The following is a 69,533-nucleotide window of genomic DNA, read 5'->3' as shown; positions in this document are numbered from 1 at the left end:
ATTCCCTACTCTTGCAATCTCAAGGAATAGATTTTTAGGAGAAATCATATGTTTATTCTCCTATAATATTGAGGGCTATCACTTTACAAGAAGGGTTGTTTGTTTGTGCAGGTGCTTATAGAATTCACAATGAAGATTTTGACACACACTTGCGTGTGCTTGTACCACAGACCACCGAGGATTGTCGAGTAATAAAGTACCATGGTGAGTGGTGGTGTGTATCCATAGGGAGAGTGCTCGAGAACACAAGAATTGCTATTTAACTATAGTGAAGATGATTCAAGAGTGGTGTGAACATTATCAATGCAGAGTACAAAATAAAGAAAAGAAGAAGCGGCGTAATGGAATAGTAGGAGAAGCAATCGATAGAAAATCGGGCACCCAGACATTGCTCACCTTGGGACTATTGTTTCAAGTGCAGAGACTAATCATTATGTCTCCTAAATGATGTAATGAGCCATGGAAAATCCTAAAACACACTATCCCAAAGCCTAAGGTCCAATATGACTAACCTTACACTATCCCGAGGAGGAATACTACTCAGTACTCTATTGTGCAAGATTGCTTCAAAGCTCTGGGGACTCCATGATAAAATCCTATTCCTAATTTAGATCTAACCATTTGGTCGAGACGAAGACCCCTGATACAATTAAGCTGACACTAAGATTACTTCAACACTTGACTCTGTTGCTTAGCAGACTAAGGCCTAGATGGAGTTAAGTAAACAACAAATTTCACTCTATTGTGACGTAAAGAACTCTTGGAATGTGGAGGTAGGATAAATCACACTAGAAGAAAGGGGCGTTCCATATCTCACGGACTCAGTCCTCGAAGTCTCTCCAGCAAACTTTTGTCTAATACTAATGAAGTGTCACTCATTCAAGGATTACCAATAATGATTCTCAACCCTAGTGTCACTCTAAGGAGAAAATCAAATCAACAAGAATTCAAGGTTGGAACTCAATTAAAAACATCAATTAGAAACATAATAAAAGGTCAGTGAAACAAAAACTCATCCTAGGGGTTTATAGGTTCAAGCACCCATTGGGAGTTTAGCTCTCCATGGAGCAAGATACAATCAATAATGAAATCAAAAGTAAAAGACATCACTATCCATAGATAACACCCTCTTGTAGACCATGAGATAACATCTTCTTGAATCGTCAGAGTGGCTCCTAATAACTATCTTAGACTCAATGCTCGAAAGGCCATGGGAACCGCTCCAAAAGACCTGGCCAAGCCTCTATAGAACTAGCCAGCGCCTCCAGGGTGGGGAAAAGATGGGAAAATGATACCGAATGATCCCTTAAACATATGAAATTCGCAGCTTTTTATAGGGCTGGAATCGGCATCCTGCAGGTGTGGAATTTCCATACCGTAGTAGAGTGCGAGATATTTCCTCACAGTGTAGCAGGCGATAACTACTAGGTGATTTGCTACATTAAGTGCTCTCTGAGGACTTCGCCAAAATACTCGAGATACACTTTTCATCAGTGGCCACATGAATGGAGTGCATACTCAGTTGCGGTGAATCATGTTGTATCTCAATGAAATCGCATGTGAATCTTGCTAGTATTAAACAAATCCGACACACATGGTGACTACCTTTGTGCCCCTCTGATTTGTATGTTTGCTTGAGCAAAAATGGAGGTTGGCACACACTCCCATGTGTTTGAACAGAACTCTTGTCTTTACGTTTGTTTACTCCAAGATTTCATCAACAAATGCATCCAAGATCTACTTTTGGTTCCTTTCTTCCACAATTATTTCCACAACCCTGAATGCACAAAAGAACACTTATACACATGAATAAGCGATAAAATCTGAGAAACGTAATACTTAATGTAATAAAAGAATATTTCGTATTACTTATACAAAGAACTTATCAAACTCCCCCACACTTAAGCTTTTTCTTGTCCTCAAGCAAAAATAAAACATTGAAGTATATAAGAAGGAAAATTGAAAGTGATTTGCCTTAGGTTCACCAAAAGTGTGCAAATGAGGTATTCTACATGTAAGGAAAAATTTCGCACCAAAAGTGTAAGTAGAATGCCCTTAGGCGTTCTCCAGCAATCATCTTCTGGCAATCGTCTTGTTATTTGGATGCTTGCCATCCATTAATGGAGAGCTAATTTTGCAGATTTTCGGGCATAGGTGAACTCTAGTGTTTCATTCTATTTTACATTCATTGTGTATTTTATTGATTTAATTCTTTTTTAATTGCAATCCATTTATTTGAATCCAATTGCGTGTTTTGTATGGCTTGATCTCCAACGAGGTGTAAGCCCTAGTTCTCTTGTTTGATGTGCATTGTCACGAGTAGAAATAAACACCTAGCATAGTATGACACGGTTGGAGGTGATTGTGAGTAATTGTAGCAATGGCGAGTGATTTCCATGCTCTTTCCAATTCTACAGAATAGATTTTATGATAAATCACATTTGTATTCTGTATGATATTAGGCATAATATCTTCGCAAGAAGAATTCCCTATTTTTGAAATTCTTGTTAATTCACATTTAGATTTCATAGTGTAAAGCTATTGTGGGTTGTCTACTTCAACACTATACTGAATTAGGTACTAATCACTCTTGAAAGAGGGTTTAATATACTTTAGAATTTCTCTCAGTTCAAATAGGATTTTATACTAATACAACCTTTGTCCTAAACTTAACAAATCCTAAGAAGGATACTATGCCCAGCCATCCTTTCTCTCCCTAGTTTCTCGACATCTTTTATTACCTTTTTCTTGCTTTCTTTGCTCTTGCTACATAGTTTGTTAACACACATTACTACTTTCATTTAGGATAACTTTAAGGATAAGAATTAGTACTAGTATTCTCAATCTTTCCTATGGACTAATAACCCACTTTTGGGAAGTTTATTACACGATTAGCATGCACATTTGCGTCCTTATCAGTTACAATTCACCCTTTAAAAAAGGGGGCAGTATATTTTAGGATTTCTCTTAGCTCAAATCATATTACTATCCAACAACCTTTGTGCTGAATTTATAAATCCCTAGAGAGACTCTATGCCCAAGCATCCTATTTCCCCTTGCTTATTAGATAGATTCTATTTTTCATATTTTTTATTTCTATTTTCGTTCTTTTATTCACGTTCACACATCATAACTTTGGGTAGACTAGTTTTTATAGTTAGGATTAGGACTAGTACTGTCTATTATTCCTATGGATCGATATCCTTTTGACACACTACTTTGCTTGTGTGTATAGCAAGTGCACGGGTGTCGAAGTAATAAAATACCCAAATGGGTCAGGTAGCCGAATCTACAGGAAAGAGGGTTACTAGTACTAACTGTTTCTTTGCTATCTAACCTAATGATCAGTGGGATGATGTGATGATCTAGTGTGCGAAGAAATGAATACCAAAGGCGAATATTCAAAGGTGAAATAGAAGGAGAACTCAATAAACAAAAGTGGGATATTCCGACAATGCTTCCCCTAGGATTTATGAATTACGTACCGGGTGTGCAAAGTGTTTCTAGAATGAGTAGGTTAAATCATGGAAATCTAAAGATAATTGGATCCTATCTTCAAAACACCGATACTGGTTCCCTACGAGGCCTTGATGGAGAAATTTCTCAATCTTAACAACTTACACCACATATGACCGCATAGCACTCCAGGGATTCCAAATGGTGTATCTGATTCCTAAGAATAGACCTAACCCTACTTCTAGGTGAAAGGTCCCTAACCCCCTAAGAGGTCCCCGTGGAGAAATCTCTCAGTTACAACACCTCACACCATATATGATTGCTTAGAGTTTAGAGAATATGGAGATAGAATACAACAATCGGAGGGGAAAGAGGACACTCCACTATCTCATGACTCACCCTCTTAACCCTCTTCAATCTTGAGGTGCTAATCCTAATGGAGACGTCTCTCTCACCAAGGTGAACAAATCATGCAAACCAAACAACCATAAGATTAACAAGGCAAGAAAGTATTAGGCAAACAAGATTGAAACTCAACTAAACTCGGATTAAATGGAAACACAAAGCAAATCCAAACAAGATTAGAATCCTAGGGTTCATAAGCCCAAATACCCTCTAGGGATTTAGCTCTCAATGGAGTAATATACTAAATAAACCATCAATGAATGAAAGTATATAAAAGCCATAAAAATAAACTTCCTTATATCTGAACTGATAGCCTTGATGAAGAGTTTCAACATCTTGATCGAATCCACTCCGAAGCTAGGATCACTAGTGGCTTTCTTGATGCTATGATAGAGGAGAAATCAGCCAAAGTTGGTAAAGAAACATCTCCAAACCTTAGCCGCCTCACATCTCAAGAGCCGCACAAAAGATATCAAAAGAACAGGGCAAAAGGGCTATTTGTAATCTAAAATCAAGGATGTCCCTTGCCTCCACACGACCAGGTGGGCTTCCACACTTCCGTGTGGGCTACAAAATTGGTCACACGGTCGGGTGGAATTTTCAAGCAGTCGCGAAACAGTGTTTGCTACAGTACTACTGCAGTAATTTACTATAGTGCTCCTCATGAACAAGGCAAACTTTTCTCTTGAGGCAAAATGGATGGACACACGTTTGTGTGGTAGGCTATGAGACTTCTTCTCATCTCATCATCATTAGGAAGGCTCTTGAAGTCTTCACACAAGTCGGTACATGTGAGTGTGACTGCCTTTGTGCCTTTCTAGCTCACAGTCTAGCTTGAATTCTCTTGGAAGTTGGCACACACCCTCATGTGTATGAGCTCTGCTAGTGTCCTGATCCTTAAGTTGCACAAAAAACTCCGAACTATGCCTTCATAACCTATCTTTGCTTCTTTTTTTTCCCTAAAGGCCTTTATAACCCTATTTGCACAAAGGAACATCAAATACATTTTATGAGACATAAAACATGAAAAAAAAAATGATGCTCAATGCATGTAAAATATATCAAGAAATATGTTCACTCAAGCACCTATCACCTTCTCTTAAGGTACTTGATCGGCTCATACGCTTGCGTCCCTATCAGCTGGAATACCCTTCTTTGTCCATACAACCTTTCAATTATATGATGACTGCAACTCATATCATGTTTTCTTACCCTTAATTCATGCCTTTGCTTGCTTTTTAGCACATTTGTGTATACATTCAGTACTATTCTGGGTATATTTGTTAATGATGCAAGAATTAGGAAGCTCGAAGTAATTAGGAGTGAATCAGGATACCGAATGAGTGAAGATTGGAGAAATTATTAAGTATTCAAGCTCAGCACGGGCAAAGCACAGTTGTGCTCCATCCCCCTGAATATTCCAGGCTCATGATAACCGAGTGACAAAGCTTGCAAGGGAGTGTCACCAGGCCAAACACGCCTGGAGCACGTTTGTGCTTTTTCCCTGGAAATCTCAGGCTGGAGGTATTTTTTGCTCAATAATGGAAGCACGCACCGGATGCTCTTAGCATGACCGTGCCCAAGTGGAGCATGGTCTAAGCATGACTGTGCTTCTTTTAGCTGAAGATTCCAAGCGAGCATATAGCTGATTCACTCAAAACCTTACTATGGAAACACGGTCTAAGCACGATCGTGCTTTGCCCGTGTAGAGCTCGAAGACAATCATTTTTAACTCTAATTTCTAGGGTTTACTCTTATCTTTGTTCAGGGATTCTAATCTCCACCGGGAGAGCTTTAAAGAAAGCGAAGATCAAGCTTCACCATACCCTCTAAGGGAATCACGGACCAGTTGGAAGCATAAGAGAAGTGGGGTTAGCATACGGAACTCGGCGAGGAAGATTATCTTGAGGAGAAGGGAGTCATGTCTTCTTTCTCTAGTTGTTCATCTTTGTTTTCCTCGTTGTACCCATCCATGAGGGACTAACCATCCACGGTGCCCGGGATGTGAACTATGTTGTTTTGTATGCTTTGACTACTTGATTTTAATGTTGACGGAGTTCTGTTGGTTTCTTGTGTTAATCATGTGTATGCATAACTTGATGTGTTTGATTTGCATAGTTGCTTTTGTAATTTAGTTATCTTAGAAAAACTTGGTGTATTTGAGAACCATAAATGCAACATTGCTCATGAGCACACACTTGAACCATAGAATGTACCTGGTAGGTTTTAGGATCAAGTCAGCATGCTATAACTCGTAGCAATCATCCCGGGGCATTGCTCTTTTGTTGCAGAATTCTCAATCCTAATCCCCCTGTCACTACCATTATTTCTCTCCTTTGTTGTTTGCTTTTAATTCAACCTCAATCCAATCTTTATTTAACTAAACATTAGAAGATAAATTAGTACATTAAGTCCAGTCCCTGTGGTTCGACAACCCTATCCCTCACAAGATACCACTCTACTACTTGCGGAGAACACATCATTATACTTAATTTTGTTGTTAAGAAAGAGAGGGAGGATCTGATGGTTATTGACCATGACTAGTACTATTGTCTTAACTAAATCTCCTTGGCTGGAAAATTGTATTAAGTTGTTGGGTTTCTGAGTTATTTACCACCTATTACATGTTAAACTACAGCATGGAAAGAAATGATGCAATGCCATGTTAATAATGTTGGTAATTTAAATACATTAGCCATGAGAAAATTAATTAAACTCACTAGTTGGATTCATTGTTAAGAAGCAACCAATACATCATTTGATGATAAAGAACACATGACATGTTTATACTTTGTCCAGTCACTTACACCTTCTTTATTTTTATTGATATTTTTAATAAGATTTTTAAGACAAAAACATTAAGATGTCACTTATGCTACATTCTCTTCTTATTCCCTTTTCTTTCAATAGTCCAAATTATACTCAACCATTGGCTTCATTATATCCTTGAGGTTTATTCTCTGTGCCCTTTTGTAGACTACAGGTGGGAGCAAAGTGGCATTGATTCACGCCTTGAAGGCTAATCTCAAATGAAAATTACTAACAGAGTGTGTGTTTCCTCTCTACTGATTGAATGATTCTTAATCAAAGGTATGGTGTCATGCAAGTATTTGTTACATTAAGAGATAAATAAAACTCATTGTATATTTATCTCTTGCTTACACTTGTTCTCATGATAAACTATGGGGCAATTAATTAATAATTTCTAATGTAAGTTAGGAATCCACAATTACTTGAAAACATAAATAAAAAATGTTGATCATAATTCCTTATTTTTGACGGTCAACACTAGGAAGGCTAGGCATAGAATAAAAGATCTCATGTTAATTTGGTATAATTTATTAGTAAATATAAATTTCAGAAGCGACAACATGTTCCTACCAAAAACAAAAAAAAGAACCTTAAAAAACCTGACTGCTAAAATTTTATCATCAAAAAATGTAATGTATTTTATTTATTAATAATTACTATGGACGAACATATATAAAAGATTCAAAATTGAAAATTTTTTATATAATTAAATTTCATTAATTATTATTATGAGATTTTCCTATTTTCTTTAGTGTTTTGATAATATCTTGTATGACATTTTTATCTAGGCATTGCTAAACACCTTCTTTGTGCTTGGATTTAATAGAACTTGGTTGTAATATGTTTTCTTTACTTCTTTTATATCGATCTAATTCATTTTGGTGTTGAGATTCAATTGTGGCAATGCTTAATCCGCAAATTTAAGGGTCGTTTGGCATCATGGTTTTTGTTGTTTTTTGTTTTTGTCGTTGTTTTTGTTGTCAATTTTTTAATACAAAGCATGTTTAGATAAACTAACTATTATGCATTTTTAAAAATTGAAAACAAAAACATGTTTGCTTAGCACAAAATTATTATAACTTGTTTTTTATTATTTTTTAATTCTTATTTTTTATATTTTTTTTGTAAAAGTTTATTTTTCATATTAGTTTACATGATTGTATCATTAAATTAAATTAATAACATAGATTGTTTTTGTTGACAAATTGCCGACAAGCACCTTTTGAATTGTGCTTGAGAGGTTTCGAACTTGAGACCTCTCAAGCATAAGTATTTACCTACCTTAGGCTATATCTTGGTTCCTACATAGATTGTAATGTATGAGTGTTACACAACCACAAGGGTACAGTTTTGGTAAGTAGTAATTTATATATCAATCCCATGAAGACCAAGTGTGATTACTAATCTATTGCAACAATAGGCTATCTAAACAATTAAAAGATGTATAAATGGAAAACTAAAAACAGCAAGCAAGAGAAATTACCCAAATGGTAATCAAGAAATGCAGGGTTATGGACTGATAATCTGATTTAGGTAAACCCTGGTTTGGGAACTCACCACAATGAGTAATGAAAGATGTGCTTGGATCTCTACTTAGTTTGGGTAGATAAAATGAAGGGTAATAATCCATAATTATTTGGCACTATATTTCAAGAGACAACAAGTTCATTTTGATTAAGCCATCTCCTACTTTCATGATAGATGAACTCTATCAAAACCCTATCAAGCTCAATGATTAAACAATAAACCCTCAAGAAATACCTTTCACTAATTTCAAGGTTGACTTAAGAATTTCCTAAATCTAGAATAACCTTTCAGTTAATCTTGATCTCTAAGATAAAGCAAGCAAGGCTTTCACACTCACAAGCTATGCAAACAGAAATCAAAATCCAACTCAAAGCAATCTACCATTAATTTATAAAGATCCTTACAAAAGAAACAAGCACATCAATCAGCACTACTTTGGGCTAATCCCAAACTTAGAGAGAAGTTCTACGCTTCCATGTTTTAAGTATAGGAGAAAAAAGAGACTTAGAAACTATTCAAGAGCACAGCACAATAGAGCTTGGAAAACTCCCTATGTTGCCCATAAAGACTTGATCTTTAGGTTTCCAGCCCTTTTCTTCTTATTTTCCTCCTTTTGGAGACTTTAGAACCTCCTTCGATCTTTGTCCAGCTGTCACCCCTTTTGCCCTGCCTTTCTCTTGCAGAAAAAACCCTTTTTTGATGTCATTTATATCCAATGTTAGAAACTGGGTCCTAGGTACTTTTACAGACCACATGTGAGTTGTGTATCATGGAAAAGCTGGCCCACCTTCTAAGTGTTGTTGTTGTCCTCTTTGACTTTGGAACATCCTCTATTCATCAAAGTTTTGGGTCATCTCCAGCTTCTTACATGCAATGTAACTAAAAGAAGTGGTTTGTGCACAAAGGGAGAATAATTCATTAAAAAAGCTAGGAAAATGCATGCTTAATGAAGAATCAACAACTAAATGCATGATAATAGTTATGAAATTTTATATACAATAATGAGTGAAAAATATCTCATAAAATTTGCACCATTTGAAACGAACAAATTTATACATGTTGATAATCTTCCAATAACTTCGTGGCAATTTTCTCTCTAACTTGAGCCATTTGTTGTAACTTACTTGGTGTTAGTGGAGAAACTAGAAGGAAGATATATGGTCTGCTGACTAAAAAATTTAAAATAGATTTTGGGGTTTGCCTTAAAAAATTATATTATATTATATATATATACATATATTCAGATTGAACACATCCGATTTTTTAAAATAATAAAGGGGGAGGAGGGGCTTTGGAGTTGTAGTCATAAACGTTTTTGGAAAAGTAAGCAAAAATTTAATTGCGTAAACAATAAATTTTCACAAATAATTTTATCAAAATATATATACATATATATTATATGTTATACCCTAGTTTATAAAAATTAGTGGGTCAAACAATAATTTTCACAAAATACTTTCTAAAAATATAATTGCTTATACTTTATAACACCATTTGTAAAATATTACCCTGCCAAATAATATTTTTATATAATTATTTTCTTAAAACTATTCATTTTTAAACTATTGGTATTAATTTGTAATAAAAATTGATATTTTAAAAAAAATAAAAATTAAAAACCGAAAAGTAGAGGGAGAGAGAATGAGAGAGAGAGGAGTAGAAGAGGATGAGTTTCATAGTGGAAGTAAAAAGGGTTTTGAAAACGTTTCCAAAAAAGTTGAAAATATAAAAACGTTGTAACCTAATTTTTTTTTTAAAAAACTGACGATTGTTGCCAAAATATTTAAAAACAAAAAAAAATGTGGCAAACATTGTTTCATTAGTTTTGTTTCCAAAACATGAAATGAAATTGCAAACAAAAAAAAGGAATTTAAAACAATGCAAAATGACCCCTTAGTTAGTGAGAGACCGAATTTGCAAGCATAGGTTTAGTTAGGGAGAGACTGAGTCTATAATTGATGACATGTTTATTTAACAAGAGCTAGAGTGTGAATGATCTAAAAATCCTTCCAAATTAAAGACAAACGCTATATCTCTCTTGTTGATGTCTTTTTTCTTTCCTTAATTCATCACATGTGTTGAAAGAAAGAAAACTTTAGACGCTCTTAATCTTTCTTTTCCTTGGAGTACAAAGTGCAAGAATGAGCTTTTGCTTACCTCAAAACTGACTCCCAGAAAATGATATCTTTATTAGTGGTCACTGAGTATTCTTAGTTTTGGTTCATACCAATTGTTATTTTGAACAGTCTTAACCATATGAAGCTACTTTTGTTTCATAACAACCATTCGTTCTAAATGTCACTAGAAATTAAAACATATTTATTAATAATATTAGTTCATAAATATATACATCTTTTTGTCACGCCCCAAACCAAGCTTGCCGGACTTCGTGCATCGACAAACGGCCGCACACCTACAAGGTCAAGACCTAGTAGGCTTGGAAGGCCTCAAAACCAGATTCTACAAGCTGCGCAAAGAAACGCACCACAAATTAGGAAGCCAAAAAAACTAAAACTTCATAACAAGCTAGATCAAAACACTAAGGTGCTGGAGTACAAATTAAACTGAATACAAATCTAAGTCTTCCTTAACTGCTACGAAAATGGCGCTCACTCAACGATTTCCGCTAAGCTATCCGTGACAAGTGTAGTCCTGATTTGAAACAATTTGCAACGGAATTTATGAGCTTGACAGCCCAGTAAGCACCTACTAAAAATATCGGGATCATAAAAGTTTCAAAATTTCAAAACTCAAACAAGATATAATAAAATACAAGTATATCATAATCAAATTCAGAAGTCAAGTTTTTCAGTAAAACATAACTGATCAAAAAGTCAACCATATATACTCCACAAATAACTATTTCCAAAACAAAATGTCAGAGGTCATATATTTACCCTTAGTGAGCCGAGCAAAAATATCACAGGTCATATGTTTACCCTCATTGACTCGAGCCAGAATTATCAGAGGTCGTTATTCTTCATCGACGGAAAGAGTTGGGAAACTATAGTTTCTATTTTAGAAGTACATATCAACAGGCTCAATGTTTAACCCCCAGTGACAAGGTTATTACGAAGTTAGTTGGGGACTACAACTTGCTATGTCAAAATACACTATGTTCAAACATTTATCGAAACAAAATACAGAAATTCGATGAACCTATTTCCAGATATAAAATAATTCCAATTCATTTGCAAATCTAAATACTTACATATGAATTACAAATAATAAATAAATAAGTAATTCAAAATATAAATCGAAATAATCAGTATTTTTCTGAAAATTTTCAAAAGTTGAGAAAATTATAATTTTTTATTACATACATATAATAGGATTTATATGTATAATACTTGTCTAACAGCCAAATTTTTAATTCACACCAATTTAGTTTTCTCAGAAAGTCCTATATTTGGGAATAACCGATCAAAATTATAGACAAAACAAATTCTAAAATTCAAATGAATGCAAAAACATTTTCAAGACATTAACAAAGTTACCAAAGTCGAGACTAATAACCAATTCCCCTATGACTATTAAGATTGAAATCATCATAGCTTTGCGATTCCTAACCCAAATCAAAAATTTAAATCTTCTGAGAAAACTAGACATATACATTTATAACATATCCAAATCTCACAATCATTTGAGATCAACAAAATTTAAGCGATCACTTTTAAAAATCACAAACATGCAAACCAACCATTTCAGACAAGAATTTCTAATAAAAATATCTCACAACATATAACTTCAAATGAGATTAAACTTTAAAATCATATTACTAACTTAAAATTGAACAACTTTCTTATAAAACATGATTCCTGATTCAACCTCTAAGATCATAAAATTCTCTGATCAATCTTCATGATTTCTACAGAAATGCCATTGAGCAAACCTATAGAAATATGATCATATCTCACAAATTACATTGTTAAAATTCTAAAATTTGGTAGAACAAAAGATAAAATAATCTTATACAACATTCTTATATAAATCTATGTCTAATTCAGAAACAAAACCATAAAAACAAATCAAAATACGCTTAATTGCCTGCACAAAAAACCTACATGAGGCACCTGAATATAAAGGCTATATCTTACAGGATACATCTGCAAAAATTCTGAAATTTGGCAGTAAGATAAATAAGATCAATATGAATGATTTCCTGATTTTATTCTCCTCCAAATTATGTATTTATGTGTACCAAATTATAGAGGGATCTCTATTATGATACACAAAATTTCTTAATCTAATTTAACTTAAATAAATCAGATCTTCTGATCAGGTTACAAAAATACATTTCATCCTTGTTATAATTTGGAAACATAATCTTCATATTTCAGCATCTTTGATAGTAAATTAGCAATCAATCTCATGAACATTAGAATATTCATCTTCTTTGTTTCCATTATTCTTAAGTAATCATTGAATCAGCCGAACTCATTTTCACAATCATAGATTCCATCTCCAAATAGATTCAAAAAGTCCAATTTCTAGTGTTGAACAGTTAGCTTTATTAATACTAATCCACTTTGATAACAATAATGCAAGAGAATGAAAAGAAAACTGTGTAGCTCTAAAGATTGATATATCAGCAAATTATCTAAATTAATGCCCAGAAAGCTTACCTCAACAATAATAGTGAAAAACGAAACCCTTCTCCTGTCCTCACTGGCGACACCTCATGCAAAAAGAGTGATAAAGAAATGAGGTTAGGCTCTTCCCTTTTATTTAAAGGGTGAACTAAAAAAAATAGAAAATAAAAATGTTTTAACGTAACCGCCTAACATTAACATTTAAAATTAAAATAAAAATTTAATTTCTTGGTGGGGCCCACAAACTTCCCCCTTTGAAAGAGTTTAGTCCTCTAAACTCAAACTTGATTAGTCAAAGAAGGCTTTCAGTAAGATTCAGACCATGAAAAAATGTAGAGTGTCACTAGAATAGCTGATAAGATTCAAAGACCAAGGGATTCAAAACAAAACTTGACTGATGATGATACTTATAAGGACAAAGATCACAACAATCATGATTGTTGCCAAAATATTTGAAAACAAAAACAATGTGGAAAACATGTTTTTATTAGTTTTGATTCCAAAACATGAAATTGAAAATAAAAAATAGAAATTTAATGCAATGCAAAATGACCCCTTAGTTAGCGAGAGCCCGATTTGCGAGCATAGCTTTAGTTAGAGAGAGACTGAGTCTATAATTGATCACATGTTTATTTAACAAGAGCTAGAGTGTGAATGATCTAAAAATCCTTCCAAATTAAAGACTCGCGCTATATTTCTCTCTTTCTCTATATGTGACTTCATCCTGACATCCCTACCTCTCACTAGGAAAGTATTCATAGACGCACCTCTATCTCTCTCTCTCTCATACTTGTTGAGGTCTTTTTTCTTTCCTTAATTCATCACATGCCTTTTTTTGTTGAAAGAAAGAAAACTTTAGACTCTCTTGATCTTTCTTTTTCTTGGTAGACAAAATGCAAGAATGAGCTTTTGCTTACCAAAAAGCTAATTTATAAAAAAATGATATCTTGATTAGTGGTCACTGAATACTCTTATTTTTGGTTCATGCCAATTATTATTTTGAGCAGTCTTAACCCGAAATTAAAATGTATTTATTAATAATATTAGTTCATAAATATATACATATTTTCACAAGAGTAATAACAAAATAAAAGGTGCATACACTCTTCCACAACTAGCTTGTTAAATTTGCAAACATCCTATATTCTTATTTACAGCTACGTATACCAATAGTAGATATTATAAATTATTTGTTGTGTTTTCCCTTCTTCATTCAATAAAGTAGTGATTTATTCATTTTATTGAAAAAAATTATAAATTATTTAGAGTATTATTTGACAGTGAGGTAAAACAGAAAATATTTGAAAATAAAAATATTAGACTTGTATGTAATCATATTCTCTCCTGCCCCTCATGAGGAATCATCCATTCACTTTTTAGGGAAAACAATCTCAGGAACATCTCTCTCTCAGCATAATCACCATTTACCCAAATGAACCGTATGCAAGACAACAAAAACAATTGATTAATACAATAGTACCACATCCTCGTCCATAATGTCATGGTGTTTAATTTCATTAATATGATTATCCACATACAACTACAAACAAATGATATCCTGGAAGTTCAAATCGGAAGAGATTCCCTTCTCCCTGTCCATGCATGGATGAAATTGGAAGAGATTATTTCTATGCTTTTATTTATTTCCCATAGGTGGAATAGTAACACCATGTATTGTTGGGGCCATGCTCATCATGAAGAATCGCTCACCCAATATTGATAAAACACAAACAAAAACATATCATTGTCAACATGGATCGTTATGCTTGTTCTATATAGAACAAGACAATAAACAAGAACCAAAAAAATCTTTTGCATTACTTTTCCCGTACTTGTACTAGCCAAGCACATGCTTGAAGTCAAGAAGTTCCTTGTATCCGCTTGACTTGACCCAAACCTTGTCTTCGTAAAGTTGCTTCACTCCGAGATTGTTGGCCTCCAAAGTTATGACGTAAATAATTCCCTTAGTGACTGGTTCTATTATCACCTTCACAACTTTGATGAACACAAGATGCACATTCTACATGTGAGATGATCTTGTTAAGGATATGATATGAAGCACCATACTGGTATTGTTGTTAATATAAGTTACGATACATATATATAGATCAAGAGAAAAATAGATGTTATGACCTCCTTCTGGATGTGGATTTGGACAGCAAATTTTGCGAGGTAAGTGATGTACGAATCAATCTTCAGGTTGATTTCCACATCCTTAATTTCTACTATGGCTTCCATTGTTCGACCAAAGTAAATGGACGGAATTAAGAATAGAAAAAGTAGATGCTAACTGATAAGTGTTTGTGTATTAGTAATATGAAGTAATCTTTCCTTACAATGAACATTACTTATCTCAAATTTTTATCGCTCATACATGTGTATTTGTGTTACTTTTGTGGATGTAGGGTTGTGGAGACAAGTATGGAAGAAAGAAGCCAAAGTAGATCATGAATGCACGTTGTTGATGAAATCTTGGAGTGAACAAACGTGAAGACACAAGTTGTGCTCAAAGACATATAAGTGTGTGCCAACCTCTGTTGTACTCAAGTAAACATGCAAATTTGGAAGGGCACAAAGGCAGTCACACTCATGTGTTCCGACTCGTACAATGCTAGCAAGATTGTCATCAAATGTGATTTTATTGAAGATGCAACACGATCTACCACATGGATGTGTGCCCGTTCATGTGGCCTCGATGAAAGTGTGGATTCGGGAGTATTTTGGCGGACTATTGTACTAGGTGATACAGTAAATTACTGTATCAGTTACTGTTCATAGGCCGTTGAAAAATCAATTCCTGCAGATTCGCTTGGGCGTGTAGAAATGCCACACACCCGTGTAGTTGCCCAATTCTAGCCTTATTTAAGTCGTGATTTCATTCCGTTTGGAGGATCTTTTTCCCATCTTTTGAACATTTCTTCACCATCTTTGGAGGCGCTCTTGGCTAGGGTTTAGAGTGGCTTTGGCAAGGCTTTTGGAGTGGTTCTACGGCTTTCAACACCGCGTTCCTTCAGAAGAAAGTTATTAGGTGAGCTTTCATCAGCATCGATTCGGTGAGGTGTGCCCCAGGCTTGACGAGGGAACCTTTGAAGAAGACGCGGCCACTCCACAAGACCATTGACACGAATTCCAAAGGGGTTTTCCTTATGGATTGCATGCTTTTACTTTCGATTTTTTTATTTATTGTTTCTTACTCCATGGAGAGCTAAACTCCTAGTGGGTTCTTGGACTTGTAAACCCTAGGATGTCTTTAATTGAGTTTTAATCTTGAATGCTTGTTGAATATGTTTTCTCTTAGAGTGACACTATAGTTGCGATCCTACATTGGTAATCCTTATGAATGAGTGACACACCATAACGGTTAGACAAAGCAAGATTTGAGAGGGTCGAGAGGGTGAGTCGAGAGGTAGCGGAACGTCCCCTTTCCCCTCTGGTGTGATTTATCCTACCTCCACATTCCAAGGATTCTTTGCGGTCACAATAGAGTGAAGCGCTAAGAGACGAACTCCACTAGGGCTTAGTTGCGCAAGCAATAGAGTGAAGTGTTGAAGTAATCCTTAGTATCTGCAGCTTAATTATGACTAGGGGTCTTTCGCCTAGACCAAAGGGTTAGATCTATGTAAGGCAATAGGGTTTATCACTTGGAGTCTCTAGAGCTTTAAGCAACTTTGCACAGTGTGAGGTGTTGAGACTAAGCGATTTCTCAGTCGAGGCATAGTGTAGGGTTAGTCACAGTTGACCTTAGGTTTAGGATCATGTATTTTAGGCTTTTCACAACTCATTAAGCATCAGTTAGGATACATAATAATTAGTTTCGCACTTGAAGCAATAGTCCTAGGGCGAGCAATGTTCGGGTGTCCCACTTTCTATCAATTACCTTTCCACTTATTTTTTATAGCGTCTCTCTTTCTTGTTCTTTTTATTTCTTTTCATATTGATATTGTTCACACTACTATCGATCTATCTTCCCTTTAGTTAAATAGCAATCATTGTGTTTCTGATCACTATTCCATATGGATATGACTACCCACTCACCAAGGCATTATTACTTCGACAAACCCGTGCACTTGTAGTACGTACACAAAAAGCGTTTGTCATGTTTTTGGCGCCATTTCCGGAGAATAGGTGTTTTAGAAACACTTTGCACTTTGCTATTTTAGCTAATCATCACTTATTTTATTTCACATTTTCTTATTCTTCCATCGTTCTAATTTATTTTTATTTCTTTTTGGTTGTAGTTCTAGGTTATGACCTGAGGGAACCCTTCGACATTGGTTGAAGGTGATCCTGAACTTGAATGAACACTTCAAAAAAGGAAAAAGAACCTATGCAAGAACAGTCTAATCAAGCTGAGATAGAAGGTGAAGGGTCAGAAAATATGGCAGAACAGAATAAGCAGCAGAGGACACTCTCAGATTATGCTAGACCCGTAGTTTTGGGCACACAGTCTAGTATTGTGCGGCCATAGATTACGGCTCAAAATTTTGAGCAAAAGCAAGCATTCATCAAGATGATATAGTAGTCACCATAGTTTAATGGTTTGGCCGATGAGGATCCAAACAACCACATTGAGAACTTCGTGCGACATGCTTAAGATTAATGGAGTTACGGATGATCCTATCAGATTGAGGACCTTCCCATTTTCCTTGAGCATTGATTACTACTTGGGAGGAGATGGTAGAAGCTTTTTTTGGCCGATATTTTCCTCCTACAAAATATGCGAAGCTCAGGAATGAAATATCCTCTTTTGTGCAAACAAAATTGGAGTCTCTTTTTTGAGACATGGGATAGGTTCAAGGAGCACCTGTGGAAATGTCCTCAACATGGGTTTCCCGAGTAGATGATCATTCGGACCTTTTACAATGGGTTGAACCCAAGCATAAGGCAGTTACTTGATGCAGCAGTAGGAGGTACTTTAGGAAGCAAGACCCATAAAGAAGCCCGACATCTCATTGAAGAAATGGCCATGAACAAATACCAGTGGAACACAAGTGATAGAAAAAATGTAGCCAAACTTCATGAGATTTATGCAGTTACTTCATTGGCGGCACAGGTTGAGTCATTGAGCAAGAAGTTAGATACTATAACTTCTCCTAGAGTTGCGGCCCTACAAGTTACACTCGGTGTGGGAGAAGTCATGCTTCATCCGATTGCCCAAATTCTATTGGTGGTACATCCTTGGTAGAACAAGTTGAGTTTGTAGGTAATGCAATGAGAAGCCAATGCAATCCATATAGCAACACTTACAATCCTGGTTGGAGGAGCCACCATAATTTTTCATGGAATAATCAAGGGCAACAAAAGGCCATGGAACCACAGGGTTTTTAACAACAACAACAAGCCCTGAACATGGAGAATCAAGTTTCAGGATTGGAGACCCAGATGACCGATCTAGAGAAAGCTTTGACAAAGTTCATCCAGTCATCGGATACAAGGTTTTAGTCGGTCGAAGATACACTTCACAACCACACCACATGATTGCACAATTTAGAGAATCAAGTGGGGCAAATTACGAAGTCATTATCGGAGAGACCTAAAGGAAGCTTGCCTAGTAACACCAACACTAATCCGAGAGAAGATGTGAAGGAGATCACTTTGAGATGTGGTTGTGAGGTTGAGGGTAGGCTTCCGAGCGAGAAGACCAATGTTGAAGTACCTGAGATCGTGGAGGTTGAGGAAAGAGCCAAAGAGAAGGAGGTGGTACCTCCACCTTACAAGCCAAGAATCCCTTATCCCTCAAGATTGAAAAACGACCAAAATGATGAGCAATATATGAAGTTCTTGGGTCTATTCAAACAGTTGCAAATCAACATTCCTTTTCTGAAGGCATTGTCTCAAATGCCTCGTTATGCAAAGTTTCTCAAGGACCTCTTTACCAATAATAGGAATTTGGAGGAGAGTGCATCTATGATCTTAGATGATTCATGTTCAGCAGTGTTGCAAAAGAATATGCCAAACAAGAAGAAGGACCCCGGAAGTTTTATCATTCCGTGCAACATTAGTAATTTGGGTGAAGAAAGTGTATTGGTGGATTCCCAGGCTAGCATCAACGCCATGCCCTACACATTCTTCCAAAAGCTAGTCCTAGGAGAGCCTAGGCCCACTAGGATAACACTTGAAATGGCGGACCAAACGGTTAGGCATCCGAGGGGCATCATCGAAGATGTACTTGTGAAGGTTGACAAGTACATAATTCCTGTAGACTATGTAGTGTTGGATATTGACAAGGATGTTTATGTTTCATTGATTCTTGGACACCATTCTTGCGTACTTCCAAGGCTCTTATAGACATGGATGATGGAGAGATGTCTTTACCAGTTGGGGATGATAAGCTTACATATCGCCTCACCAAAGCCATGAGACATTCTCTTGATTTTGATTATACTCTTTACTTTCTTGACACTGCTTATGATCTAATAGATGAATATGTGCAGGAAATGATGTGTCCAGACCCGTACGAGGGGTTGCTAGACCAAGAAGTGGAGAATGAAGAAGTTTTGATGCTTGGTCTAGAGGACAAGGTGCAACATGCCCCGGGGATCATGAAGAGGATGATCCAAAAGATGAAGCGAGCAAGGAGACACCACAAGAAGTGTCCCAAGGTTATTGGGGATGTGCAAGAATAGAGTAAGGGTGACGAACCCTTGTGTGGTAACATGCTAGATAACTCCCTCTCTATCTTGAAAAGATTATGTTCATCATGCTTTCAAGTTATGGGTAAGAGGTAAACAATCATCTATGAGCCATCGTGAGGGAAGAAGAGGTATGTCAAGCTTAGTGACATTAAACAAGCGCTTCTTGGGAGGCAACCCATGTCCTTACTATTTTTCTAGGTGTTAGTTTAGTACTTGCATGAATAAGTGCTTGAGTGTTGGTGTCTTGATTTCCTTTACATGCTATCGCTATGTTTTTCTTGTGGATTATTGGTGTTTTCATGTGCTTAAGTGTGTTTGGTGAAGTTTCTTAGTCGTTTGAGCATGTTTTCCATGATTCTCTGGTCAATTTTGCATAGTGTAAGTAGGCTTTGAGTATGTATAAATGTGCAGAAATTTTCTGCAGAGTCTGTAAATTTTTCTAAGTCATCCAGAGAAGACACACGGCCGTTATCAATTAATAACAGAAATACAAATACACACGGCCGTAAATTTTTCTAATATGCACAAAAGAACACAAATACACACGAATGAGCCATAAAAACTGATAAAAGTGATGCTCAATGTAAAAAAAAGTATACTTAATAATACTTATACTCAAACAATTATCAATTTCTCATGGATGGACCCTTGTTAATTAGTTTGAACAATAATGTTTTATGGTTTCTTTGATAGATTGTGTGTTTTTCCTTTCTTTTAATTAATTTTTTTGTTGGGTGGTTTTGTATTTTTGGCATAATTTAATTGTAATTTTTTATGTATTTATGATTATTGTCTTGGATTTATAGATTGCAATCTATTCTCTTTCTCTTTCCAAATCTTGCTTCTCTCCTTATATTTGCACCGGCCGGTGAGGTTTTTTTTTGGTGATAATTTCTCATGGATGGACACTTGTTAATTAGTTTAAACAATAATGTTTTATAGTTTCTTTGAAAGATTGTATGCAAGTATTAGGCTTTTCCTTTCTTTTAATTGATTATTCTATTTGGAGGTTTTGTATTCTTGGTATAATTTAATTTTTTTTACGTATTCCTGGTTCCATGTCTTGTATTTATAGATTGCAATCTATTCTCTTTTTCTCTATAATTCTTACTTCTCTCCATATCTTTACTACTATCCTATAGAAAGAAAATAAACCAACTTAATGATGTATATCTAAATGATAATGAGGAGTGATTGTTGCTTGGTTTTGTTTATGAGGAGTGATTATTAAGTTGTATTTTACACATGGACTTGTATATCTAGGTTTTGGGCAATTTGACTAGCGGACTTGAAATTCCCGATATGGGTGATCTTAGCGAAGTGAAGTTGTATTTCTTGATGTACTTGTGTTACTTTTACATTTTAAACCTTATGATCATTGTATGTGCACAAAATCAACATCATCATGGAAGTCAGTTAATTCAATAAGAAATTGAAACAACATCAAGTAGGCAATGAAGACAACATGAATACTTGAGACGGGTTATTTACCAAAGTGACATAACATACATTAATAAGCTACACATGGATAGGCCTTGTTTTTATCGGTTGTGTGAACTATTGACTACCACCAGTAGATTACAGGACACGAGAAATGTTATGGTGGAAGAGACAATCGCAATGTTTTTAAACATTGTAGCCCACCATGTCAAAAATAGAATCATTAAGTTTGATTTTGTGTGATTGACAGAAGCAGTTAGTCAGCATTTTCATGCCGTGTTGCAATCGAATATTCTTTGCCATAGTGTTCTCCTAAAGAAACCTGAAACGGTCCAAGATAATTCAACCGATAATAAGTGAAAATGGTTTAAGATAATGAATCAAATTTAATAGGATATATTTTTAAAATTTTGGTAATTCACATAAATGAATAAGCAATAATAATTTCTTTAAAATGATGTAGAATTGCCTTGGAGCCTTGGATGGGACACATATATGGGTGATAGCGCCTACCGCCGATTGTTGAAGATTTAGATCACAAAAATGTGAAATTAACACCGATGTACTTGCCGTATGTGGACAAGATATGGATTTGATATATGTCCTAGCAGGTTGGGAGAGTTCGGTACATGATGCCCGGGTGCTAAGGGATGTCGTTACTAAACCAAACGGATTTAAGGTTCCAAATGGTGAGTTATATATAACATGTTCAGCTTAATTTTGGCATTGAAGTTTGTGTGTCTAACATGTTCACATATTACTTTGTCGATGCGAGATATGCAAATTGTCCCAGATTTTTTACACATTTTCTAGGGCAACGGTATTACTTGAGTTCATGGACTGATGTGCGCCACCCGGAAACACCTGAAGAGGTTTTAATATGAAATATGCTAGTGCTAGGAATGTTATCGAGAGGATGTTTTGCCTTTTGAAAATCTGGTGGAAAATTCTAGCTAGTCCAAGCTTCTATAGCATAACCACTCAACGGTATATTATTAGTACGTGTTGTTTGCTCCACAATTTTATTAGGAGGGAGATGGTTGATGATCCTGCAGAGGATGAAGTTGATGTTCCGTCCTTTGAAGATACTGTGGAAAATGACACAACCAACAACCAACTAATGAATGGATCCAATTTAGACAAGAATTGGCCATAAATATGTTTAACACATGGTAATCAAGTTGACATAATTAATGGATCATTATGTAGTAAACGCTTTATGTGTTTGTCATTCTTTTGGATTGTTAGATCATTATGTACTTCTTGGTTATTATGCATTTATGTACAGTTTCATGTATATGTTCCTTAAATAATTATCCATTTTTTATTTGCTTATCATTAATTTTAATTCCATGCTTGGAGGGAAACACCACCAAAATCCTCCTTCTAGTTGAGTGTATACTTGAACAATTTTTTGCATAAGAATTTTTATTATGTATGATGATTCAATTGCAATTGTTCATTTGTTTCTATGCCAATTAACATGAGGAGTGTAAAGTTTGGCCATAGGGGATGGTAATTTAAATTTGGTAATTAGTACATTGATAGGATTTTTTATTGACTAAGTGGAAGGTTAAAGTCAGAAGGTAATTCAAACTTGATGATTGCACTGATAATGCCAACATTGATAGTATTGAGTTTAAATATAATTTTGTTATTGATCATGAGGAAGGTAATTCAAACTTGGTTATGGTTAACATAATGTCAAGATTAATAGGTTTGAAGTCACACTGTATATGCTTTTTGTCATTGACCAAGAGGAAGGAAAAAGTTAGAAGTTAATTCAAGTTTAACTATTAGTATGATGATGCCATGATAAATAGGTTCAAATTCAAACTTGTTGACTATGTCATGGTGTGTTGGTTAGCTGGTGTTTTAAATATTTTTTTTGCTATTCAATTTTAACAAGTTAGCTGTTGATGTTTTATGAAATTTTGGTCCCCTAAATAAAAACATGAGTAACTTATCTCTGCATGACATTCAGTTCAACATGCAAAGGCTGTTACAGACTTTCATATCCTGCTTGTTAGAAAATGGTAACCTATTAAAAATACTCAAGAAATATCCCAGTTTGAGACCATATCAAGGGTAGTCCCATGTTAATATTGAACAAATATAATCAATGAATTTCTATTGTGATCTCTTTCATATTAATTTAGTTTTATCTTGTAATAAGGGAAGCCTTTTTTTATTTTACTTCCTTTTCTTGCGGAGAGAATGTGACCTCTAAGAACTATATCATTTTATGGTTATATTATGATTCTCTAATACTGCTTTTGATGTTTGCCTTTCGTCTTTGACCTAAATAAAGCAATCTGATTATTTGGATAGTAGTATTATTTTATGGTTACAATCTTATCCTAGCTATATTTAAATAGTAACTGCTTATTCTTTTTTAGGCTCAACAAGATCGAATGCCTGATTAATAGGAACTGTAGAGTTCATAAAATTTGTTCTCAATTTCATTCCTTGTATGTATACCAATTGTTAGCTAACAATGAAAAATGTCCTAAGATATTACCTGAAGTAAAGAAAGTTCACACAAGTTTTTTATCTTTTTATTTTCTCGTTCCTTTTAATGATTTTGTCTTCTGTAAGTATTCAATTGCCCTGGCCAAAGGATGTATGATGAGTTGATGAGCCTTCATGTGGGTTTCTATTCTCTGGTTATAAATTATAATGTATCAAATGATTAGTTAAGGCCATAGTTTCATCATTCTTGTTTGTTCTTGATGAAGCCTCCTTGAAATTTCAGCACACTATGCTTTTCATTATATATCAATAATTATGAATGAACAACATGATAACATCTTAATAGAGGAAGGTGTGGGTTTATCTTAAATGCTTTTTGATGACTTGATAAGTGCTTGTGTATTAGTAATATGAAGTATTCTTTTCTTACGATGAGCATTACTTTTATTAGATTTTAGCGCTAATACATGTGTATTTGTGAACTTTCGTGCATGAAGGGTTGTGGAGCCAAATAATGAAAGAAAGAAGCCAAAGTAGATTGCGATTGTATTTTGATAATGAAATCTTAGAGTGAACAAATGTGAAGACACAAGTTGTGATCGAAGATACGTGAATGTGTGCTAACCTCCATGCGCTCAAGAAATTACATGGTTTAGAGGGGCACAAAAGCAGTCATATTTGCGTATTTCAACTTGTGCAATGTTAGCAAGATCTTCACCAATATGGCATTTGATTGAAGAAGCAATGTGATCTACTGTATAGACGTGTGCCTGTTTATGTTGCCTCGATGAAAAGTGTGGATTATGGAATATTTTGGTGGAGTACTGTAGCAAATCATTATTGTAATTTACTGTAGCAGTTACTGTTCACGTCCCTCAAAAAATCAAATTTCCAGAAATCCACAGGGCGTGTGAAAATTACCCACGCTAGTATGGATGCCCGATTCCATCCTTATTTAAGCCGCAATTCAGCCCGATTTCAGGATCCTTTTTTCCATCTTTTCTCCATCTGTTAAAAAGTTTGCGGCTAGAGTTTAGAGGGGCTTTGGCAAGGCTTTTGGAGTGGTTCTACAGCTTTGACACCGTGTTTCTCATGGAAGATAGTTATTGGGAGGGCTTTCATCGGCACCGATCCATCGAGGTGTGCCCTAGGCTTGAGAAGGGGACCTTTGTAGAGGACGAGGCTACTCCACAAGACCGTCACACGAATATCGAAAGGGTTTTCTTATGGATTACTTGATTTTACTTTCAATTTCATTATTGATTGTATCTTGCTCCATGGAGAGCTAAACCCCCTAGTGGGTATTTGGATTTGTAAACCCTAGGATATTATTGTTTCATTGACCTTTTATCATGCTTTTCTTAATTGATGTCTTTAATTGAGTTCCAATCTTGATTGCTTGCTAAATGATTTCTCCCTTAGAGTGACACTAGGGTTGAGAGTCCATCTTGGTAGCCTTTGTGGATGAGTGATACACCATGAGGGTTAGACAATGCTAGATTGGAGATGGTTGAGAGGGTGAGTCGAGAGATAGCGAAGCGTCCCCTTTCCCCTCCGGTGTGATTTATCTTGCCTCCATGTTCCTAGAGTTCTTTGAGGTCATAATAGAGTAAAGTGCTAAGAGAGGGACTCCTCTGGGGCTTAATTGGGCGAGCAATAGAGTGAAGCGTTAAAGTAATCCTTAGTATATAGGGCTTAATTGTGAATAGGGGTCATTCGTCTGGACCAAAGGGTTGGATTTATATATAGAAATAAGGCCTATCACTTGGAATCCCTAGAGCTTCTTGCAACTGTAAACAATGTGAGGTGTTGAGATTGAGCGATTTCTCCACTGGGGCATAGTGTAGAGTTTGTAACGGTCGACCTTAGGTTTGGGACCGTGTATTTTAGGATCTCCAGAACTCATTAAGCATCATTTAGGAGACATAGTAGTTGGTCTTGCACTTAAAGCAATAGTCCTAGGGAGAGCAATGTCTGAGTGCCCCACTTTCTATCGATTGCCTTTCCTCTCATTTTATCATGTCTCTCTTTCTTATTTCTTTTAGTTCTTTTCACATCAATTTTATTTTCATCATAGTTAAATAGCAATCCTGGTGTTTTTGATCACTATTCCTTGTGGATACGATACCCTACTCACTTGTGAATTTATTACTTCGACAAACCAGTGCACTTGCAGGTCACACGCAAAGGGCGTTGTCAACTATCCATGCCCACACTAGACCAAACCAGTCTCCATCACCCATGGCATCTGATAACAGCACCTCAACAACTAGGAGCCGAAAGAAGAAGGCTGCTTCTAATGACTCAACAATATACCAAATTTCTACAAATTTTCAGGATTTTGTAAAAATGGTAGACCCAGAATTTAGAGCATTGGCTGAGGTTGCAACCCAAAACGCTTAGTCAGCAGCTTGCATTGCTGAGTCTGCTGCATGAAAAGTTGAATCTATTGCACGAAATGTTGAAATATCTGCTCGTAACATTGAAATCACATTGTGCAATGATGCAGCTCATGCAGAAATGCAAGGGAAAAAGCAATCTCTTAGTGATGTGCTTCTTTCTATTGATGGTGTAACAGAAGATGAGGCAATGTTAATGTTGCAAGTGTTGGCAAAAGATGAAGATCAACTAACAATGTTTTGGAATCTTTCAGCTAAAAAGAAACTGTGCTTTTACCGAGTTTTCTTAACAAGGATGTCATATTGCCCGCCTAATACTTAAATCATCTTCGTAAGAATTTTACATTTCAAATGTTTACCATTTAAGATACAACAATGGTTACTTCATGTCTCTGTTTCAATACTTAAAAGGCTTTATGCTTAATGTCTTCTTGCAACATTTTTTGGCCATTAAACTGATATTTTATCAAGTTTGTACTTAGAATTCAGCTAATATTTTGAGGTGGTTGCTGGCTATTGAACTACTATATCAAGTTTGTACTTAGAAATCTACTAATATTTTCCATCCCTGTGTGCTTTATTTGCAAGTTAATCAATTTGATAGGCAAGTGTTAGCAGGTTCATGTCATTATGGGAAGGAGTTGCTTTATGTTTGTGATGGTTTCCCATTTTCACAATGTACCAAATTGTTTGATTTCTTATTTTTTTTACACGACCAACATTAATCATCAAAGTTGGACTAGCTCGATACCATCAAGATCAGGTGAGTTAGACAAGATCGATATCTTTTGTCGAAGTTCTCATCATTTTTCTTTCCCATTAAATCTGTCGATCTCTAGCTTCTTTTTAACATTGTGATGTTTTGTGGTTTTTTTTTTTGTTGATTGTTCTCCAATTGTTGGATTCAGGAAGAAAAGGGGGTCAAACTCATCTGAGAAGTAATTGCGGTATTTCTCTTTTATATTGATTAACTTAATTTTGTTGCAATTTTAAAGAAGATTAAAATTGTTGCTTTTAATATTAGTTAGTATCTAGAAACTTAAATCTATGTTTTTTACTTGAAAGTTAGTCTTATTATTGAGTTTTTAAATTCTATGACCTCATAACCACCTCAAATTAAGCAATCAATATTTTATATCTTTAGAATGCTAATTTTATATGTTTAGTTATACTTATCAATAGTGTTCAAGTTTTGTGTTTATTTGTTATAAGACATCAAACAGTTCCGATTATATCAATATGCAAGTTCTAGCTGGCTGTTACACTTATCATTCTGCGCTTCTTTTCCTTGTATTGTACCTTTTGGTTGTAAGCATTCATCTAGTTTGCTTGCAATCTAACTTTCATAGTTGAAATTTTACCCCAGGCTTTTCATACAAGGCATTCTATTTCAACTGCACAACTCCTTATCGATCTCGACAAGGGTTGCTTAGAACAAAAACACCACTCCCAATAGAGCATTGGCCATTCACAAGGTAAAAAAATCCATAAGAGATTCAACTTCACAATTATAATGTAAACTTAATCACTCTATTGGTTCCACATTTTTAAAATGGTTACAGCAAGGCCAATGAGAGATCAATCTGGGCACCTAGTCCTCACACACCCAAAGCGCCAAGGCATGGACCTCGCTTTCTCGTCACCATTATATGGACATCAAGCAAATTGCAACTGCTCTCTTCCCAAACTCATTAGCTTCAAGATGCACAGTGATGCCACCAAGTTTACCAAGATCAGTCTTTAATGCCATGGCTTCCAACAGAGTTTTGTTCTATGAGGATGACTTATGCCATGCAGTTGGCCAGAATAAGCTCTGTTAGACTTAGGACTTAGAATTGTCCTCTATCTGTTGTGCATATATATATAGCTTAGTTTTACCTTTATGAAACAATCTCTGTTGGAGATTACTATGCTTATGTTTTAATGCCTTTGCTAGTTGCTTGTTTAGATGTGTGTGCTTTGGAAACAGTAAAGAAATGAAGGGGAATACTAGGCTTTTGGTTTGTAGTAATGTTTTGGGTTGCATATTGTATTTTTAGCCTATTGTATTAAAATTTTTTGATTATTTTAAATGAATGATTTAATATAGATTTTTGTATTATAATTTATAATATAATTTAAAATAAATAATTAAAACTTTTTTCTAAATTAGCAAAGGATTACCAAGGGAATAATTCTATTTTCAAATTTTATTACCCAAGGATTACTTAGGAAATAATCCCTAATTATATTTAGCAAGGGATTACCAAAGCTACGATTTATTACTATTCCATCGAAATACTAATGAATTACCCAAGAAACAATCTCTATGAAATATTACCCAAGGATTAAACATTTCAATTTTTGAAAATTTAGCAATAGATTGCCTATGAAAAATACCTTGCTAAAATTACCTAGAGATTTCCCACGAAATGTTCCAAAGCAAATTCTTTGTCTTTGATGAATCGCTTAACTTAAATTACCCAGAGATTGCCTAGGAAATATTCTGAAGCAAATTCCTTATTTTTAATGAATTTATTAACATTAATTACCCAGGGAATTTATTATTTAGTCACGAAATAATTCTTTGCTATTTAGCAAGAAATTATAAAATATGTGGGTAAATCATTACCCATGAGTCTTTTACCCAAGGATGCCAATTCCATGGAAAACCCTCACTAACGAATGTTACCCAGGGATTTTAGCATTTTAGCTAGGGAATTGTCCCAAGCTAATTGTTGTTTTTCTTGTAGTGAGACCATATATCTTCCTTCTGGTTCCCAACTGACACCAAGTAAGGTACAACAAATGGCTCATGTTGGAGATGAAATTGCAACTAAGTTATTATCAAATGTATAAATTTGTTAGTTTCAAATTATGCAAATTTTATGAGATATTTTTTACTCATACAATAGAAATATATGCTATTAATTTAATTTAATGGTACAATCAAGTAAACTAATATTAAAAATAAACTTTTATAAAAAAATATAAAAAATAAGAATTAAAAAATTTGTAAAAAAAGGTCACAATAATTTTGTTCCAAGCAAACATGTTTTTGTTTTCAACTTTTTAAAATACACAATAGTTAGTGTATCCAACATGCTTTTGTTTTCAATAAATGACAACAAAACAAAAATCAAACAACAGCAAAACAAGAACAAGAAACAAAAACAAAAATTAATGCCAAGCGACCCCCTAAATTTGCAGATTAAGCATTGACACAATTTAATCTCAACACCAAAATGAATTGGATCAATATAAAGAAGTCAAGAAAACATATTACAACCAAGTTCCATCAAATTCACGCACCAAGGTGTTTAGCAACGCATAGATAAAAATGTCATACAAGATAGGATCAAAACACTAAAGAAAATAGAAAAATCTCATAATAATAATGAATGAAATTTACTTATACAAAAAAAAAAAAATTCAATTTTGAAACTTTTATATATGTTCATCCTTAGTAATCATTAATAAATAAAATGCATTACATTTTTTTATGATAAAATTTTAGCAGTCAGGTTTTTTATTTTTTATTTTTTATTTTTTTTTATGGAATGAACATGTTGCCCCTTCTGAAATTTATATTTACTAATAGATTACACTAAATTAATATGGGTTCTTTTATTCTACGCCTATCCTTCTTAGTGTTGACCAGTCGAAAATAAGGAATTACGAATCAACATTTTTTTTATTATGTTTTCAAGTAATTGTGGATTCCTGACTTACATTAGAAATTATTAATTAATTGCCCATAGTTTATCATGAGAGCAAGTGTGAGCAAGAGATAAATATACAATGAATTTTATTAATCTCTTAATGTAACAAATACATGCATGACACCATGCCTTTGATTAAGAATTATTCAATCACCTGAGAGGAAACACATACTCTATTAGTAATTTTCATTTGAGATTAGTCTTCAAGGCGTGAATTAATGCCACTTTGCTCCCACCTATAGTCTACAAAAGGACACAGAGAATAAACCTGAAGGATAAAATGAAGCTAATGGTTGACTATAATTTGGACTATTGAAGAAAGGGGAATAAGAAGAGAATGTAAGTTATCAATTTTCTATCTCATTGTGTAATAAGAGGAAGAGAGTCCTGTATATAAACAAAATCTCAAGAAGAATTGTTGTCCTCGACAAAACAGTCTATAAAAGCTATTTAACACCTGTTGAAATGTAAATTAAACTTAATTATCAATATATTACTATTTTATATCAAAACAGATCTCTCCTTATCACTTTTTCCATATAGGATATTTGAAAATGTTTTAACATGCAAACATAAACATATCATTATGAGCATGGATCATTACGTTCGAGATAATTATTAAGATGACAACAAAGAAAAATTACATAGATTGTGCATACCTTTTCAATTGGATGTAGCATAAGTGACATCTTAATGTTTGTCTTAAAAATATTTTTAGAGCTATCGATAAAAATAACGATGGTTTAAGTCACCGGACATAATATAAATACGTCATGTGTTCATTATCAACAAATGATGTATGGGTTGCTTGTCAACAATGAATCCAACTAGTGAGTTTAATTATTATTTTCATGGCTATTGTATTTAAATTACCAAGACTATTAACATGCCAATGCATCATTTTCTTTTCAAGGTGTAGCATAACATTGAATAGGTGGTGAATCACTCAGAAACCCAACAACTTAATAAAATAGTACTAGTCATGGTTCCTAATTTTCAGATCCTCTATCTCTTGCTTAAACAAAAAATTGAAATGACATGAAAAAAAGTTCTTAGTTCTTAACAACAAAATTAAGTATAATTGAAAGGTTGTAGGGATAAAGAAGGGCATTCCAGCTGATAGTGATGCAAACGTACCAACCGATCAAGTAGTAATGTGTGCTCTAGAATAGGGTATCGATCCACAGGGAAAATGGAGAGTACTAGTACTAATCTTAACTCTGAAAACTAGTCTACCCAAAGTTATGAATAAAAGAACGAAAACAGAAATCAAGAATAAGAAAATAGACTCGGTCGCAAAAGCAAGGGGAAATAGGACGCTCGGGCATCTCTTTAGAGTTTTATAAGTCCTGGACAAAGGTTGTTAGTTAGTAATATTATTTAAACCAAGAGAAATCCTAAAATATATTGCCCCCTTTTCAAAGGATGAATAGTAACTTATAGGGATGCAAGTGTACGTACCGAACGTGTAATAAATTTCTAAAAAGCTGGGTATAAGTCTATAGGAAAGATTGAGAATACTAGTACAAATTCATATCTTGAAAGTTAGCCTAAATGAAAGTAGTGATGTGTGTGAACAAACTATGTAGCAAGAGCAAAGAAAATATGAAAAAGGTAATAAAAGATCGAGAAACCTGGGAGAGAAAGAATGCCCGGCCATAGTATCCCTTTAGGATTTGTCAACTTCAGGACAAGTTGTATAAGTATGCAATATTATATTGACTGAGAGAAATCTTAAAGTATATTAAACCCCTTTTTTGAAAGCAATTAGTACATGATTCAGTTCATTGCTGAAACAGACACCCCACAATCGCTTTGCACTCTATGAAATCTCAATATGGCTTAACAAGAATTTCTCAAATAGATAATCCTTTTTGCAAAGATATTATCCCTAATAACATATATAATAGAAATACGATTTCTCCTAAGATCTATTTCCTACAATTGCAAAGAGAATGGAAATCACTTGTTATTCTACTCGGGAGGATTGAGGAAAGAGAACTCTCAACTACAAAGTACCCAATTGCTAGGCTTACTTACAATCCCCTCCAATCGTGGAATGTCTATGCTAGGTGGGTATTTGTACTCATCACAAAGCATATCAAACATGAGAATTAGGGCTTTCGCCTCGTTGGTGATCAAGCCATACAAAACGCTCAATTAGATTCAAATAGCATGGATTGCAATTAAGAAACAATTAAATCAATAAGATCAATATAAAGGAATGGGGTTAAGGACGCAAATGGGGCGGTCAATCACCGCTCCCCAAAGGGACCTGCCCAAAGAGAGGAGGATGCCCCCAAAATAGTTCCCTTGCGAGGCAAGGAATGATGGAAAACCCTTCCCCAACTAGCAGGGCTGTTTGGAGCGGGGGTGGTGGTGGGAGCGGTGAATATTCTCCCCACCCCACACCCAATAGGGAATCCCTGTGGGGCATGGAACTCCCTACGGAATCTCCACAATAAATCTCACGCTCGGAAGAGATTTCCAAACAACAAAAATAAATTATATATTTTAATTTTTATTAATTTTAAAAAAATTAATATGAATATAATTAGGGGTGTATTTGAGCCGAGCCGTTCATGAACTACTCGGTGTTCAGCTCAATAAGGGCTCATTCGTGTACAACTCATATTGTCAACGAGCCAAGCTTGAGCTTAATTTTCAAGCTCGATTAATAAATGAGCCAAGCTTGATCATCCGAAAGCTCAGCTCGTTTTGGCTCGCGAACACAGCTCACAGAAATAGCTCGTGAACAAGCTCGTGAACAAACTCGTTTATAAGCTCATTTATAAGCTTTGTTGTGGGCTCGTTTATATATATATATATATATATTTCATTAATATATATACATGTATATTAAGGTGTATATGTGATTATTATTATTACTATTATTACTATTATTATTATTATTATTATTATTATTATTATTATTTGAGTCACATATAGGGATGTAAATGAACCAATGAATTCGTTAAATGTTGGAAGGCTTAGTTCATTAAAAGCTAAGCTCGGCTAGTTTATTAAGCCAAATGAGTGATTCACAAGCCTAATTGTTGAGCTCGTAAGATAAATACGCTAAGCCTGACCACCACCAAGCTCGGCTTGTTAAGACTCGTGAACAGCTCATTTATTGTATAATTAAAAGCTCGTTTATATGAATTATTAAGAGACTCATTTATAATATCATTTGCAATTTTATTTGCAACAATTACTAATATAATCATTTATAGTGTCATGAACAAGCTTATTTACTAGATCGTAAATAATATTACAAAAACTAAATTATAGATAGTTACATCACAATGTTTATTTTGTTAATATTGTAATAATTTGTTAACTTTCTAATGAAGATCTTAACAAGCTTGAACGCAGGCCTTAATGATTCCATAAACAAGCTTAAATAATTCTTTTACTAAAATGATCCTCAAATTAAAATCGAGTTGAGCCGCACTTGATAATGATTCATTAAATAAGCTTTAAATGATACTTACTAAATAAGAAAATAGAAAATAAAAAAAAATAATCGAGCCTTAATCATGGTAACGAGCCAAGTCTAAGCTTCGAATTTTCTTAGCAAGTTGCGCTCGAGTATGAAGCTCGAAATAAGCTCGGTTAAAATAGCAACAAGCCAAGCTTGAGCCTGACAAATGAAGCTCAAAGATAGCTCAGCTTGAGCTCAAGCTCGATTAAAATAGTAATGAGCCAAGCTTGAACAAGGCAAAGCTCGGCTCGGCTCGGCTTGGCTCGGCTCGGCTTGGCTCGGCTCGGCTTGGCTCGGCTCGGCTTGGCTCGGCTTGTCTCGTCTGGTTTACAACCCTAAATATAATATTATATGGACCAAATATTTAGTTTTTTTAAAAAAACTATTTTTTGGCATTTATTAATATTGTTTTAGTGAATATAACTTGGGGGTTTAATGGAAGTTTAATTTAAAACAGTTAAGTTTAAAGTACAATCTTAACAATTTTTTTTAAATAGTTATATATATGTATCTACCTTGTAGCCCTGATATCCGGGGTTAGCACACTTGTAACACTGATGCTCAACTCCGAGGTCAGGGTTAGCATTTGTGTCGGGTGAGACAGGGATTCCCTGACCAGCGAGGATACCATCGATGGAGTGAGTGGGGATAATTTCTCCCAGTAGGGAATTTTGGGACGGGGAATCCCTGCCGTGTGGGAAGTAGGGATGGGAATCCCATTCCCGCCCTGTTATGCCCCACTTGCATCCCTAGCTGGGATCCACAAGAATTTTAGCATTTGGTTTTTCAATTATTACTTTAAAAAATTTTGAGCTAAAACACAAAGGGTGTTTGACCAAGAACACGACTATATAAAATCAAGGTTTCAATTAGGTGAACACAAACTGGCAAAGTGTGGGTGCATTAAAATGCTTATGAGCTTTATCTGCAACACCTATCTAATCTCAATAAAACAAAAACCTCAATTCTAATATTAAGGATACAAACATAAATTGTACAAATGGGATTTTAAAACTTGCTGAGCCATTGAGGCATATCAAGAAATAGTTCAATAGCACAACACTAAAACTAAGAAATTACACATCCTACCAACTAAAACACCAAACATTCGAAACAGTTTTTAGGAGTGCCTTGTCTAAACATTGTAGACCAAAGAGTGGTGCAATTAACATTTATCAATCCTAATCAATAAAATTCTCATTATTATTAGGTTCCGAGATTTCCCACTAACTGCAAATATATATATATATATAATATATCATGCAATTATTATTTAATCTACACCTTCCAAGTATCACCAGGTCAACTAACTAGACTTGACCTCTAATTATTTCCAAATAACATGGAAAAGCCTAAGAAAATATTAAAAATAAGTACCCCTTCCCATCAGTGACTATTTAAACAAAAAGATATATAAATATATTAAAACTCAATGTGTTAACCGAAAACCAAGGAGTTAAGGGTAGAAAGTTTCCCGTAGTGCCTGGCTTTAGTCTGAACATTCAGAACTAATTAAAGAATAACGAATTCAATACTTATCCTCACAATTTATTATCTGGTCCTTAGAGTTCCCACTAACTATATCAGTATATCAAACAATTGGTAATGCGATATTCATATTGAAACAACTAAATAGACCTATGTACTTTCACAACTTTATTAAGTGCATTAATGGACAACCTACACACCAAAGCACATGATCACACTATAAAAGTTGGGCAAACGGCAGTCACTGAGACCATCCAACACAAAGCTTTTGTTATCATCTACTCTTTCTATTATTAATTCTGTTCATTTACTTCGGTGGAACAATGGAAGTCATAGCAAAAATTAAGGATGTAGAAATCAACCTGAAGATAGATTCGTACATCACTTACCTGGCAAAATCAGCTATGCAAATGCACAACCAAAAGGAGGTCATCACATCTATTTTTCTCTTGATCTATATATATGTACCGTAACATATATCAACAACAATATCAGTATGGTGCTTCATATCATGCATAATATGATCATCTCACACGTAGAATGAGCATCTTGTGTTCATCAAAGTTGTGAAGGTGATGATAGAACCAACCACTGAGAGAATTATTTACGTCATAACTTTGGAGGCCACCAATCTCGAAGTGAAGCAACTTTACGAAGCCAAGGTTTGGGTCAAGTCAAGCAGTTACAAGGAACTTCTTGAGTTAAAGCATGTGCTTGACTAGTACTAGTACGGGAAAAGTAATACAAAAGATTTTTTTGGTTCTTGTTTATTGTCTTGTTATATATAGAACAAGGATAATGATCTATGTTGACAATGATATGTTTTTGTTTGTGTTCTCTCAATCTCAGGTGAGTGATTCTTCATGATGGGCATGGCGCTAGCAATATATATGGTGTTACTATTCCACCTATGGGAAATAAATAAAAGCATAGAAATAATCTCTTCTAATTTCATCCATGCATGGATAGGTAGAATAGAATCTCTTCCTATTTGAACTTCCTGAATATCATTTGTTTGTATTTATATGTGGATAATCATATTAATGAAATAAAACGGCATGAAATTATGGAGGAGGATGTGGTACTAGTGTATGTTATCAATTGTTTTCGTTGTCTTACTCTATGGTATGCATGTATCATGTGGATTTGTAGTTACGGTACATTTGGGTACATGATGATTATGCTGAGAGGGAGATGTTCCTGAGATTTCTTTCTCTACAAAGTGAATGGATGATTCCTCGTGAGGGACAGGAGAGAATGTACATGATTCCATACAAGTGTAATATTTTATTTTTACGAAAAATTTCTGTTTTACCTCACTATTAAATAATACTATAAATAATTTATAATTGTTTTTGAATAAAGTGTTTATACCACTGTTTTATTGAAAGAGGAAGGGAAAACACAATAAATAATTTATAATATCTAATAATGATATATGTAGATGTAAATAAGAATATAGGATGTTTGCAAATTTAAGAAGTTAGTTGTGGAGGAGTGTATGCACCTCTAATTTTGTAGTTACTTTTGTGAAAAGATGTATATATTTTTTAACTAATATTATTAATAAATATGTTATAATTTATGGTGATATTTAAAAAGAATATAATTGTTATGAACCAGAAGTACCTTCATATGGTTAAGACTGTTCAAAATAATAATTGGCAAGTACCAAAAATAAGAGTATTCAGTGACCACTAATAAAGATCTCATTTATTATGAATTAGCTTTTTAGTAATCAAAAGCTCATTCTTGAACTTTGTACTCCAAGGAAAAGAAAGATTGAGAGCATCTAAAGTTTTCTTTCTTTCAAGAAAAAAGAGGCATGTGATGAATTATGGAAAGAAAAAAGACCTCAACAAGAGAGAAATAGAGGTGCGTATGTGAATACTTTCCCAGTGAGAGGTAGGGATGTCAGGATGACGTCACATACAGAGAAAGAGAGAAATATAGCGTAAGTCTTTAATTTGGGATGATTTTTAGATCATTCAAACTCTAGCTCTTGTTAAATAAACATGTGATCAATTATAGATTCAGTCTCTCACTAACTAAACCTATGCTTGTAAATTCTGGTTCTCGCTTACTAAGGGGTCATTCTGCATTGTTTTAAATTTATGTTTTTTGTTTTAAATTTTATGTTTTGGAAACAAAACTAATAAAAACATGTTTGCTGCATTATGTTTGTTTTCAAATATTTTGGCAACAATCATCATTGTTGTGATCTTTGTCCTTAGAAGTATCATCTTCAGTCAAGTTTTGTTTTGAATCCCTTGGACTTTGAATCTTATTAGCTAATCCAGTAACACTCTACGTTTTTCATGGTCTGAATCTTACTAAAGGCCTGCTTCGCCTGATCAAGTTTGAGTTTAAAGGACTAAACTCTTTTAAAGGGGTGGACTCTGTGTGCCCCACCAAGAAATTTTATTTTTTATTTTAATTTTAAATGTTAATATTAGACGGTTAAGTTAAAACATTTTTATATTATATTTGGTTTGGTTTTTTAACGATAGCCATCTCATCAGCTCCTTCCGTTTTAGATCACAGTTTAAAAAAAGTGGAAGAGACCTAGCCTCATTTCTTTATCTCCCTTTTTGCGTGTTGGGTCAGCGGCGAGGACAGAAGAAGGGTTTCATTGGTTCACTATTATTGTTCATGTAAGCTTTCTGGGCATTAATTTCGCAAATTTGTTGATGGGTCTATCTTTGGCGCTACACTATTTTCTTTTCATTCTTTTTAATTATTATTGTCAAAGTGGATTAGGATTAACAAATATAACGGTTCAACACCAGAAATTGGACTTTTTGAATCTGTTTGGAGATGGAATCTTTGATTGTGAAAATGGGTTTGGCTGATTTGATGATTACTTGAGAATAATGGAAACATAGAAGATGAATATTCTAATGTTCAGGAGATTGATTGCTATTTTACTATCAAAGATCCTGAAGTATGTAGATTATGTCTCCAAATTATAATGAGGATGAAATGTATTCTTGTAGCCAGATCAGATGATTTGAATTATTTGAGGAAAATTAGATTCAGAAATTTTGTGTAGCATAACAGAATTCCCTCTATAATTTGGTAGAGTTAAAGACATAATTTGGAAGAGATCAAACTAAAGAAATCGTTCGTATTGCTCTTATTTATCTTACTGCCAAATTTTAGAATTTTTGCAGTCGTATTCTATAAGATATAGCCTTTCTATGCAAGTGCCTCGGGTATGGTTTCTATTAAGGCCCTTAAGCATTTTTTTCTTCTATTTTATGGTTTTGATTCTGACTTAGACATAGATTTAGATAAGAAAGTTGTAGAAGATGATTTTATCTTTGGGTTACCAAAATATAGAATTTGTAACCCTTTAATTTGAGAGATAGGATCAGATTTCTATAGGTGTGCTCAATGGCATTTCTGCAAAAAGCATGAAGGTTGATTAGAGAATTTGATGATCTTAGAGGTTGAATCAGGACTCATGTTTTATAAGAAATTGTTCAATTTTGAGTTAATTATATGCAATTCATAAGAAAATTGTTCAATTTTTTTTTGTTTTGAATTAATATTAAAGATTTATAATTTTGTATGTATTTTATATAACCAATTTGGATGTAATTTTTAATTATATTTTGAATTGAATTAATCGTACCAACTAAGGCTACCCTCCACCATATCAGATACAGTACAAGCATCATTTCTTGTATCCGTACTACTCTCATGACTTGGATCGTATTGCGTTTCTAGTAACTATGGTGTAGATTAAACAATAATTGCAAGATACACACACACACACACACACACACACACACATATATATATATATATATTTGCAGGTCGTGGGAAATCTCGGGATCTGATAATCAGAATTTTCATGATTGGGATTGATAAATGTATATTGCACCACATTTTGGTCTTCAATGTTTAGACAAGACACTCCTAAAAACTGTTTCGAATGCTTGTTGTTTTAGTTGGCAGGATGTGTGATTGCTTAGTTTTAGTGTTGTGATGTTGAACTATTTTTTTATATGCGTCAATGGCGCAGGAAACTTTAAAATCACATTTGTACAATTTTTTTTTGTGCCCTTAATGTTAGAATTGAGGTTTCCCGTTTTGTTGAGATTAGATAGGTGTTGCAAAGAAAGCTCATAAGCATTTTTACTGCAACCACACTTTGTTAGTTTGTGCTTACCTGATTGAAACCTTGATTTTATATAGTCTAGTTCTTGGTCAAACACCCTTTGTATTTTAGATCAAAATTGTTTATAGTATTAATTGAACAACCACATGCTAAAATTTTGTTAAAAACAGCAAGGGATGCAAGTGGGGTAGGGCAGGGTGGGGCAGGGGATCCCCGTCGCCACTTCCCATAGGGAGGTTATTCTCCAGCCCAAAATTACCCACCAAGGAGAAATTCTCCCCACTCACTCCCCCACAAGGCTCCTTATGGGGTTGGAAATCCCCACCTCGCCGGACACAAATGCTAACCCCTACATCGGGGTTAAGCATCGGTGTTACAAGGGTGCTAACCCCGATAACGGGGTTACAAGGTACATATGTATATATATATATAAATTTTTTGAAAATCTTTCTTTGTTACGATTGTATTTTAAACTCAACTGTTTTAAATTAAATTTCTCTTAAGCCACAAGGTCATATTTACTAAAACATTATTAATAAATACCAAAAAATATTTTTTCAAAAAACCAATTATTTTGTCAATATAATATTATATTCATATTAAATTTTTTAAAATAAATAAAAATTAAAATATATAATTTATTTCTTATGTTGGGAAATCCTCACAGGGTGTGGGATTTACTGTGGGGATTCTGCGGGGAATCTCATTCTCCGTAGGGATTCCCTACAAGGAGCAGGGCGAGGAGAGTATTCCCCTTCCCCGCCCATCCCACCCTGTTCGCTAGGCGGGAAAGGGGTTTTCCTCATTCTACACCCAGTGGGTGGACTATTTCGAGGAATTCTCTCCCCTTTGGGGCGGGTCCAGGCGGGGAGCTAGGATAATATGGCCCACTTGCATCCCTAACCCCAGCCGTTTATACTTAATAATGATATTGTTATATTTATTATTAGTTTTAATTTTAAAATTTAGTTACTTTTGAATTTAAAATTTTAAATAACCTTGCACTTATCCTTTTGTAACAATTAAAATCTTTTATCCAGTTCCGTAGCCCTAAACTCGCAATCACCCGATCTCCTTCATCTTGGTACCATAGTCACTCCTTTCTTTCATTACGTGGGGGTGCTAGCGATGAGGTTTGGAAAGCCTTCTTTGAAAGCCATATACTAGTGAGTGAGGTAGGTTATTTGTTCTCCTCTATCCTTTCATTTTCGGTTGTGATGTCTAGTGGTATTGTTGTTCACTGACAAGCAAGCTATTAGTGAAGTGGCACACACTTGTGAGTTTAGGATTGTGTCAATTCTTCCTCCATGTGCTTTTATATGTCATATTGAGTAATTTTAGATGTTGTTATTTTATTAAATTACTGATTACTCTTAAAGCACACCACTTATACATAAGAGAGGGGATCCTATATCTGCTTCTAATTGAACTTATGTTTCATCCGTTCATAGTAAGAAATTGTTGATATTATACTCCAATTTAGAATCCCAAAATGCTATTATATTAGTTTACATGATTGTATCATTAAATTAAATTAATAACATAGATTGGTATTTTTTTTTTAGAAAAGTGGACGATAAGCACCTTTTTATTTTTTTTTCATTGTGCTTAACAGGTTTCAAACTTGAGACCTCTCAAACACAAGCAAGGTAGGAAACCATTAGGTTATGCCTTGTTTCCTACATAGATTGGTATTGTATAAATGTTGCACAACCGCAAGGGCACAGTTTTGCCAAGTAGTATGACAAGGCTCCCCGCAAGTGCACGTAGTTGTCAAAGTAATAAATCCCAGGTGAGTGGGGTATCGTATCCATAGGGAAAAGGGAATAAAAATACTTAATTTGCTTTTTAATTATATGAAAGAATGAATAGTGATATGTATGACACGATTCAATTCTCAAAAAGTAAAACAACCCGAAAGAGAGCAAAAGTAAAGGAGAAGGTAAGGCAATCGATAAAGATGGGGTACCCGGGTATTGATCCGCCTAGAAAAATCATTTCAAGTGCAAGAACTCTCTATTATGCTTCCTAACTAATGCAATGGTGAGTCAGGGACATCCTTTAATGCATGGCCCCGAATCTAGGGTTAACCAAGCATAATCCTCTACATGTCCCGGAGGAGAGGTTGAACAACCTCTCAACTCACACTCGTAAGAAGGATTGCATTAAGCTCTAGGGATTCCAAGTGATAAATCTCCTCATAATTGTAGACCTAACCCTTGGTCCAGAAGAAAGGTCCCTAACCACAATTAAGCCCTAGATGCTAAAATCACCTCAACGCTTCACTCCATTGCACTCGCAACTAAGCCCCAGCGGAAGGTCATCCTTTAGCTCATTCACTCTATTATGGCCGCAAAGAACTCGAGGAATGGAGGTAGAATCTATCACACCAGAGGGGAAAGGGGACGCTCCTGTACCTCTCGACTCACCCTCTCAACACTCTCCAATCAAGCTTTGTCTAACTCTCGTGGTGTGTCACTCACTCACAAGGGTTACCACATGAACTCTCAACCCTAGTGTACTCGAAGGGAGTATTCAAACAATCAAACATTCAAGATTGGAACTCACAATAACATCAATTAATTGAAAGCATAATAAAAAGATTCAATGAAACTAATACATCCTAGGGTTCACAAATACCCAAGTACCCACTAGGGGTTTAGCTCTCCATGGAGCACAATACAAACGATAATGAAATCAAATGTAAAAGAAAACAATCCATAGGAAAACCCCCTCGATAGTCATGGTGATGGTCTTGTGGAGAGTCATCTACTCGTCGCAAGATACCCTTGTCCGGTATAAGATACGCCTCTCCGAATCAATCCAACGGAGGTTCCCTTACCAACCTTCTTCCAAAGAGATGACGATATCGGAGCCATAGAACCTCTCCAAATCCATAGCCAATACCTCTCAAAACCCTAGCCCCATCCCTCTCTTAAGTTGGGGAAAAGATGGAGAAAAGAATGTTGAAATCGGGGCAGAAATCGGCCTTAAATATTGTTGGAATCGGGATTCCACACGCCCCTGTGGATATTCTACACGGGCCTGTGGAATTACGCACAGGCGTGTGGAATTTCCACACGCCCGTGTGGCTCCTCTGTTTTGCTCCTTCTTCGGCCGGCTGTGAACAGTAATTGCTACAGTGATTTACTACTGTGATTACTATAGTGCCTGCTATAGTACGCCCCGAAATACTCCCGAATCCATGCTTTCATCGAGTTAACATAAACGGGCACAGATTCACATCGTAAATTGTCTTGGTTCTTTAATAAACGGTCACGTTGGTAGAAATCTTGCTAAATATGCACAAGCCGGAATACTAGAATGTGACTGCCTTCGTGCCCCTCCGAATCATTGCCTTAGCTCGAATACAAGGAGGTTGGCACACATTCTAGCATTCTAAACCCGACTCATGTCTCCGCGTTTGAGACTTCTCAAAATCTCCTCCGAATAATGCGTAAAACGATCTACAATGGCTTCATTCACAAATAATCGGCCTCACAACCCAACCTGCATAAAAGTACATAAATACACATGTATTAGCACAAAAACCTAACAAAAGTAATGCTCATCATAAGGAAAGAATGCTTCACATTCTTATCGCACAAGCACTTATCATAGTAATTTAGATATCGATTCCATGAAGACCAAGTGTGATTACTAATTTATTGCAACAATAGGCTATCTAGGCAATTAAAAGATATATAAATGAAAGACTAAAAACAGCTAGCAAGAGAAATTATACAAATGGTAATGCACAAATGTAGGGTTGTGGATAGAAAATTGGATTTAGGTAAACCTAGATTTGGTCACTCACCACAATGAGTAATGAAAGATGTGCTCGGATCTCTACTTACTTTGGGTAGATAAAATAAAGGGTAATAATCCTTAATTACTTGCCGCTCTCTTTCAAGAGACAACAAGTTGATTTTGATTAAGCCATCTCCTACTTTTGTGGTAGATGGACTATTTCAAAACCCTATCAAGCTCAATGATTAAACAATAAACCCTCAAGAAATACCTTTCGGCAATTTTAGGGTTGACTTAAGAATTTCCGGGATCTAGAATAACTTTTCGATTGATCTTGATCTCTAAGATAAAGCAAGCAAGGCTTTCACACTCACAAGCAATGAAAACAGAAATCAAAAGTCAATTCAAAGTAATCTACCATTAATTCATAAAAGATAATTACAAAAGAAACAAGGACATCAATCAGAACTACTTGGGGCTAATCCCAAACTTAGAGAGAAGTTCTACACTTCCATGTTTTAAGTACAGGAGAAAAGAAGAAACATAGAAACTATTCAAGAGCACAGCATAATAGAGCTTGGAAAATTCCCTATGTTTCCCACAAAGACTCGATCTTTAGGTTTCTAGCCCTTTTCTCCTCCTTTTCCTCCTCTTGGAGCCTTTAGAATCTCCTTTGATCTTTGTCTAGCTACCACCCCTTTTGCCCTGCCTTTTCTCTTGCAATAAAAACCCTTTCTTGATGTCCTTTATACACAATGTCAGAAACTTTGTCCCAGGTACTTTTACAGACCACATGTGGGTTGTGTATCATGGAAAAGCTGGCCCATCTGCTAAGTGTTGTCATTATCCTCTTTGACTTTGGAACATCCTCAATTCATCAAAGTTTTGGGTCAGCTCCAGCTTCTTACATGCAAAGTAACTAAAAGAAGTAGTTTGTGCACAAAGAGAGAATAATTCATTAAAAAGGCTAGGAAATCGCATGCTTAATGAAGAATCAATAACTAAATGCATGATAATAGTTATGCAGTTTTATATACAATAATGAGTGAAAAATATCTCATAAAATTTGCACCATTTGAAAATAACAAATTTATATATGTTGATAATCTTCCAATAACTTCGTGGCAATTTCCTCTCTAACTTGAGCCATTTGTTGTAACTTACTTGGTGTTAGTGGGGGAACCAGAAGGAAGATATATGGTCTGCTGACTCAAAAATTTAAAATAGATTTTGGGGTTTTCCTTAAAAAATTATATTATATAATATATATAGATATATTAAGATTGAACCCATCCGATTTTAAAAAAATAAAGTGGGGGAGGGGCTTTGTAGTTGTAGTCATAAACGTTTTTGGAAAATCAAGTAAAAATTTAATTGCTCAAACAAAAAATTTTCACAAAAAATTTTATCAATATATATATATATCATATGTTATACCCTAGTTTATAAAAATCAGATGGTTAAACAATAATTTTCACAAATACTTTCTAAAAATATAATTGTTTATACTTTATAAACCCATTTGTAAAATATTAACTAGCCAAATGATATTTTTATAATTATTTTATTAAAACTGTTAATTTTTAAACTATTGGTATTAATTTGTAAAAAAATTGATATTTAAAAAAATCAAAATTAAAAACCAAAAAGGAGAGAGAGAGAGAGAGAGAGAGAGAGAGAGAGAGAGAGAGAGAGAGAGAGGAGTAGAAGAGGATAAGTTTCATTGTGGAAGGAGAATGGGTTTTGAAAACATTTCCAAAATAGTTGAAAATATAAAAATGTTGTAACCTAATTTTTTTTTTAAAAAAACAAACATGATGATTGTTGCCAAAAAATATTTAAAAACAAAAACAATGTGCCCAACATGTTTACATTAGTTTTGTTTCCAAAACATGAAATGAAATTGAAAACAAAAAACAGGAATTTAAAACAATGCAAAATGACCCCTTAGTTAGCGAGAGACCGAATTTGCAAGCATAGGTTTAGTTGGCGAGAGACTGAGTCTATAATTGATCACATGTTTATTTAACAAGAGCTAGAGTGTGAAGGATCTAAAAAAATCCTTCCAAATTAAAGACTAACGCTATAGCTCTCTCTTGTTGAGGTCTTTTTTCTTTCCTTAATTCATTACATGCCTCTTTTTTGTTGAAAAAAAGAAAACTTTAGACTCTCTTAATCTTTCTTTTCCTTGGAGTACAAAGTGCAAGAATGAGCTTTTTCTTACCAAAAAAATAACTCACAGAAAATGATATCATTATTAGTGGTCACTGAATACTCTTATTTTTGGTTCATGCCAATTATTATTTTGAACAATCTTAACCATATGAAGCTACTCGCTTCATAACAACTATTCTTTTTAAATGTCACCAGAAATTAAAACATATTTATTAATAATATTAGTTCATAAATATATACATCATTTTGTCATGCCCCAAACCTAGCTTGCCAAACTCTTTGCATCGACAAACGGCTGGAATTTATGAGCTTGACAGCCCAGTAACTACCTACTAAAAATATCGGGATCATAAATGTCTCAAAATTTCAAAACTCAAACAAAATATAATAAAATACAAGTATATCATAATCAAGTTCAGAAGTCAAGTTTTTCAATAAAACATAACTGATAAAAAGTCAACCACATATATTCAACAAATAACTATTTCCAAAACAAAATGCCAGAGGTCATATATTTACCTTCAGTGAGCCGAGCAAAAATATCATAGGTCATATGTTTACCCTCTGTGACCCGAGCCAGAATTATCAGAGGTCGTTATTCTTCATCAATGGAAAGAGTTGGGAAACTATAGTTTCTATTTTAGAAGTACGTACCGACAAGGTCAGTGTTTAATCCCCAGTGACAGGATTATTACAAAGTTAGTTGGGGACTACAAGTTGCTATATCAAAATACGTTATGTCCAAACATCTATCGAAACAAAATACAGAAATTCGATGAACTTGTTTTCAGATATAAAATAATTTCAATTCATTTCCAAATCTAAATACTTACATATGAATCACAAATAATAAATAAATAAGCAATTCAAAATGTAAATCGAAATAATTAGTATTTTTCTCAAAAATTTGAAAAGTTTAGAAATCTAGAATTTTTTATTATATACATGTAATAGGATTTATATGTAGAATACTTACCTGTCTAACGGCCAAAGTTTGAATTCACACCAATTTAATTTTCTCAGAAGGTCCTATATTTGGGAATAACCCATCAAAATTATAGACAAAACAAATTCTAAAATTCAAATGAACGCAAAAACATTTTCAAGACACTAACAAAGCAACCAAAGTCGAGACTAATAACCAATTTGCCTACGACCGCTGAGATTGAAATCATCATAGCTTTGCGAATCCTAACCCAAATTAGAAATTTCAATCTTCTGAGAAAACTAGACATATACATTTATAACATATCCAATTCTCACAATCATTTGAGATCAACAGAATTTAAGCGATCACATTTAAAAATCATAAAGATGCAAAACGACCATTTCAGACAAGCCTTTTCTAATAAAAATATCTCACAATATATAACTTCAAATGAGGTTAAACTTTAAAAGCATATTATTAACTCAAAATTGAACAACTTTATTATAAAATATGAGTCTTTATTCAACGTCTAAGATCAAAAAATTCTCTAATCAATCTTCATGCTTTCTACAGAAATGCCATTGAGCACACCTATAAAAATTTGATCATATCTCACAAATTACAGGGTTACAAATTCTAAACTTTAGTAGAACCAAAGATAAAATCATCTTCTACAATATTCTTATATATATATGTGTCTAATTCATAATCAAAACTAAAAAAAAAAATCAAAATACGCTTTACACAGAAAACCTACCTGAGGCAGCAGAATTGAAAGGCTATATCTTACAAGATACATGTGCAAATATTCTGAAATTTGGCTGTAAGAAAAATGAGATCAATATGAACCATTTCCTTAGTTTGTTCTCCTCCAAATTATGTCTTTATGTCTACCAAATTATAGAGGGATCTTTGTTATGCTACATAAAATTTCTGAATCTAATTTTCCTCAAATAAATCCTATCTTCTGATCAGGTTACAAAAATACATTTCATCCCCATTATAATTTCGAAACATAATCTTCATACTTCAGCATCTTTTATAGTAAAATAGCAATTAATCTCATGAACATTTGAATATTCATCGTCTTTGTTTCCATTATTGTTAAGTTATCATCAAATCAGCCGAACTTGTTTTCACAATCGTAGATTCCATCTCGAAACAGATTCAAAAAGTCCAGTTTCTAGCGTTGAACAGTTAGCTTTATTAATCCTAATCCACTTTGACAACAATAATGCAAGAGAATGAAAAGAAAATGGTGTAGCTCTAAAGATAGATCTATCAACAAATTTGCTAAATTAATGCCAGAAAGCTTACCTCAACAATAATAGTGAACCAACGAAACCCTTCTCCCATCCTTGCCGCCAACACAACACACAAAAAGGTAGATAAAGAAATGAGGCTAGGTCTCTTCCCTTTTTTTTAAAGGGTGATCTAAAATGGAAAGAGGCGAAGAGACGGCTATGGTTTTAAAACTAAAAAAAATAGAATATAAAAATGTTTTAACGTAACCGGCTAACATTAACATTTAAAATTAAAATAAAAATTAAATTTCTTGGTGGGGCCCACAAACTTCCCCTTTAAAAGAGTTTAGTCATCTAAACTCAAACTTGATCAGTCGAAGAAGGCTTTTAGTAAGATTCAGATCATAAAAAACATAGAGTGTCAGTGGATTAGCTGATAATATTCAAAGACCAAGGGATTCAAAACGAAACATGACTGATGATGAAACTTCTAACGACAAAGATCACAACAATGATGATTGTTGCCAAAATATTTGAAAACAAAACAACGTGGCAAACATGTTTTTATTAGTTTTGATTCCAAAACATGAAATTGAAAATAAAAAACAGAAATTTAATACAATTCAAAATGACCCCTTAGTTAGCGAGAGCCCGAATTTGCAAGCATAGGTTTAGTTAGAGAGAGACTAAGCCTACAATTGATCACATGTTAATTTAACAAGAGCTAGAGTGTGAATGATCTAAAATCCTTCTAAATTAAAGACTAACGCTATATATCTCTCTTTCTCTATATGTGACTTCATCCTGACAACCCTACCTCTCACTAGGAAAGTATTCACAAATGTACCTCTATCTCTCTCTCTCTCTCTCTCTCTCTCTCTCTCTGTCATTCTTGTTGAGGTCTTTTTTCTTTCCTTAATTCATCACATGACTTTTTTTGTTGAAAGAAAGAAAACTTTAGATGCTCTTAATCTTTCTTTTCCTTGAAGTACAAAGTACAAGAATCAGCTTTTGCTTACCAAAAAGCTAATTCATAAAAAAATGATATCTTTATTAGTGGTCACTGAATACTCTTAATTTTGGTTCTTGCCAATAATTAGTTGTTAGCAGTCTTAACCGTATGAAGCTACTTCTAGTTCATAACAACTATTCTTTTTAAATGCAACTAGAAATTAAAACATATTTATTAATAATATTAGTTCATAAATATGTACATCTTTTCACGAGAGTAATAACAAAATAAAAGGTGCATACACTCCTCCACAACTAGCTTGTTAAATTTGCAAACATCCTATATTCTTATTTACAGCTACATATACAATTAGTAGATATTATAAATTATTTGTTTTGTTTTTCCTTCTTCTTTCAATAAAGAAGTGATTTATTCATTTTATTGAAAAAAAATTTAAAAATTATTTTGAGTATTATTTGCTAGTGAGGTAAAACATAAAATTTTTGAAAAAATATATTAGACTTGTATGTAATCATATTCTCTCCTGTCCCTCATGAGGAATCATTCATTCACTTTTTAAAGAAAGCAATCTCAAGAATATCTCCCTCTTAGCATAATCATCATTTACCCAAATGAACCGTAACTGAAAATCCACATGATACAGGCATATTATGAGCAAGACAACAAAAACAATTGATTAATACAATAGTGCCACATCCTCCTCGATAATTTCATGGCGTTTTATTTCATTAATATGATTATCCACATAGAAATACAAACAAATGATATTCTGGAAGTTCAAATAGGAAGAGATTATTTCTATGCTTTTATTTATTTCCCATAGGTGGAATAGTAACACCATATATATTGCTGGTGCCATACCCATCATGAAGAATCGCTCACCTGAGATTGAGAGACACAAACGAAAACATATCATTGTCAACATGGATCATTATGCTTGTTCTATATATAACAAGACAATAAACAAGAACAAAAAAATCTTTTGCATTACTTTTCCAGTACTAGTACTGGCCAAGAACATGCTTGAAGTCAAGAAGTTCCTTGTAATCTCTTGACTTGACCCAAACCTTGCCTTCATAAAGTTGCTTCACTCTGAGATTGGTGGCCTCCAAAGTTATGACGTAAATAATTCCCTCAGTGACTGGTTCTATCATCACCTTCACAACTTTGATGAACACAAGATGCTCATTCTACGTGTGAGATGATCATGTTATGCATGATATGAAGCACCATACTGATATTGTTGTTGATATATGTTATGGTACATATATATAGATCAAGAGAAATATAGATGTGATGACCTCCTTTTGGTTGTGCATTTGCATAGCAGATTTTTCCAGGTAAGTGATGTACGAATCTATCTTCAAGTTGATTTCCACATCCTTAGTTTCTGTTGTGGCTTCCATTGTTCCACAGAAGTAAATGGACGGAATTAAGAATAGAAAAAGTAGATGATAACGAAAGCTTTGTGTTGGATGGTCTCAGTAACTGCCATTTTGATGAGTGCTTGTGTGTTAAGAATGCGAAGTGTTCTTTCCTTATGTTGAGCATTACTTTTATCAGGTTTAAGCACTAATACATGTGTATTTGTGTTCTTTTGCGCATGTAGGGTTATGAAGCTAAGTATTAAGAAAAGAAGCCAAAAGTAGATCCTGAATACACTATTTGGTAGAATCTTGGAAGGAACAAACATAAAGACACAAGTGGGGCTCTAAGATACGTGAATGTGTGCCAACCTCCTTGTATTCAATTCATTACAATGAGTTGGATGGGTACAAAGGCAATCACATTTGCGTATCCTGACTTGTGCATTGATAGCAAGATCTTCACCAATGAGACCTTTAATTAAAGAAGAGTTGTGATCTACGGCATAAACGTGTGCCCGTTTATGTTTCCTCAATGAAAAATGTGAAATTGGGAGTGTTTTGGCGGAGCACTGTAGCAGAATAATGTATCAAATAGATGCAGCAATACACTGTAGCAGTGTATTGCCAGCTGAACATCAGGTTTCCAGAGAATCCACACGGGCGTGTGAAAATTCCGCACGCCCGTGTAAAAATTCCACAGGCCCGTGTTGAGAATTCACACGGTGTATGGATGCTTGATTCGGTCCTATTTAAGCCGCGATTCAGCCTGATATTTGGGAGGATCTTTCACCCTTCTTTCCAATTTTTCTCCATCTTTTGAGAGGCCGTCGACTAGGGTTTTGAAAGGCTTTGGCAAGTCTTTGGTGTGGTTCTACGGATTCCAGACCGCGCTTCTCTTGGAAGAAGGTTGTTAGGGGAGCTTTCGTTGGCGCCAATCTGACAAGGTGTGCCTTATGACAGACAAGGGAAGCTTTGGAGAAGAAGAGACTACTCCACAAGACCATCGACATGAATATCGAGGGGGTTTTCCTATGTATTACTTACTTTTACTTCCGATTTCATTATTGATTGTATCTTGCTCCATGGAGAGCTAAACCCCCTAATGGCTACTTAGATTTTGTAAACCATATGATGTTAATGTTTCTTTGACTTTTTATTATGCCTTCTTTAATTGATGTTTTAAATTGAGTTTCAATCTTGAATGCTTGTTGAATGATTTCTCCCTTAGAGTGACACTAGGGTTGAGAGTTCATCTTAGTAAACTTTGTGGATGGGTGACACGCCATGAGGGCTAGACAAAGCTAGATTGGACAGGGTTGAGAGGATGAGTCAAGAGGTAGCGGAGCGTCCCCTTTCCCTTCCGGTGTGATTTATCATACCTCCAATTCCTAGAGTTCTTTGCGTTTATAATAGAGTGAAGAACTAAAGGATGAACTCTACTGAGACTTAGTTGCGCAAGCAACAGAGTGAAGCATTGAAGTAACTTTAGTATCTGGTGCTTAATTGTGACTAGGGGTCTTTCGCCTGCACCAAAGAGTTAGATCTACACATAGGAATAGGGTTTATCACTTGGAATCCCTAGAACTCCATGCAACTTTTCGTAGTGTGAGGTGTTGAGACTGAGTGATTTCTCCACCAGGACATAGTGTAGAGTTAGCATCGGTTGACCTTAGGTTTGGGACTGTGTACTTTAGGATTTGCATGACTCATCAAGCATTAGTTAGGAAAAATATTAATAGGTTTTCCACTTGAAATATTAGTCCTACGGTGAGCATTGTCCGAGTACCCCACTTCTATCGATTGCCTTTCTTCTCACTTACTTGGGCCTCTAGTTCTTGTTTCTTTTGTTTTTACATACATTACACTTTATTGAACCAATCATTATTAATTTTTGCTTTGTTAAGTAGCAAATTTAGTATTTTTATTCCCTACTCCCTGTGGATATGAGACCCCACTCACTTGGGATTTATTACTTCGACAAACTCGTGCACTTGCGGGTCACATGCAAGGGGCGTTGTAAATTTTTTGGCGTTGTTGTTGGGGAGTAGGAGTTTAGAGATACTCTGCACTTTGTTATCTTATCCATTCATCATTCATTCTACTTCACATCTTCTTATTCTATCATCGTTCTGATTTGTTTTCTTTATTTTGGTATAGCTCCAGGTTATGACCTGAGTGAATCCTTCGATATTAATTAAAGGTGATCCTGAACTTCAACGTACACTCATAAAAAAGGGTAAAGAACCTGTGCAAGAATCATTGAATCTGGCTGAAGGGGAAGTTAAAGGGTCTGGCAACATGGCAGAACAGAATGAACAACAGAGAACACTTTCTACTTTCACCAGACCATCAGTATTGGGGACACAATCTAGCATTGTGCAGCCCCCAATTACAGCTCCAAACTTTGAGCTAGAGCCTGCATTCATCCAAATGATACAACAGTTAGTGCAATTCAATGGTTTAGCCGATGAGGATCCAAAAAACCATATTGAAAACTTCTTGGAAGTTTGTTACATACTGAAAATTAATGGTGTTACGGATAATGCTATAAGATTGAGGGCTTTTCCATTCTCTCTAAAAGGAAGAGCAAAACAGTGGCTACATTCTTTACCACGGGCATCCATCACGGCATGGAATGAAATGGTCGAAGCTTTTCTTGAAAGATAGGTGAAGCTTCAATATGAAATATCGTCATTCGTTCAGATGGAGCTTGAATCCTTGTTTGAGACATGCAGTGATTCAAGGACCTCTTGCGGAAGTGCCCACGGCATGGTTTCCCCGAATGGATGATCATTCAGACTTTTTACAACGGGTTGAATCCAAGTACAAGACAACTTCTAGATGCCACCACAAGAGGTATAATGCGGAATAAGATTCCTGAAGAAGCCCAACAGTTCGTAGAGGAAATGGCCATGAATAGCTACCAATGGAATGCAAGGAAAAAGAAGAAAATGGCTGGACTCCATGAAATTGATGCAGTTATATCCTTAGCACTCCAAGTAGAGGCATTGAGCATGAATTTAGATACGTTGACTTCACTAATGGTGGCCGCGATCATGAATTGTGACGGTTGTAGGGGTTCATATATGCCGTTTGATTGTCCTATTTCAATTGCTACTTCAGCCCCGATTGAATAAGTAGACTTTATGGGTAATTCAGGAAGGGTACAAGGTAATTCTTATAGCAACACCTACAACCAAGAGTGGAGGAAGCACCCCAATTTCTCATGGAATAACAAAGGGCAGCAAAAGGCCATAGCACCACCTGGTTTTTAACAATAGCAGGTCCCGAACATAGAGAACAGAGTTTCAGGCTTGGAAACCCAGATGATCAACTTAGAGAAAGCCTTAATAAGATTCATGCAATCATTGGATACACGGTTCCAATTGGTCGAGGCTACACTTCGTAACCACACCGCTTCACTGCACAATTTAGAAAATCGAGTGGGGCAAATTGCGAAGTCTCTATTGGAGAAACCACATGGAAGCCTACCAAGTAATACAAAGACTAATCCAAGAGAACATGTGAAAGCGATCACTTTGAGAAGTGGTCGTGAGGTTGAGGGTAGGTTTCTAAGTGAGAAGACCAATGTTGAAATAACCGAGGTCGTGGAGGTTGAGGAGAGAACCAACAAAGGGAAAGAGGTGGCATTCCCACTCTACAAGCCAAGAATCCCTTACCCTTCAAGATTGAAGAACGACCAAAATGATGAGCAATACAAGAAGTTCTTGGGTCTATTCAAGCAATTGCACATCAATATTCCTTTTGTAGAGGCGTTGTCTCAAATGCCTCGGTATGCTAAGTTCTTAAAAAATCTTTTGACCAAAAAGAAGAAGTTGGAGGAGAGTGCATCGGTGATTTTAGATGCCTCTTGTTCGGTGGTGTTGCAAAAGAATATGCTGAACAAGATGAAAGACCTCGGAAGCTTTGTGATTCTGTGCAACATTGGCAATTTGGGTGAAGAGATGGCATCGGTGGATTCGAGGGCTAGTATCAACGTCATGCCATACTCATTCTTCCAGAAGCTAGGCATGGGAGAACCTAGGTCCACTCTGATGACATTGCAACTGGCGGACCGAACAGTGAGATATCCAAGGAGCATCATTGAAGACATACTTGTCAAGGTAGAAAAGTATATATTTCTTGTAGACTTTGCAGTGTTGGATGTTGATGAGGATGCAGATATTCCTTTGATACTTAGGAGGCCATTCTTGCACACTTCTAAGGTACATATCGACTTGGACAGTGGGGAGTTGACACTGAGGGTTATAGATGACAAGTTCACATATTGCCTCACTGAAGCCATGCGACATTCTCTTGACTTTGATGATACTCTTTATTTTCTTGACACTACTGATGAACTAATCAATGAATATGTGCAGGAAATGTTGAATCCGGACCTGTACTAGGGGTTCCTAAACCAAGAAATGGAGAATGAAGAGGTGATGATGCTTGGTCTAAAGGAGAAGGTACCATTTACTCTGGGGATAATGAAGAAGATGCTCCGGAAGATGAAGCGAGCGAGGAGACACCACAAGAAATACCATAAGGCTGTTGGGGAAGCACAAGAACAGAACAAGGGTGATGAACCCTTAAGTGGTAAGAAGCTCGACATCTCTCCCTCTACCTTAAAAAGATTATATTCACCATGCTTCCAAGTCATGGCTAAGAGGGGAACCTTCATCTATAAACCCCCGTGAGGTAAGACAAGGTACGTCAAGCTAAGTGATATTAAACAAGCATTTTTTTGTAGGCAACCCAAGTGTTTACTATTTTTTCTAGTTTTTAGTTTAGTGTTTGCATAAATAAGGTTTTAAGTGTTGGTGTCTTAATTTTTAGATGCTATAGCTGTGATTTTCTTGAATGTTGGTATTATCGTTTATGGTGAAGTTGTCGATCGTTTGAGCGAGTTTTTCGTGTTTTCCCTAGTATATTTGTATGATAAGGCAGGCTTTGAGTGTATCTATATGTTCAAGAATTTTGTGTAGAGCCTGCAAAGTTTTCTAAGGCATCTAGAGAAAACGCATGGCCATTTTGAATTTCCACAGGGCTGTGGGTCTCTACCGTGAGCTCATCCCGAGAGGACACAGGGGCATGGGCTAGCCCCTGTGAACGACCTTGTGATGGTCCATGCCCGTGGGTAATTTTCACACGGACGTGTGTCGCCCTGTAGAGACTTACAGATGTTTTTTTTCGAGAAGACACAGAGGCGTCGTCTCGCCCCTGTGGATGACTCTATGACAAACACACAGGCGTGGGTAATTTTCACATGCCCGTGTGGATCTCTGCAGAAGAGCACTCTTCCATCCCGAGAATACACAGGGTTGTGTGAGTGCCCCTGTGAACTGGTCATATAAAGGTCCACGCCAGTGTGGAATTTTCACACAGGTGTGTGAAACACTTAGAGATTTTTCTCGGATGAACAAAGAAACCACAGGGGCGTGTGTCTGCCCCTGTGGGTCAAGCACACAGGCATGGGTTATTTCTGTACGGCCATGTGGTTGTGCAGAATTCCAAGAGACGTCGGTTTTTCTTAAAATCTCCTCTCGTTTCTTCTTCATTATACTCCAAATCTCTCCGAGAACACTCTTTATCATTCTCCAGACCTCGCACTACTGATTTATAGGAATTTTTACTCGATTTTTTGACCGATTTTGAAGTTTGTATCTTCATCTCAATGGCAAGCCTTTAATCCCTCTTTTATTTGCCATTTCTCACTCTCATTGGATTAAAACTGGTAGTTATGCTTCAGATTTCCTCTAGAAGGGTAATTGCATGCTTAGAAGTAGTATAGAAACATCTTTAAGCTGCAATACTACTTTGTGAGCTTCTTTGATCGTTTCTTCTTCAATTCTTGTAGAGATGACACCTCATTCACAGTAGCAAGAGGATAAGCATCCTAGAGTAACTTCACCTGAGTTGTCACACATTGAATTTTCAAATCTTGGGCATCAGACTCGGTTTGAGCGATTGTCGAGACTCAGGTTTGGACAGTCTCATTTCGTGGACTTATGTCTGCTGCGAGAGGTTCAGTGATGAGATGAGTTAGTTGATGAGATAGAAGAGTTGTTGGTCGTGGGGAGCTTGAGGAGATTATTATCGATTCGAGAGCCAGCTTTCCACACATTGACGCTAAAGGTATTGGCGTCCTTCGAGTTCGATGGTCGTATAGGAGGTTTGACAGCATTAATAGCATACAGTTTGGGCATTCGGACATCAGTTTAACATGAGTGTCACTGAGTTTTAGTTCGGATTGGCTTATATGATGAGAGATACAAAAATACAGAGGAGTACGGACACTTGCCTACAGATTACCCCATCACCCTGACCCCACAGCAGCCATATCGAGCTTTATGTAAACAGGGGTAGTACGAATCAGGAGTGTCCAAGGCTCATGTTTGTCCCGACCGAGCTACGAAAACTTACACTTAGTCTTAGCAGATCTGTGAATGGTCGAGGTGACAGCACAGGTGTTATGAGCCGACAGGAGCTACTTTATTTATATTCCATGGTCTAGGATATGCTGATTCACCTAGGGCACGGAGTAGAGGACATCCTGAGGCACCAGGGCCAGTATGTGAGAGTGGGAGTATCATTCGCTGGCCCTTACATCACTAGACTCGTCCTGGGGATGGGCCTAGCAGACGCTATACGAGGTATAAAAAGACAGTAATCCCCTCCCCTCTTGGACTTGATATGATAAGGATGATGGGGTTTGTGCATAGATATGGGCCTGGAGCATACACTTTGGCTATGCCTAGCTAGAGACCGCCGATAGAGGAGGAGACACACAGAGTGTTTACGGCAGGCCCCTGAGCCTCAGTTTGCACAGAGGGAGACCAAGGCACACTTCACAGCACAAGAGATACCTTGCCGTCCAGTACACATTGTTACTCCTGCTTGAGACCATGATCATTTTGAGAGGAAGATGGTGCGTCTTGACACCATACTGTAATTATTTGAGCGCAACACATCTTTACCATCCATTGTGGGACCGAGGACCCCTCCAGCTCCTCCAGTATTAGCATCACCAGATCCATCGGTACCATTTGATCTATTTCCACCAGTAGTAGCAGTAGGTGCAACTGTCGAGGACACCGACGCTTAATGCGTCTTTGCTTTACTTTATGTTTATATTTTTCATCTTTCTTTCTGCATTTTATTTTGGACTTGTATACTTAGAAAGGATCTTCCTTCTAAGTTTATCTTTTATTTTTGTTTCGAGTTGTATTTTATTGCTATATCTTTTATATACTCAAGTTATTTTTGTTTTTGAACTTCACTAAACCCCCCTTGTGTATGTGTCCAGATGGTCTTGTCAGTATGGGAATTGAGAACTAGTCATGGATATGGCTATTGTGGACTGTGTGTGCTTCACAACCCGTTGGAACTTTACTCCTAAGGATTTAGCTTCATCAAAAGGAACATTAAGTGTCAGGGGAGTATTGTTTCAATTGCCCACTCCCACATATTTGCTTGATTGTTATACTTTCTATTGTGCTTGCATGTGTACATTGAGGCCAATATACATTTTTAAGTGTTGGGTTGGGGGCGGGGGAGTCTACTTTTGCACATGTCTTTTTACACAAGTTTTGATTGACATACATGCTCACGTAGAAAATGGTGTTTCACCTTAGTTGCAATGTTTGTATTCTTGAGTTTAGGAGAAGTCTTAACATTGAATGTTCTCAGGCTCTAGTTTTTACTTGAATTTCTAGGAATTTTTGCCCGATTAATATTTGTGCACCACTCACTTATGAAACTCTTTTGGAAACTCAAGTTCGATGTTTAAGGGATTAATTAGTTTTGTTTCTTGTTCCATTTTGCTATTAAAAAAAATATATAGATTGTTTAGTTGTGCATTGGGGTGGAAACAGCTACCACCTATGAAGTATGAAGCTACTCTCACAAATCGAATACTAGTTATTCCTTAATGAGAGAAAGAGCTATCTCATAGGATGAGTGAAAGCTACCACCCTAGTAGAAAGAGCTATCACCTCGAAAGTGTGATAGCCACCTTAGCAACCACTTCGGAAAGGGCTACCTTAGAGGATGTGTGAAGCTACTACCCTCTGTTTGTTTTGTTATGCTTGTAAATAAATAAGTTCCTTGTACTTAGAACTTTGAGGAGTATACTTTGGGTTTACTTGAGTGAGTTTACACACAATGACATGATGTCGGGTTTGTTGTCCTTTTTAATTCAAGTTTTTAGCTAGAGCATTGATTTTTTCCGTATTTAGTATTGAAAGTTCCCTTTCTTGTAGAATGCTCTCCTTGCATGCTTTGGTGAACATAAGGCCAAGCACTTTCAATTTTTCTTTCTTCTATGCTTCAATGTTTTATTTTTGCTTGAAGACAAGCAAAAGCTTGAGTGTGGGGGAGTTTGATGAGTGCTTGTGTGTTAAGAATGCAAAGTGTTCTTTCCTTACATTAGGCATTAGTTTTATAAGGTTTAAGCGCTAATACATGTATATTTGTGCATATAGGGTTGTGAAGCTAAGTATTAAGAAAAGAAGCCAAAAGTAGATCGTGAACGCACTATTTGGTGTAATCTTGGAAGGAACAAACGTGAAGACACTAGTGGGGCTCTAAGATACGTGAATATGTGCCAACCTCCATGTATTTAAGGCATTACAATGAGTTTGAGGAGCACGAAGGCAGTCACATTTGCGTATCCCAACTTGTGCATTGATAGCAACATCTTCACCAATGAGACCTTTGATTAAAGAAGAGTTACAATCTACTACATTGATTGTTTGTTCACCCGCAAGTGTACGGGGTTGCCAAGTAATATCTTGTGGAAAAGCCCAAGGATCGTATTCCATGGGGCTAAGGAGCTCCTATTACTCCTCCATCACTTACTTTCTAACCTTACAACTTAAGCATGGTATACTATACTAATACATGCAAGAATGTAAACAGATCTCAAGTATGACAATTCCAAGGCAAGCATGGAGATCACAAAAGCAACGTTGATAAAAATAGGCCTAGGGATGAGGATCCCTATAAGGGGTCATCATGGTATATGGATGCATGATAATAGTGAAGCAAGGGTGATTTAACCCGAAGGATTTTAAGAATAGTTCAACCCCAATTTCTCGGTGATTAAACCCTAATCTCATACAAATGTCAATAAGGATCTCTCCTTAATTACATTACCATGATTGAATTAAGTGTAGGAAAATCATGCAATAAGGACATACTTGTTCTAAGTGTATCCTTAAAAATCAAAGGTGTTACCGACACCCAATCTCTCGGCATATCGATACAAGAATACCCCTTCTAGCTCATTAAAGTTCTAGTACATGCGAGTAGGTCACATCTACACATACAACTCAATAAAGAACTAAGGATCTCTCCATTTTATAGTTCTAGACATGAAGAACAATGAGCCAAGATATAAATCAACCCAAATACATTCCAAATGAAGGTTTAGCATCCAAAATACATGATGAATTCCCCAAGGTTCACCTACATACGGTGGCCTTGGGGTTCTAGTGTGCCATTATACAAACAAGTATAACAAACTCAACAACAACAAGATATAAATGCATAAATGGCACTCCCTAGTCCGAATGATGATGAAGAAGAACAATGCAGCCCGAATGACGCTTACTCTAGCCCAAAGAATGCCTAATGTTCCTCCTCCTTAGATGATGAAGCTCTCCCCTTGAAGTTCAAGCTCTTGATCCCTTCCAAGCCTCAAGCCAAGCTCTCCAAAGATGATGTCTTCATTTTTCTTTTTTCTCCCCTAGGTGTTGGCTGCTAAAAAGTCCACAAGAATCACCTCCAAATGCCCTCATATACCCCCGGTATACCCCCTCCAAAGCAGCCCGTATGCCTTTCAAAATAGACTCAATAAACCCCCAAAATGGGCTCCATACTGGCGGTATACTGGCTCAATGCGGACCTCCATATTGGTGGTATACTGGCTCAATGAGGACCTCATTGAGGCCGTTTGGGGTAGGCAAAAGTGCACTCTAGCACTCATAATAGTATCCATACTGGCTCAATGAGCACCTCATTGAGCCAGTATGCCTTCAAACACACTATATTCTTCTCTGGCTACAGTAATCATCCCGGGGTCAATCCAGCGCAGCATTGAGGCTGTATGCCATGGTTTAATTTCTGACTTGAAAACTCTCCAGGTGCTATAGTGGTAGCTACAGGATCGTTGCTACATTGAATATGCTACAGTATCGCGACCTGGTTTTCTTCTCTTTTTTCGCCCAAATTGTATTTTCGTGTCCTCCACGGCGTTTCCATGCCCTATAAAGCAAATAACATATGATTAAGCACAAAACGAGCATCAATCCTTATAGAAATACATGCTAAATATATCAAATATATAAACTAAAATACGTACATTTAGACACTTATCAGGCATAGACTTGTGCCCGTTTATGTTGCCTCGATGAAAAGTGTGGAATTGGGAATGTTTTGGCGGAGTATAGTAGCAAGTTACTATAGCAAATCAATGCAGCAATACACTGTAATAGTTACTGTTCACAGACAGCCGAAAATCAGGTTTCCAGAGAATCCACACGGGCGTGTGGAAATTCCCCACACCTGTGTGAAAATTCCACAGGCTCGTGTGGAGAATTCACAGGGGTGTGTAGATGCCAGATTCTGGCCCTATTTAATCCATAACTCAACCCGATTTTTAGGAGGATCTTTTACCCTTCTCTCCAACTTTTCTCCATCTTTTGAGAGGTCGTCGGCTAGTGTTTTAAGAGGCTTTTGGAAAGTCTTTGGAGTGGTACTACGGATTCGACACCGCGTTTCTCTTGGAAAAAGGTTGTTGGGGGTGCTTTCATCGGCACAGATCCAGCGAGGTATGCCCTAGGCCGGACAAGGGAACCTTTGGAGAAGAAGAGGCTACTCCACAAGACCATTGACATGAATATTGAGGGGGTTTTCTGATGGACTACTTGTTTTTACTTTCGATTTCATTATTGATTGTATCTTACTCCATAGAGAGCTAAACCCCCTACTGGGTACATGGATTTTGTAAACCCTAGGATGCTAATATTTTTTTGACCTTTTATTATGCCTTCCTTAATTAATATTTTTAATTGAGTTTCAATCTTAAATGCTTGTTGAATGATTTCTCCCTTAGAGTGACACTAGGGTTGAGAGTTCATCTTGGTAACCTTTGTGGATGGTTGACACACTAGGAGGATTAAACAAAGCTAGATTGGAGAGGATTGAGAGGGTGAGTCGAGAGGTAGCGGAGCGTTCACTTTCCCTTCCGATGTGATTTATCCCACCTCCAATTCCTAGAGTTCTTTGCTGTTATAGTAGAGTGAAGAACTAAAGGATGAACTCCGCTATGACTTAGTTTTGCGAGCAATAGAGTGAAGCGTTGAAATGACTTTAGTATTTAGGGCTTAATTGTGATTAGTGGTCTTTCGCCTAGACCAAAGGGTTAGATCTACACATAGGAATAGGGTTTATCACTTGGAATCCCAAGAACTCCATGCAACTTTGCATAGTGTGAGGTGTTGAGACTGAGCGATTTCTGCGCCGGGACATAGTGTAGAGTTAGCATCGATTGACCTTAGGTTTGGGACTGTGTACTTTAGGATTTCCATGACTCACCAAGCATTAGTTAGGAAGCATATTAGTAAGTCTTGCACTTGAAACATTAGTCCTAGGGAGAGCATTGTCAGAGTATCCCACTTCTATCGATTATCTTTCCTCTCACTTACTTGGGCCTCTCGTTCTTGTTTCTTTTGTTTTTGCCTACATTACACTTTATCAAACCAATCATTATTCATTTTTGCTTGGTTTAAGTAGAAAATTTAGTATTTTTATTCCCTACTCCCTGTGGATACAATACCCCACTCACTTTTATAGTGCCACCATGTGTTCATTAGTACGCATAATAAAGTTGTGAAAGTACATAGATCTATTTAGCTATTCCAGTATGAATATCGCATTACCAATTGTTTGATATACTAATATAGTTAGTGGGAACTCTAAGGACCAGATAATAAATAATGAGGATAAGCATGGGATTCATTATTCTTTAATTAGTTCTGAACGTTCAGACTAAATTAAGCCGCACACTGTGGGAAACTTTCTACCCTTAACTCTTTGGTTTTCGGTTAACACATTGAGTTTTAATATATTTATATATTTTTAGTTTAAATAGTCATCCTAATTGATGGGAAGGGGTACATATTTTTATAATTTTCTTAGGGTTTTCCATGTTATTTTGGAAAAATTAGAGGTCAAGTTAGTTGAACTGGTCAATTATAAAACAATTAGGGGTACATATTAAAATCGGATAGGTTCAATCTGAATATATGTATATATACTTATAAATATAATAAAATTTTTAAGCCAAACTCCCAAAATGGGTTTTCAAGTATTTGACTTAGCACATAGGGAATTGACCCAGGAAACATTTTCCTAGATAATTAGCCAAGAAATAGATAGGGAATAAAAATGAATGATGAGATATAAAGGTTAGAAATATTATCCAGGGATTACACAATGAAATACCGAGGGAATTAGCAACGGCAAAACTTTCCCAAGCTATTCTATTGTTAAATCTCATGGGAACTAGGCGCCTAATATTTAACAATGAATTACCATAAAAAATTATTCGTTGGCATCTATACCCTAGCTAATCCCTGAGTAAAATTGGATAACTTTTAAATTGACAAAGAATTTGCTAGGTAAAGTAATCGTTGTTATTTTTCCCTAGATAATCCGTTGGTACAATTGAATAACTTTAAAATTACCTAGGGATTAGCTAGGTAAAATAGTTGTTATTTGTCCATAGCTAATCCCTGAGTATTTTTACTTCTTAGGATTTTTATTTAAGAAGAGATTAGTGTCCGTATGTAAAATTGTTGATCTTAAATATTACCTAAGGATTAGGTACGGACGATAGCCATCATGTTTACTTCATAGCTAATCCTTCGGTAAATATAAATTAATTTGTTTTGTTTATAAGAGTATTAAATTGCTTTTTTTAGGATTAGTTATTGAGTTTAAAAATGTTATTATTAATTGTTTTAACAACATTATGATATATATAATATATATATATATATATATGTGTGTATGTGTATATATATCCTTTTATAGTATGATTTTTATTAAAAAATTGCATCAAAAGAAAATAAAATAATTAATAACCTTAACGTCTCCTTGTACTCCAGCCTCTATTTTCATCATTTTTCCCAAACATCCCTATTAACCACATCACCATAATTAATTAGTTTAGTTATTAAACACATTCCGACTAAAATTAGAGTCTAATATATTATTTACAATTAGACTCCAGAAACCAAATAACTCAGATAAGATACGGATAGTGACCAATTTAATTGGCTATAATTTATTTATGTAACATAAAATCATCCAATCCTTCTTTTTCTATTAAAAAACTTTCAATTTATTTGATATATTAAATATTAATTTTTATCAATACTGTAATTAGATATTTGTTACGGTTTCCTCTTATTTAGAGATTCAAAATTAAATTCCGTTCCATCAGTAAAATTTTAATTAAAAAAAATTAATTGGATGAATTTGTTAGAATATGTTTTTTTTAAAAAAAAAATAATGTCAGTATAATGTGTTTATTAAATAAGTATATAATTTATGTTTTTTTTTAAAAAAACACTTATGATGTAGGACATAAGCTTCACTCTATGAATTAATTATAAGTCAATTAATTCATCAATATCCATATCTTAGCTAATTTCTTTCTATGAATTAATTATACAATTAATTAATGAATGAATTACCTTTGGGAACATGATTCACTCTCTTAGGTACACCCCCAAACCCTAATCCCTAATCTCGGCCTCCTCTTCACCCAAATCCTAATCTCTATCTCCTTCGCCGACATCCTCATTAGCAAGGTCACGCATGTCAAGGTCATCCAAGGCCACATCGTGCTGGTATTGGGGCCGTGGTCTAGCCGGTCCTTGATCCTTTCCACCATGTTCGGCATCTCCGGGCTCAAAGCTCACAACATCGTCATCCAGCCCAGTGAGCCTGACGCCAGCAATACGCACACTCCAAGATTCACCAGCCGCCCCAATGCTCGACTTGAAGTCTATCCCTGCCCAATTGGCAACACACACACAGTGCATGTTTGGATGACAATAATGGTTTCCCTTTGTAGGGGAACCATTACTTACACAACTATATACCTTTGTTTGGATGGTATTTTAGAGCGGTAATGGTTCCCCCTATAAGTCACCATAACCCTAGAGGGGGTGATATTTCATTCCCCTCATGGTGAAGAGAAGCCTCTTCACCTCTTTCTTGCAAACGTACCCCCTATTTCTCTCTCCAAATCGAGAAGCTGGAACTTTGTTGTGGCCAGTGAAGAGAAGCCTCTTCACCTCTCTCTTGCAGACACACTCTCTATTTCTCTCTCCAAATCGGGCTTCTCTCTAGATATTTGTGATGCCTGGTGATTTGTTTTTTGTGATAATTTCTGACACACCCCTTGCGTGTGTATTCCGCAAGTACACGGGGTGTCAAAGTAATAAAGTACCCAACTGATGGGTAGTCGAATCCACAAGGAATAGATGTCTAGAAACAAGTAGTATTTCTATTTACCTAGAGTGAAAATTGATTGGTGATTATAATTCAAAAAATTGATAAGGATAAAATAAAAGTGAAAGGAAAGAGAGCGAACAAAAGTAACTGGAGAAAGTAACAAATGGTAAAATAGGGTACTCAGGACAATGCTCACACTAGGACTATTTTTTCAAGTGCAAGACTAGTATTATGCCTCCTAATTGAAGTTTAATAAGTTATGGAGATACAAAGACACACGGTCCAAAACCTAAGGTAAACTGTGACAAGCCCTGTACACTATGCCCCGACGGAAAGGGATACTCTCAACGCCTCACACTGTGTGGGACTACTTGAGGTTCTAGGGACTCCAAGTGATAAACCCTATTTCCAAATTATGATCTAACCCTTTGGTCCAGGCAAAAGATCCCTAATCACAATTAAACCCCAGCACTAAAAGATTTCTCAACACTTCACTCTGTTACTCACGTAACTAAGCCCCAGTTGAAAAGATCTAATAGCACTTCACTGTATCATGATTGCAAAGAACCCTTGGAATATGGAGGTAGGATAAATCACGTTGGAATAGAAAGGGGACGTTCCGCTATCTCTCGACTCACCCTATCAACCCTCTTCAATCTTCCTTAGTGTAACCTAATGAAGTGTCACTCATTCACAAGGTTACCTAAATGGATTCTAAACCCTAATATCACTCTAAGGGAAAATCACAACAATAAGAACCCAAGATTGGAACTCAATTTAAACATCAATTAAAGAAACATAATAGAAGTAAATAAAAAAACAATCATCCTAGGGTTTACAAGTCCAAGCACCGACTAGGGGTCCTTGGAAAAATACATAAGCAAAGATGAAATCAAAAGTGAATGCAAAAACTTCATAAGGATAACCCCCTTCCATTCCATGGTGATTGTCTTGAGGAACCGCTTCTTCTTCTCCAAAGATTCCTAAGTCGAGCCTAGGGCATACCCCACCAAATCAAAGCCGTCAGAAGCTCCCCTAATAACTTTTCTCTGAAAGAAATCAATGTCGAATGCCATTGAAATGCTCCAAAATCCCAGAAAAAACCTCTCCAAGCCTTAGCCGTGCTCTATCCAATAGATAGGCCAAAGATAGGAAAAGAGATCCCTAAAACAAACTTGCAAAGCGGTATTTAAAGGGTTGGAATTGGGATTTCACACGCCCTTGTGGAAATTCCACACATGTGTGTGAATTTCCAAGCTTCTCATTTTCTACGTGCTGTGAACCGTAACTGCTACAGTATCTTGCTACAGTGATTTGCTACAATACTCCAATTTATAGATTTAGTCCTGATTTTATTTTCTTCATCGAGGCCGCATATTAGGGCACATATCCATGTTGTAAATCATGTCACATCTTCATGTCCGAGTACATTGACGAAGCTCTTGATAATATTGCATAAGTTGGAACATATGAGTTTGACTGCCTTTGTGCCCCTCCAATTTATAGATTTACTAGCACATATTGGAGGTTGGCATACACCCATATGCCTATCATCACAAATTGTGCTTTCATCCTTGTTTTGTACAAGAGATTCCTTAAAAATCGCGTTCATGATATATTTTTGATTCTTTTCTTTCAACCTTGTCTCCACAGCCCTAAATGCACAAAAGAACACAAATACACATGAATGAGCCATAAAAACTCATAAAAGTGATGCTCAACATAAGAAAATTATACTTAATAATACTTATACTCAAGCACTTATCAATTTCTCATGGATGGGCACTTGTTAATTAGTTTGAACAATAATGTTTTATGGTTTCTTTGATAGATTGTATGCAAGTATTAGGATTTTCCTTTCTTTTAATTGATTATTCTGTTGGGGGGTTTTGTATTTTTGGTATAATTTAATTTTTTTTATGTATTCCTGTTTCCATGTCTTGAATTTATAGATTGCAATCTATTCTCTTAATCTCTATAATTCTTGCTTCTCTCCATATGTTTACTACTGTCCTATAGAAAGCAAATAAACCAACTTAATGATGTATATCTTAATGATAATGAGGAGTATGTGTTTCTTGGTTTTGTTTCTGAGGAGTGATTATTAACTTGTATTTTACACATGGACTTGCATATCTAGGTTTTTGGCAATTTGACGGGCGGACTTGAAATTCCCGATATGGATGATCTTACCGAAGTGAAGTTGTATTTCTTGATATACTTGTGTTACTTTTGCGTTTTAAAACTTATGATCATTGTATGTGCACAAAATCAACGTCGTCATGGAAGATAGTTAATTTAATACAAAATTGAAACAACATCAAGTAGGCTATGAAGACAACATAAATACTTGAGACGACTTACTTATGAAAGTGACATACATGCATTAATAAGTTACACATGGATAGGCCTTGTTTTCATCGGTTGTGTGAACTATTGATTACCACCGGTAGATTACGGGCCATGAGAAATGTTATGGTGGAATAAATTGTCGCAATGTTTTTAAACATTACAGCCCACCATGTCAAAAATATAATAATTAAGTTTGATTTTGTGCGATCCACGGAAACAGTTAGTTGGCATTTTCATGCCATGTTGCAATCGAATATTCTTTGACATAGTGTTCTCCTAAACAAACCTGAACCGGTCCAAGATAATTCAACCGATAATAAATGGAAATGGTTTAAGGTAATGAATCAAATTAATAGGATATGTTTTTAAGTTTTTGGTAAGTCACATAAATTGTACAAATTTGATTTTAAAACTTGCTGAGCCATTGAGGCATATAAAGAAATAGTTCAACAACACAACATTAAAACTAAGCAATTACACATCCGGCCAACTAATACTTTCCCACAAAAAACAAACAACAGCAAAACAAGAACAAGAAACAAAAATAAAAATAATGCCAAGCGACCCCTAAATTTGCAGATTAAGCATTGCCACAATTTAATCTCAACACCAAAATGAATTGGATCAATATAAAGAAGTCAAGAAAACATATTACAACCAAGTTCCATCAAATTCAAGCACCAAGAAGGTGTTTAGCAAGCCTAGATAAAAATGTCATACAAGATATGATCAAAACAATAAAGAAAATAGAAAAATCTCATAATAATAATTAATGAAATTTAATTATATAAAAAAAATTCAATTTTGAATCTTTTATATATGTTCATCGTTAGTAATCATTAATAAATAAAATGCATTAAATTTTTTGATGATAAAATTTTAGCAGTTAGGTTTTTTATGTTTTTGTTTTTTTTTTCTTGGTATAAACATGTTGCCGCTTTTGAAATTTATATTTACTAATAGAATATACTAAATTAATATGGGTTCTTTTATTCTATGCTTAGCCTTCTTAGTGTTGACCGGTCAAAAATAAGGAATTACGAATCAACATTTTTTTTATTTATGTTTTCAAGTAATTGTGGATTCCAGACTTACATTAGAAATTATTGATTAATTTCCCATAGTTTATAATGAGACCAAGTGTGAGCGAGATATAAATATACAATGAGTTTTATTAATATCTTAATGTAACAAATACATGCATGATACCACTCATATGATTAAGAATCATTCAATCACCTGAGAGGAAACACACACTCTGTTAGTAATTTTCATTTGAGATTAGTCTTCAAGGTGTGAATTAATGACACTTTGCTCCCACCTATAGTCTACAAAAGGGCATAGAGAATATACCTTAAGGATACAATGAAGCTAATGGTTGACTATAATTTGGACTATTGAAAGAAAGGGGAATAAGAAGAGAATGTATGTTATTAATTTTCTATCTCATTGTGTAATAAGAGGAAGAGAGTCTTGTATATAAAAAACAAATCTCAAGAAGAACCGTTGTCCTTGACAAAACAGTCTATAAAAGCTATTTAACACCTATTGAATTGAAAATCAAACCTAATTATCTATATATTACTATTTTATATCTTAACAGATCTCTCCTTATCACTTTTCCCATATAGGATATTTGAAAATGTTTCATCATGCACACATAAAAGTTTCATTATGATGACAACAAAGAAAAATTACATAGATTGTGCATACCTTTTCAATTAGATGTACCATAAGTGACATCTTAATGTTTGTCTTAAAAATCTTATTAGAACTATAAATAAAAATAAAGATGGTGTAAGTGACCGGACATAGTATAAAGACATCATGTGTTCTTTGTCAACAAATGATGTATGGGTTGCTTGTCAACAATGAATCCAACTAGTGAGTTTAATTATTATTCTCACGGCTATTGTATTTAAATTACCAAGACTATGAACATGGCAATGCATCATTTTCTTTTCAAGGTGTAGTTTAACATGGAATAGGTGGTGAATAACTCAGAAACCCAACAACTTAATACAATTTTCCCGTCAAGGAGATATAGTTGGGACAATAGTACTAGTCATGGTTTATAACGATCAGATCCCCTCTCTCTTGCTTAAACAAAAAACTGAAACGACATGCAAAAAAGTTCATACTTATTAACAATAAAATTAAGTATAATTGAAAGGTTATAGGGACAAAGAAGGGCATTCCAGCTGATAGGGATGCAATCGTACGAGCCGATCAAGTAGTAAAGTGTGCTCAAGAACAGGGTATCGATCCACAGGAAAAATAGAGAGTGCTAGTACTAATCTTAACTCTAAAAACTAGTCTACCCAAAGTTATGATGTGTGAGCATGAATAAAACAATGAAAACAACAATCAAGAATAATAAAATAGAATCGGTCACAAAAGTAAGGGGAAATAGGATGCTCGGGCATTGAATCTCTTTAGGGTTTTATAAGTCCTGGACAAATGTTGTTAGTTAGTAATATTATTTGAATCGAGAGAAATCCTAAAATATAGTGCCCCCCCTCTGTAAGAAGGAATAGTAACTGATAGGTATGCAAGTGTACATACCAAACGTGTAATAAAGTTCTAAAAAGCGGGGTATCGGTCCATTGGAAAGATCGAGAATACTAGTACAAATTCATATCCTGAAAGTTAGTCTAAATGAAAGTAGTGATGTGTGTGAACAAACTATGTAGCAAGAGCAAAGAAAACAAGAAAAAGATAATAAAAGATCGAGAAACCAGGGAGAGAAAGGATGCCCGGACATAGTATCCCTTTTTGGATTTGTCAACTTCAGGACAAAGGTCTTATAAGTATCTAATAATATTTTGACTGAGAGAAATCTTAAAGTATATTAAACCCCTCTTTTGAAAGCGATTAGTATATGATTCAGTTTAGTGCTGAAACAGACACCCCACAATCGCTTTGCACTCTTTGAAATCTCAATGTGGCTTAACAAGAATTTCTCAAATAGATAATCCTTTTTGCAAAGATATTATCCCTAATAACATATATAATAGAAATACGATTTCTCCTAAGATCTATTCCCTACAATTTCAAAGAACATGGAAATCAGTTGTTAATCCACTCAGGAGGATTTAGGAAAGAGAACTCTCAACTACAAAGTACCCCATTGGTAAGCTTACTCACAATCCCCTCCAATCGTGTCATGTCTATGCTCGGTGGGTATTTCTACTCATCACAAAGCACATCAAACATGAGAACTAGGGCTTTCGCCTCGTTAGCGATCAAGCCATACAAAATTCTCAATTAGATTCAAATAACATGGATTGTAATTAAAAAACAATTAAATAAGCAAGATCAATATAAAGGGATGGGGTTAGGGATGCAAGTGGGGCGGGGAATTCCCGCTCCCCAAAGGGACCCGCCCAAAGAGAGGAGGATTCCCCGAAATAGTCTCCCTGTGGGGTAAGGAATGAAGGAAACCCGTCTAGCATGGTTGGTCATAGCGAGGGCGGGGGCGAGGGCGTGGACGGGGGTGGGGGCGGGGAATACTCTCCCCGTCCCACTCCCAATATGGAATCCCTGCGGGGCATGGAATTCCCTGTAGAATCCCCACAGTAAATCTCACGCGCAAAAGGTATTTCCCAACTACAAAAATAAATTATATATTTTTATTTTTATTTATTTAAAAAAATTTGATATGAATATAATTAGG

At 35.5% G+C, this 69,533-nt stretch overlaps 1 non-coding gene across 1 annotated transcript; it reads right to left on the bottom strand.

Annotated features, from left to right (window-relative positions):
• Positions 1-17,513: 17,513 nt before the first annotated feature.
• On the bottom strand, positions 17,514-17,621 carry LOC120253766. Its single transcript, XR_005534407.1, has one exon. It is a non-coding gene; the product is annotated as a small nucleolar RNA R71 (small nucleolar RNA).
• Between the last annotated feature and the right edge of the window lie 51,912 nt (positions 17,622-69,533).

The sequence above is a fragment of the Dioscorea cayenensis genome, unplaced genomic scaffold, assembly GCF_009730915.1.
Source record: "Dioscorea cayenensis subsp. rotundata cultivar TDr96_F1 unplaced genomic scaffold, TDr96_F1_v2_PseudoChromosome.rev07_lg8_w22 25.fasta BLBR01000202.1, whole genome shotgun sequence".
Classification (NCBI taxonomy): domain Eukaryota; kingdom Viridiplantae; phylum Streptophyta; class Magnoliopsida; order Dioscoreales; family Dioscoreaceae; genus Dioscorea; species Dioscorea cayenensis.
Note: the sequence above shows the minus strand (reverse complement) of the source record. Positions and strands in the feature narration are given on the sequence as shown.